Here is a 72,089-nt window from a genome sequence, read left to right as displayed (position 1 = left end):
ACCAGCACTTACTCACCTACAAACTAACAGGTTTGCAGCCATAGCTCATCCACACACTGTATTCTGACAGTACTTTTTTGTCACTGTGGTAACTTCTCTCACACACCAGGAAAGCTTCATTTCACTCAGCAAAGTAATTAATTTAATTTAGACTTAGTAACTTACACGCTGGTGCAATTAAGCTGTTGTTTTGTTATTGTTTGATTTTTTACATTAATTTCTGTTTTGTTGTCTTTTGCCATAGCTCAGAGCCCTCCATGAACCTGGCATACTGCACTGTGCTTTGACTTGAAGGTTTCTCCAGATTTGTGGCTGATATGATTGAGTCACTGTAGTTTGGTGCTCAGGTTAGTTTTATTAAAGGGACTAATAAAGGTTTATTTTATTATACTTTTTATGCAAACTTTCAGAGATTTTTTATACTGGTTAAGCAAGTTCTTTTTAAAATATGTCCTTAGGCATTAGATAACACTTTTGCTTTTTTTAAATTGTTTTTAATAACCATGCTACAAAGAAGTACGTATGTCAGTAATTACACAAACAAACCGGGAAGCAGCTAACTGCTGTATGTCAGTCAAATTATCCTGTGCTGTCACTGGTAGTCACTTGAATTGCTCACTTTTAAGCTTGCACGTTTATCTTGGGATCTCTGGATGCCACATTGCTATGAATCACAGATATATTCATACTAACTAACGTTAGCATGCATAACAAGTAGGATCCACTGAAGGAATGCTAATATATACAAATAACATATTCATGGATCCCCTTTTCTACCATCAGTGAAAGCAGAAGAAGAATAGTGAGGATGGGGAGATGACCTTTATAATGATGTTAGGTTGTGAGGAAATCTGGAAAGTGACGCTGCTCTAGGAAAACGTGTATTTGCAACAGTGCCTGTTTTAATACCATTTAGAACTGCAAGAGGGCCAAAAGGTAGGTAAGTTTAACCATGGGCAAAAGTGAATGTTACGTCCCCACTTAAAAGTCTAGGCGATGAGGGTGGGGGACAGTAACAGTTAGATCCAGGTGGAATGAAAAGAACGCCAGGCAGAGGTATTTAACATAAAATAGATCTTTATTGTAGGCAAACACCTCAATAATCATGTAATGGCAACAACAAAAGGAGACAGCACCGCTGCTTTAATAAGAAATCAGGGAGGTCAACCCAAAGTGGTAATGACCACTCAACAAAGAAAGCAACAATAAGGCTTCAACAGAAAGAGACAGCAACGCTGCTAACAAACAATATCCAGGCAGGCCACACAAACTAATGAAGGCCGCCGTCACTCATGGGCAATCACTGCTCAGTTAAGCACTACTCACACACCAGAGCCACACACCAGAAGGCTGGTCACACGCAGCAGGCTGTTCCACACCTAAGTCAGTAGCACACTCTGCCCAGCACAGAGGAAAACCACCAGAAACCTCTCCCTCCTCCTCCACACTGCTCTTCTCCAGCTTATATCACCCCTGAGGGTAATTGGTTGTAATGAGAGCAGATGAGCAGCAGGTGTGACCTAAAGGAGAAGGCAGGAGCAGAGAGAGACAAGGGGAGGGGCCAGAACGAAGGAGGAGGAGAGGGAGAAGACAACACCACGCCCACACACTCCCACAGCCTCCCAGGATGTAACATTCCCCCCACCCTATATCCACACTATACAAAACACAGAATAGACCCATCACTATGCACTGCGTGAGAGTGCATCAGCCACCAGATTTTCAGTCCCTTTCTTGTGCTGGATAACCAGATCATAATCCTGCACCAGCAATGCCCAGCGCATTAGTCGCTGGTTGTGGTTGTACATGCGCTGGAGGAAAGTGAGGGGGTTGTGATCTGTATACACCGTTACCGGAAAAGAGCTAGAGCCCACATACACAGTGAAGTGCTGCAAGGCCATCAGCATCGCTAGAGCTTCTTTCTCTATGGTGGAATAGTTTAGCTGATGGCGCTTGAACTTTACAGAGTAGTAGCAGACTGGGTGACACACACCCTCTGCGTGGTCTTGTAACAGCACCGCACCAGCTCCGGTGGCACTGGCGTCGACTTCCAGCTTGAAAGGCTGAGAGAAGTTAGGGGCAGCCAGAACTGGGGCGCTGCAAAGGAGGGATTTTGCAGACTCGAAGGCGTGCTGGCATTCCCCTGACCACTCAAAAGAGACGTTGGGGCTACATAGCCTTGTCAAAGGGGCCACAACTACCGCAAAGTTCTTGCAAAAACAGCGGTAGTATCCAGTCATTCCCAGGAACCGTTTTAACTCCCGCCTAGTGGCTGGGGCTGGGTAGCTGAGGATAGCCTCGACTTTTTTCTCCACTGGGCGTACCCGCCCGAAACCCACCTGTTTCCCCAAGTACATGACTGTCGCTTTGGCGAACTCGCACTTAGCGAGATTTAGGGTCAACGAGGCGTCAGCCAGTCGCTGAAATACCGATCGTAGGATGGCCACATGCTCTTTCCACGTGGCTGTGTATATCACTACATCATCCAAGTACACATTACATTGAGGCACGTCTCCTAAAACCAGCTGCATCAAACGCTGAAATGTGGCCGGAGCGTTTTTCATGCCAAATGCCATCACAGTGTACTGCATGAAATGGTCGGGTGTGACAAATGCAGAAATGTCAGAGGCACCTGCCAATATCCTTTAAGAAGGTCCAGTTTGGAAATAAATGTGGCAGGACCTATGTTGTCAATGCAGTCCTCCATACGAGGAAGTGGAAAAGAATCGGCGACAGTCACTGCATTTACCCTACGGTAATCGGTGCAGAAACGTGGGGTGCCATCAGACTTGGGCGTAAGTAAACATGGAGAGCTCCAAGGGCTGTGACTCTGTTTCGCCAAACCATTCTCCACTAGATAACTGACCTCCTTCCTCATCACCTCGCGCTTTCCCATAGGGCAGCGGTACGCGTGCTGTTTGATTGGGGTTGCGTCACCAACATCGATATCATGTTCACAAACATTAGTACGCGAGGGCACATCACCAAAGAGAGAGGGGTAGGAGTGCAGTAGATTAAGCACGTCTTCGCATTGTGAAGGGGACAGATGAGACAAGTGGGCTGTTACTTCGGCTAAGTAAGCTGAATTCGCCAACCGTCCACACTGTTGTCCCTCAGAAAGTATATGCAGATCGTCGTCAGCACTGGCCTCTACACTCAGCACGGTGGCAGAGACAGAGCTGGAGGTTGCCGCACTGGCAACAGTCTCATGGGTTTCCCTATCATGGTAGGGTTTTAACATGTTGATGTGGCACAGGCGTGTTTTCCTCCTGCGCTCTGGGGTACTGAGAACATAATCCGTCTCAGACACTTTCCTCACTATGATGTACGGTCCCGCAAAACGGGCCGTAAGAGCAGAACCAGGCACCGGTAGCAACACTAAAACCTTGTCCCCAGCCTGAAAATGCCTTTTCACAGCCTTTCTGTCATGCCACGTCTTCATGCACGCCTGGGCAGTACACAGGGCCTCTTTCGCTAATGAGGTAGCACGTTGCCAACGATCCTTACATGTCTTCACAAAATCTGCCACGTTAGTTTTTGGAACACCCCCACTAAGGAACCTCTCTTTCAACATCTTTAGCGGGCCCCGCACCCCGCGGCCAAACACAAGTGTAGCTGGGCTGAATCCTAAGGACTCTTGCTTAACATTGCGTATTGCAAACAGTACAAAGGGGACACCCTCATCCCAGCTTCTGCCCGTGTCATGGCAGTACTTTTTTAGCATGGCCTTAAGTGTTTGGTGCCAACGCTCAAGTGCACCCTGCGACTCTGGGTGATAAGCACTAGACACAGAATGAGAGACGCCCAGGGAAGCTAAAGTCTGTTTAAATGCTCGAGATAAGAAATTAGTTCCCTGGTCTGTTTGCACTGTTTTTGGAAGACCAAAGGTGGTGAAAAACTTGATTAGCGCCTTAGTAATGTTTGCAGTGGTGACCCTCCGCAGAGGAATTGCTTCAGGGAACCGCGTGGACAAACACATTATGGTCAACAAAAACTGATTGCCTGCTCGTGTTCTTGGCAACGGACCAACACAATCGACCAAAACATGCTCGGACGGCTCATCAACAGCAGGTATTGGACATAGTGGGGCGGGGGGCACAGTTTGGTTTGGTTTGCCCACCAGTTGACACGTATGACAAGTATTACAATACTTCGCAACATCTGCCTTCATCGCCGGCCAGAAGAAGTGCTGCAGAATACGGTCATATGTTTTAGTTATCCCCAAATGTCCTGACCATGAATGGTCATGGGCTAATTGTAGCACGTGCTGACGCAAACTAGCTGGGACCACTATCTGTTGGACTACACTCCAGTCCTCCCCTGGCTTTGAAGTCCACCTGCGCATTAGCAATCCATCACATACAACAAATGTCTGCTTCCTGTCTCCTGTCAGATGATCACTCTCATCTACGGCAGCAAAACATTTGGTTAACGATGGGTCTGCTTTATGAGTGATAATAAGGGCATCCCGTGTGAGGAGAGGGGGGGCTGCGGGTTCAGGAGCAGGCTCAGCCACTTCTTGAGCCAGTTCCTTGGCATCAGGACCCACCTCCCCCTCCGAGGGCATCACATCCATCCCCAGCATAGAGCCGACCACTGACCCTGACAAGTCAACCACTTCTCCCTGCCGATGGGCCTGTGACCGGGTAAGAACACCTACGGGAAATACATCCGGGTGCTGCCGGTTTAAAACATCTGGCAAGGGGCTTGGGTCAGGGGTCTTTGTGACCTCTGGGGCAGGATAAACCTTCCCACCTGCAATGTCATTGCCCATTATGAAGTCCACACCATCAATCGGGAAACAAGGACACACAGCTACAGGAAAAATGCCACTTACTAGGTCACTCTGCACCCAAATTTGATGGAGGGGGGCTGGCACATAAGTCATTCCAATGCCCCTAACAATAACATCAGTGCCGCTGGCGGTCTTTTCATCAAAGGCAAGTGCACTAGCCAGTATGAGGGACTGTGAACCACCTGTGTCGCGTAGAATGGTCACAGTACGCCCATCTCCAGGCTTACCAGAGAGTGACACCGCTCCTTTGAAAATGAAAGGTTTAAAACATTCATCAGGCGTTTCAGTGCTAAGTGGTCTGCTACCAGGAGAAGCGTTTTTAATCAGCCCTATCCCTTTTGGTTTACGTGGTGTTGAAACTGGCTGTCTCCGCCTGTAGGCCTCGCAGTCTGCTATTAAATGGCCGGATTTAAAACAGTAGAAACATTTCCGGTCTGACCTGGGACGAGGCACAGGCACCTCTCTCCTTGTGTCTTGCTCACCACTAGCACCGCTAGCCTTTGCTAGTATGTCGCGTCGCTCATGCTTAACAACACTGGTTTTATGGACGAGTGCAAACGTAGAGACCTTCTGCTCGTTCAGATATACCGCCATCCGCTCGGTGACGCAGTTTTTGAATTCCTCAATGAGAATTAATTCCCGTACCGAAGCTAGGTCTGCAGCTTTACAGGCCATACACCACCGATCAAAGAGGACACTCTTTTCTCTTGCGAAATCCAGGAAGGATTGACCCTGCACCCTTTTCAGCCCCCGAAATCGCTGCCTGTAAGCCTTGGGGACTAGCTCATAGGCTAACAGGATTGCACTTTTCAGTTTGTCGTAGTCCAAGCTGCATTCAGCGGACAACGAGGAACAAACTTCCTGTGCCTTGCCCACCAGCTTGCACTGTAGCAGGATGGCCCACGCATCCCGCGCCAACGCAAGGCTGTCGCTATCCGCTCAAACGATTCAAAATAAATCTCCACCTCAGTGTCACGAAATGCCGGGACCAGACGACTATTCCGTCCTACATCAAACTGTACGTCTGTCTGTGACAGCGAAGCCACCACAGGAGGGGAGGAGGCCTGCTGGAGTTCTAGCTGTCGCAGCTTGACCTTCGTCTCTGCCTCCACCTTCATCAGCTCAACCTCCCTAGCCCTAGCAAGTTCCGCGTCCAAACGCCTAAGCTCTATCTCCCTTTTCAGCTGGAACTCTCTCTCACGCTGCTCCTTCTCCAGCTGGAGACGAGCCAGACGGATTTTGAGCCTAGCATCCTGCTTAGAACCCTCTGATGACTGGATGGAGAGTGGATCAAAACGGGGCAGCGTCACTAGCCCCCCCTCGGGCAACCCCTGGTCCATAGGTGTAGACACTGATGGTTCTACAACCTGGCCTGGAACGTGAGGCGCCGCACTTGGTCCAGCCGGACCGGGTGTGCTCGGGGGCTCCTGCAGTACAACCACCCTCTCCTCCAACAACCCGGACACCAGAGCGGCTTTCAGCTTGGCTTTGCGTAGACCAGTGGAGACACTGATCCCGTAATATGTAGCCAGCTCATGCAGATCCCTCTTCCTACAAACATCCAGCAGGGCAAGCGACGGCTCTGCCGTAAACCCAGCAATATCAAAAGTGGCCATGAAAACTCAAAACGGCCTGCAAAACACAAGCAAATCACTAAAGGGCCACACACACAACGCCTTCACTACAGAACCAAAAAACAGGCGAAATAAAAATGTGTTGTGTCAAGTCAACCATTAATTAAAAAATTCTACCCACACTCCCCCCAGTCCTGCCTACTCAGACTCTAGCCTGTCCTAGCTTCTGGAGCGTACCAGGCTCGAGGCCACTTTAAAGGCAAATCATCAAGCGCCACAGGCACCGACAAGCCTACCCCCAACAGAGAATTAATCCCCACCCGGGTTTGCTCCGAAAATAAAAAAGGCAAAACAAAAAACGAGTGTCCGAAGGAAGAGCAAATGCTCAGCTAGACACTCCCCTGTGCTAGCCGGGGAGAGCAGCAGCTAGCCAAATGACCTTCACACAACACACAAACACCTGTTCACACTTGTAATCAACCCAATTCCTTTCATTCCGATCCCGGACGAGCCCCCACTTTGTTACGTCCCCACTTAAAAGTCTAGGCGATGAGGGTGGGGGACAGTAACAGTTAGATCCAGGTGGAATGAAAAGAACGCCAGGCAGAGGTATTTAACATAAAATAGATCTTTATTGTAGGCAAACACCTCAATAATCATGTAATGGCAACAACAAAAGGAGACAGCACCGCTGCTTTAATAAGAAATCAGGGAGGTCAACCCAAAGTGGTAATGACCACTCAACAAAGAAAGCAACAATAAGGCTTCAACAGAAAGAGACAGCAACGCTGCTAACAAACAATATCCAGGCAGGCCACACAAACTAATGAAGGCCGCCGTCACTCATGGGCAATCACTGCTCAGTTAAGCACTACTCACACACCAGAGCCACACACCAGAAGGCTGGTCACACGCAGCAGGCTGTTCCACACCTAAGTCAGTAGCACACTCTGCCCAGCACAGAGGAAAACCACCAGAAACCTCTCCCTCCTCCTCCACACTGCTCTTCTCCAGCTTATATCACCCCTGAGGGTAATTGGTTGTAATGAGAGCAGATGAGCAGCAGGTGTGACCTAAAGGAGAAGGCAGGAGCAGAGAGAGACAAGGGGAGGGGCCAGAACGAAGGAGGAGGAGAGGGAGAAGACAACACCACGCCCACACACTCCCACAGCCTCCCAGGATGTAACAGTGAATCAGTAAAGTTTTAAAAGAAAATATTTAGTGAAACTGTTAATTTTGTAGATCTTGTGAGATTATCAAAATTCTGAATTTTTTTTGCAGTGATAGATAATCATGTAGCTTTCCTGTGTTTCCCTCTTAATGTTATTATTTAGGTTAACATTTAAAACACAGTTCTTTTTCTGTTGCAGTTTTTAAAAAATAAATATTACATCAGTAGCTCAGTACAGAGACCGCTAGTGAGGCCTCACACTTACATATAACATAACATAGCACTTAGTGCTACAGAATCAGGTAATTCGGGGGATATTTGCTTTTCAGCAAAGTAAACACTCCTACATATGCCTGAAGCTACAGTGTGTTTGAGTCTGTGTGTAATCTCAACTTTTAAAACAATGTATTCGGCACCTTTCAGACATTTCTCCGTGTGTGTGTGTTTGAATAACTGAATAATGAACATGGTGGTGGCGTGTGTTTGTGGGCTAGTAATAATTTGAATAACAGCATGTGTGTTCGCACTTGTTAAAATAAACATCCACCTTCCTCTCATCTTTCAAATGAGTGCACCTCCTTGTTTGTTGCATGGAAACATTAGGCAGTAATTAGCCCCACTGTGCTGTGCAGGGCTGCATACATGTGTGTTAATGGCACATTGATTATTAAACAGTTTTTTTGTTTTTTTGTTTTTGTTTAACAAACTAATAGAACTTTTCATTACTGAAGAAACCTTCCAGTTGTCTTCAACTCTTTGCAAAGAGCTCATAAAGATGTCCATGACCAATAGTTAAAGTCAAGAAAAGCAATTAAAACATGCCACTTCTTTCATTTAACAGTGGCCATATTTCTCACCTAATCAGGTTGGTTTGTGCTGTTGCTATAACCTGGTAGCTCTGGGTTACAACTTAAACCCTTCCCTGTGCATAGGTTTCTGACCCAAAACCAGATTTTAGCTGTCAAAGATAAAACATAGGCTACCACCAATTTAGGACGTTTCCAGGCATAACACATGCAGTAAGGAAGCAGGCTAGTACCAGTATGTTGAAAAAGGATGTATTGTAGCATCAGTAAGCTTTATTTAAAATTAGGCAGAGTTGGAATAGAAAAACTCCACAAAAAATGACAGAGACGTTTTTATAAAAGGAGTTGTTTGTTTTTACTGTTCTGAAGGAGTCACTGCTTTGAAGACGCTTTCTCAGGTAAAAGCTTTAAAACACAGCCTAAGGCGTAAAGCATTAAGATGGCTTCCTGCAGGATACCTCCATCCTGACAAGTTATTATGCGTCTTTTATTTATTCCTAACTGAAGATTTATGTAAAGCTGTCACTGCATGTATTATATTGAGAATGCGTGCACAGCGAGATGCAGGCCAATGTTTAGTTAAAGGTCCAAGCCATTTTTCTTAATGCAGTGATGATCGTGTGTCCAATACGCAGAGATGGAATTGTTTGTTTTTGGAATAGTCTCTGATTCATTTCACTATTGTGTTACTACTTTATCTCCTACTTGAAATCTGTCAAAATGCACAAAAGTGTGCAGTCTTCAGTTGCTGGATGTCTTATGACATCTGTTTAGCTTGGAACTGCACATCTGAAATACCGAGCTCTTGTCTGTTAGAGCTCAGTAAGTTCTTGGAGTCCGTCTTTCCACAACCCTCTGAGGTCTAGGTTATCCCTACCGCTAAGCCCTGAGGGCTGGGTCTAACCGAGTGTGAGTAACAGTCAAAGTCATTGTCAATCAAAGCTCAGTGAACATAAATACATGTTTTATGCCCCTTTTTGACACATTTGAATATATTGAATTTAACCATCAACAACATCATGGTACACTACTGGAGCCATTTGTTTTATTTTTGCTGGGAAAATAGAAAGGGATGCAATGATTTCATGAAACATGCAAAAACACAGTATGCAAACCACAATCAGTGATTGTCTCTGAAAAGGTGTGATTCCCATCCTTCCTTACACTGTATTAGGAGCATGTGTGGAATCATCGCTAAAAAATGAAGCTGTTTCCAAACCCAGATGTTATTCCACGGTGAATCTGACAATACAGTTCTGTGTTCATTGTGTTAAGTATTCACTCTATTGTCTGTCCTGGCCTCTGTTTATTTATCACCCAGCCTGATGTATGGGGAAAGTTACAGATCATAAGTGCATATACCCACATAGCAAGCAGGTCTGGCCCAGATAATGCACATGTTGTTATTACATGGCTTGATTAAGGTATGGATTAGGCTGACATCTGGGTCCAGAGCTGAATGTGTTCTGGGCCAGCAGAGGGCCAGCAATGTGTCTGCAACTGGTCTTGTGCTGGCCCATGTGTGGGCCACCTCTGGCAAACCAGATCTGGGCCACCAAAGGGCCATCATTCTCTGCGGTATGTGGGCCATGTGTAAGCACATTGTGTGGGCCAGATCCGATCCATACCAATTTTGCTATGTGGGTATTATAGTAATACTTCATAGAAGGCATAGAAGCACGCTGTCTGTCCTATCAGTAATTTGTTACTTTAACATTCACCTCACAGCTTCTCTCCTCTTCTTTTTGTATGATATCTGATCCATATCTGTTCATGTGAGTAATATCGTGTGTGTATGTGCTAAACATTTCCCTGAAATTCACCTTTGTGAATGTGTGTAATTCTACTTGACACAAATACCTGCGTCACTTCCTCAGTGGCTAATTCACAGCTTGGCACTCGGCTCACATGCAATCAAATCCTTTTTTCTACCGTGGAATTTGTCATCTTAATCTCTCTCTGTTTCTTTCACACTCCATTTTTCATTTTCAAACATCCACAAAGACACACACTCACACAAACACACTTTAATGGGCATGAATCCCCTGGTACTAACACAACAGAATTGAGTTGTGTGATGCAGGTGTGAATTATGATACTGTCAGTTATGTGAATGTAGTGGCAAAAAAGTGTGCCCATGCACACGCTGCATAAATCTTGTCTTTCTTGAGAAAACAGATTTAAATTTCAGTCATTCTCTGGAAAGCTGTTTTATGGAAGACAGCTTATCAGCTACATGGGAAATCCCTCGCTACATTTTAGATGAACATTGAGTGACGTTCTCTTGCCTTAATTTTGTGCAAGTGGAGCTTTTCAGCTTCATTTAAAGCAGCTTTTCCACAACTTAATTACCATGATTTGCATCACACAGTCGCTCTTTCATTTTCTTTGGAATTGATTTTTGTTTCTCAGTTTTTCATGAGACTTGTAACATAAAGTCTACTCTTAAACATCATCTGCCTTTATTTATCCATGGAAACGGCCATTGTTAGTGTTTGTCGCTTTCCTTTAAAAGCCTTTTGATCCTACTGGGAGCTATCCAGCAGCTCCCCGTTGCTCTGCTGGAATAACTGGAATAATGAGCTGAGAAGCCTGCACAAAGGCACATTTAGAGTAGGTGTTGGTATTGCAAGTTCTTTCCTACTCAGATTTGAAGAGCTAGACTTTGATGAGCAGTGTCTCCTGTTTAACCTTCAGGTTCCTGACATCATTTTTCCCATGAGTTACACATGACGCTCCCACCTAGTATGAAAATGTAAATCATTATTCAGTTGTAAAAATCTTGATGTTATATGAAGATTCACAAAACAAGTTTTTAGCTGTGATATCTTTGACCAGTAGATCTACAGAGCCCCAATGAAGTCTGAGGTGCAAGTTGCACCAGGAGGAACACAGCACCCACTGCACCAGTGTAGGGTCTGACAATGGGTCAAAGGACATTTTGATACCTATTGGCAGTAAGGATGCCGTTGCTTAGACTGTAAATTAAATGCATGTCAATTTTATAATTAGTAGAAAATAAATGTGCAAATAATAATATTTTCTAAAAAAGGTCTGAAATTAACAAAAAGCACCTTCAGGTTGGCTTCCTTCAACAGCGAGGGGTTTCTTAGTGCAGCATCACATATTTGTGGGGTTTGGGTTGTTGAAGAGAGAAAATATCACACTGGACACATATTGTACAAACTAAGCCATAGAATTAATGCTGGCAGGCCATTGAACAACGTTTAGGCAGCAGTCCTGGCAGATCAACTGATCTCAGTACCAGCCCGTGTCATCTGAAAAGCCACCTGGTATTGTTCTTTGAGTCCTATTGGTAAATGCTATTCATACTGTTTTGGCCTGTATACAGTTGCTGCTGCCTTTGCAAGCTGTTTGGCAACAGACTGTCATGGTCTGGGTGGGTACCTGCAGGTCTCTAACAGCGGCCCCTCCTCCTTTAGGCGGAGTTCGGTTGCTCCTCCCTGGCTGACCACCTGTGAGCAATTATTCCGGCAGTATATCAGACCTGCGCTCTCAACCATTCATCGCCTGAGTATCTGCTATCCCCATGTTAGTCAAGTGGAGCATCATAACTCTGTCCAGAATCCGTGTGATGACTTACTTGTTCTTCTTGTTCTCAGAGGTAGCATCTGGAGTGGAGGTCTTGTCTCCCTCACTCCCGCCTTCCTGGACCTGGGCCGCTTGCTGCTGATACGACGTGGCCTTCCGCCCCACCTGTCACCTCCACCTGAAACCAAGTAAGGCAACTCATTCAACTGTGGAGGATCGTTGATTGTCTGCTGGATCCCACTGATCGTGATCACCTCTTATTCCAGTGCCCTGGCCCCTACCTAGTCCTGTTTCCACCTCCCCGCTGCCTCTGCTGTTCAGCCGTCTCCTAGAGGTGTCTAGGTCACCTTCCATTATCTTAGATTATCCTACGTGCCACTAGTGTGGTGGCGTCATTTTGTTTTCTTGCTTGTGTTTGCCTGTGGGCGGAAATAAATCCTTTGTTCCCTTATCGTCTCGCTTCCGGGTTGGTTTCTGCACCTGTGTCCATCTCTGTTCCCTCGTGCCGCTGGGCCGTGACACAGACCTTTTCAACTATATACTGTAAATGACCTAATCAGTCTCATATCTGCCATATGCTCTGTGCTGCAGTCTAGTTGCTGCTCTCCTCACCTTAGTCATTCAGTGTCTCTGCCTTGGATTGGCGAGGAGGTCCCCAAACAGAGCCACACCACTAAATACAAATTTCTGCAGACAGTTCTAGTTTGTTTAAAGTGGTCCTGACAGAAATCATATATTTGGAGCCAGATGTGCAGTGAATAGATTCCTCTAGTGCAGCATATCTACCAGGCAATCTAGTGAAGGTCTTTGTGGCTATTAAAGAGACCACATATTATTTAAAATTCCATTTGTTTCCAGAGAAAATCCAGCTCATTTCCTAACAAGCTGTCTTTCTGAAACGCTCAAAGCTTCTTTGGTGTTGCAGTCAGAATTGATAATGAGCAAACATCTGCGATTTGACAGTCAAAATTCTATTTGAAATCAAGAGCAGTGTCAGGTTCCAAGGCTTTCAACCCTGAAGTGCAGGCCAGCTGTCTTTATTTAGAAGGAAAAACATCATTTGTAGTTTATATTTCTGCTTTATTACATATTATATAATCACAAAGACCGCTACAAGAGACTAAAACAGAAGGGAAGATGTTGCACGAATGTGGTAGACCAACAACACACGCTCAGATTGTCCTTGTGTGGCCTGGAGGGGGTGTAGTTAAGCGAAGCACATGACACTGACAGCTCCTGCTCGAATCAAAGCTTTTTCCTTTTTTTCTGCTGGTCATTTGGGTGTACAACTTACTATTTTCAGCCTCTCTAAACATGTTTTTTTTCGAGCATCCGCTTCGTCTGAACCTATAAATTGCATTAAGCTGCTTGCAGCCTTTTACTTCTCCCTCAATTAACTCCAATTCTGATTATCTTCTCTTTTTTCATCTGCTTTTCCTTTTCTCCCACTTCAGCTTTGTCTCTGCAGATCTTTCTTATACTCTTTTGGCTAAATTCCCACTCAAACATACACACAGACACTCTCTCTCTCTCTCTCTCTCTCTCTCTCTCTCTCTCTCTCTCTCTATATATATATATATATATATATATATATATATATATATATATATATATACATATAATTTTTTTTTTTTTCTCGCTCTCAAACACACAGAGAGAGACCGGCTCTTCGCAATGGCAATTGTGAAGATTTGGTTCAGAACCTCAACCACACAGACACTCTGGCCTCTTTCACAGTTAACTGCACACACCTAAACACACACACACGCAGACACACACATGCCTACACACTCAGTGAATGCTGAGTGAACCAGGCAATGCTGGGAAGGCTGCTGCATAAACCAATTAGCTGGGCTGAAATCAAGCCAACAGAAGTCTTCCTCGCTGATTTCCTATTCGCACTTTTCTCCCTTCCTTCCTCGTTCCATATTTTGTTTTTGTTTCCTCCACAGACTAGTCTCTGTGTGCTGAGATAGTGCTGAATGCTGCCATGGTAAGACAGAAAGAGAAAGAAAGTACAGAGCTGGGAAAGACGGGAATGAAACAATTGGAGAAAGATAGAAGAGGAGAATGTGTGAAATGAAGCTGGGAGAATGAGTGAGGACAGACAGAGGGATGGCCTGCTGTAGAGAGACGTTGAAGAGTGATGGCCGGGGTTGGCACTGACAAGTTACAGCTGCTGAACTGTGACAGAAGAGGGAGAGAGAGAGACGCAGACGAGAGAAAGACAGCGAAAGAGAGAGACTGAGAGGGTGAAGGGAATGCCACAATCCAGGTAATGAGTTATTCAGTTTGGCTGGAGAGGCACAGCTGAGAGACTCTTTTAGTGCAGCTGTTGACGAAAAGAGAGAAAAGGGGTGGAAGAGGGAAAGTTACCTTGTTTGATGGGCAGCTTGTTAGATGGAGAGAAAGGGGACGATGAAGGGGTCAATAAGTAGATGTGAAGGATGATGAGGATAAAGAGCTTGCAGAGGGGGCTTGTAAGTGCAAGCAATGAAAAGGAGTGGGTGGAAAAACCAAGGAGGGAGGCGTCTTTACTTCAGTCTGTACATGCTGAGTGGACACTTTTTAATTTCCCAGAGAAGCTACAGTGATGCAGCACAGTGAGAATAATCAGACTCTTGTCCTCTGCTGGTACACACAGTCAGAACGTTTGTGTTCATTTGTTTCAGTAGACAGAAAAACAGAGCTTATCAAGCCTGATTTAGTTAACCCTTTAAAGCTGGTCGGAGCGGGCACGCTCCATTTTGCCTATTTTTAAATCCCGGTAGCACTGCAACCACGTAAGCTAGCGCAATAATTTTTTTTTACATATGAAACCGGAGGAGTTGTACTTACAGCTTATGCCATCAGCTTGTCCTAGGTCACAGTTTCCTTCCACATACAGCTTTGCAAAAACTGCATAAAAAGCACTTGCAGCAACAAAAACACAATATTCCAGAAACACGCTTTGCCGATCCGATCAGCTGTTCATAACACTTCCTACGTCCATCAGTGTGAACTATCGCATGTCCGCCATGACCTTCCTGAAACCGGGCGTGACGCCATTTTGCGGAAATGTAGTTTTTTACCATTGGGGCCTTATGAGCCTATACTGGTCTTTTTAAAAGTTATGTTTGATTTTATGACTTTCTGTGTCATTTCTGGGATGCTTAGGACTCATATTGCACTGCTGGAAATAGTTTATTTTGATGCATATGCTGTTTTTTTTGCAAATTTGCATTATAATATTTATTTTCGTTTTTCCTGCAGTATATGAAAATTGGTGTATTTCAAAAATAAAACTATGAAGACACTTAAAATAAATTTCCCGTGGTGGGAAACTAGTTTGTGCAACTTTTTTGTATTTACAGTTTTGCGGGATAAGCCTCTTAAATTTCTCTAACTAGAAATATATGTTAAAAAAACAAAAATGAGTTTCAATTTTTTGTAGTTTATTGCACTTTTTTGCAATTTATGTAATTACTATGCACTTAATGCATACATATTATTAAAATTTGGGCTATAATGGTTGTATTGATGTATATCAACTTGAAATGCTCCCAAAAATGGCACTACAACATGTAAAAATATAATATAAGCTCTGGCAGACTTGGTTCTATGGTAGGTCTTAAAGGGTTAATTATACTAGTGCACATGTTCTGCATAATAAAAGCTGTCCATCACTTCAATTGGATGAAAAACTATGAGAAGTTCCATTAGGTTATGCTTATGTTGGATATGTTCTTCTGGCGACAATTATACTGCTGACCAATCAGAACCCACATTTATGGTAAATGGTAAATGGCCTGCATTTGTATAGCGCTTTACTCAGTCCCTAAGGACCCCAAAGCACTTTACACTACATTCAGTCATTCACCCATTCACACACACATTCACACACTGGCAATGGCAAGCTACATTGTAGCCACAGCTGCCCTGGGGCGCACTGACAGAGGCGGGGCTGCCGGACACTGGCGCCACCGGGCCCTCTGACCACCACCAGTAAATTTACCAAAGAACATCTTCATGATCCCCAAAAGTCTTTTGGAAACTATCCTTTGAACTTATGAAACAAAAATTGAACTCTTTGTAAGGTTTGATTCCCGTTCTGGAACCCAGAATTTCATAGTATATACATTGTATCAACAGGTAAATATGGTGGCAGTAGTGTGATGGTCTGGAGCTGCTTTGCTGCTTCAGACAAAAAACTGGAAAACTTAAATGATGATGGAATTCTGCTGCTCTACCAGAAAACCCTAAAGGAGACTGTCCAGCCACCGGTTCATGTCCAGTTCATGTTCATGTCACTTGGGTTTTGAGGGGATGATGATTCCACCAGCCAGTCCTCTTTTGAGTGATTCACATTGGAAAGGCCTCCATTGTAGCTGAATTAAAAATATGCTACAAAGAAAAGTGTGCCAACATTTTTCCAAAATTATGTGAAAGACTCTGTTAAAGCTCTACCTGCCAAGGGTGTCATAACCAGTTGTGTGACATATTTAAAAAAAGAATCGGAATAGGGCTGTGATGATACTTTATCCCAGCACTGTATGCTAACATCAAGACGACTTCTTTTTCAAGAAAAGTCGATTGCTTTCAACTGTGTCTTGCATATTTCAGCCGAAACAAGGTTAAACTGTATATTTCATCTATTCCAACACCATGGCTTTGTTTTCCAAGAGTCTGGGTCTTGCACTTTCCTGCCTGCAGTCCTCTTTTAACCCTCTTTCAATAAATCTGTCTTGTCTGTTCAAAATGTGACAGCATGGCACAGCATGGTATCCTCAAAAGAGTGACCTTTTATCCTTTAGGTGCACCTAGAGGATCCTTTGTGTCCATCTGTGTGAGTGTGTGTGAACAACCATGATTGAACAGAGGGAGTGGCTCACAACACCGTCAGGAATCTTCAGTGCAGTCTTGAGATCCCTTCTCAGGCACCTCAACCCCAACTCACATCTTGTGTCAGGTTACATTATATGATGAAGCAATAGCCTCTGGTAGGGATGATCCATTCTGTTTTTTTTTACACCTTTGATCATGTAATGTAATACTGAGTCTTTTTTAAAAAAATATACATTCTTTTAATAAGGAACATAAAATAAAACACAACCTGTAAGAACACAAGTAAACAAAAGTAAACAAACGGGTGTACCTTCTAGTTAACACACACACACACACACACACACACACACACATATATATATATATATATATATATATATATATATATATATATATATATATATATATATATATATATGTAGCAGTTCAAAAATATGACATACAACCCATAGACAGTCTCGTGCCAGTCATTTGGTGATGGAATTTGTACACTTAGCCATTTCTTAGTGATAGTCTTTCGGGCAGCCAGACTCAAAATGCCATATAACAGCTTGTCCACTTTATCCACATTTACTGAGTATAAATATCCAAACAAGAGTCAAAGGAGCTTGCAAAGAAAAGCGTCTGGACTTCTTTAAGTTGCTTGAAGACGTTTCACCTCTCATCCGAGAAGCTTCTTCAGTTCTAAGGTCAAATGGTGGAGAGTCCCAGATATAAAGCTAGTGGGAGTAACCCCCCACAGAGGGACAAAAGTGGGCGTTAAGGCGTCTGGGAGATCCCTTCCCAGACGCCTTAACGCCCACTCACATCCTGGGCCATCTGACCTCAGGAATTCGCATGATAAGGTGGGGCCAGGTTTCACAATGAACACACCTGAAACTCTGGCTGATTGGGACCCACACCCAGTTTCACACCTTGGCTCAGGCGATTAGAGGATCATCAGGGGGTCCTTTTGTCCCTCTGTGGGGGGTTACTCCCACTAGGTTATATAGAATAGAATAGAATAGAATAGAATTCAACTTTATTGTCATTGCACATGCACAGGTACAGGGCAACGAAATGCAGTTTGCATCCATCCAGAAGTGCTTTAGTGATATAGATATATTACAATAAATATAGATACGTAAATATATTACAGAAATGGGTCTATTATGGAATGTTATAATGTACATGGTATGAAGTATGTTGTGAATATTCTATAACTATAGGTATGTACAGGCTGTAGTGAGTACAAGCTATGTACAGGCTATGAACAGGATATAAATATGAAAAACTATACAGAATATGAAATAAATAACTTTACAGAATCTGAGATATACAGCTATACAGAAATGGGAACTGTGCAAGTTGTAAACAGTTGTAGGGTTAAAAATTATCGTATGTACAGAATGATTATTACAGAGCTATACAGTAGTGCAGTTAAGATAAGATAAGTGAGATACGTGGATAATTTCTACAGAGGCTATATAAAGTGCTAGTGGTTGTGAGTGGTGGTTCAGTCCATGTTATTATTGTGTGTTTGAGGGTACAGTTGTCCATTGTGGGTGTGTGTATGTTCAGTCCATGTTTTAACGTGGGCCAGATGTCAGGAGGCAGAGTTCAGGAGTCTGACAGCTGTGGGGAAGAAGCTGTTCCGGTACCTCGTGGTCTTAGGCTCCTGTAGCGCCTCCCAGAGTGCAGGAGGGTGAAGAGTCCATGTGATGGGTGACTGGGGTCTCTGATGATTTTTCCAGCCCTTTTCAGACATCGCTTCCTGTAGATGTCTTTTATGGCAGGAAGTAGTGCTCCGGCGATGCGCTGGGCAGTTTTCACAACCCTCTGCAACGCCTTCCGGTCCGAGGCAGAGCAGTTCCCGTACCAGACTGTTATACAGTTGGTCAGGATGCTCTCGATGGTGCAGCGGTAGAAGTTCACCAGGATGTCTGAGGACAGGTGGTTCTTCCTCAGAGTCCTCAAGAAGAAGAGGCGCTGGTGAGCCTTCTTGACCAGCTTGGAGCAGTTGGTCGTCCAGGTGAGATCCTCGGAGATGTGGACTCCCAGGAACTTGAAGCTGCTCACACGCTCCACAGCCGTCCCCTTAATGTGGATGGGTCGATGTGGGTCAGCATTCCTCCTGTAGTCCACGATGAGCTCCTTGGTCTTCTCGGTGTTAAGCAGCAGGTTGTTTCTGTCGCACCACTCAGCCAGACGATCCACCTCCTCCCTGTAGGCGGCCTCATCATTGTCACTGATAAGGCCAATCACTGTGGTGTCATCTGCAAACTTAATGATGGTGTTGGAACCATCAGCAGGTCTGCAATCGTGGGTGAAGAGGGAGTAGAGGAAAGGGCTCATCACACAGCCTTGTGGTACACCGGTGTTCATTGTGATGGTAGATGAGCAGTGGTTATCCAGCCGGACATGTTGGGGGCGGTTGGGACTCTTATATGATTTTAAGCTCTGTACATAATAGGAAATCAAAAAGTACACCCCTGGAGGAAAAAAAAAAGAGAGGAAAAAACAGCATTGTAGAAAAGAACATTATACAACAAAAATATACAATCATGTTGACTTCCAAAAACAAACTCTATATTAGTGAGGGAAAAGCTCTTCTGTCAACTTGTGGAAGAGTACCCTCATCGGCCCACAGGCCGGAAGCCCAGTGGTTTGTAGGGTCCAGCTTACTATGCATATAAATGGGCGATCGTGGCTCAAGAGTTGGGAGTTCGCCTTGTAATCGGAAGGTTGCCGGTTCGAGCCCCGGCTTGGACAATCTTGGTCATTGTGTCCTTGGGCAAGACACTTCACCCGTTGCCTACTGGTGGTGGTCAGAGGGCCCGGTGGCGCCAGTGTTCGGCAGCCTCGCCTCTGTCAGTGCGCCCCAGGGTGGCTGTGGCTACAATGTAGTTTGCCATCACCAGTGTGTGAATGGGTGGATGACTGGATATGTAAAGCGCTTTGGGGTCCTTAGGGACTAGTAAAGCGCTATATAAATACAGGCCATAAATGACCCGACTTTATTCTACTTTTGTATGCCCTCTTTATGAGATTAACAAAAAATATAACTAATACATCTTTAACAAAATAAAGTCTGTAGTCTCAGTTACTATTAAAGCTCTACTCTTGAGTTTACCTCCAATATGATGCTCCGTCACAAGCAACCTAATTACCCACAGTCACCTGGGTGCCTGGAGATGCTCCTTGAAGTCCTGCTTTTGGATCATGTTTCCTCGTTTCTGCTTCGTGCTTATTTAAGATAAGATAAGATAAGATAGAACTTTATTAATCCCTCGGGTGGGTTCCTCTGGGAAATTCGACTTCCAAAAAGCACAGCAACGACCGAAGTTACAGTTACAGAATTGTTATATATATATATATATATATTTAAATATATATATATACACACACACACACACATATATAAATACAGAGACAAATATAAATAAAATATACAAAGGGGATAAATAGAATAAATAGGAATAAAAAATAAAAATACTTGCCAATAATATTTGCCAAGTCTGCTGTTTTATTTGCCCTGTCTTTCACAATGTCTACCCATAATCCTCTCTTCACCATGTCTGTAGTCGCTTCATACGCCGTGTTGTACGTCACTGTTCCATCCCTGTAGTACACTCTCAGACTGGCCGGGAAAGGCAAATGGAAGCGAATGTTATTCTCCTTAAGCACCTTCTTCGCTGCTACATATGCTCTTCTTCTTCGTTGTATCTCCGGGGCATAATCATTGTCCACATGTATCCTAGTGCCTTGAAAACCAAACCCCCTAGCCTGCCAGGCCTTCTTGATGTCTTCCTTGATACGATAACTTGCGAGTTCGACAACAATTTCTCAGCACCGGCCCGGTGTGCTCTTTCAATCCCCAACGCGGTGGGAGAAGAGAGACGCATTGTCTTTCAAATAGAGTCTGGAAGTAAGGTTACAACCGATGGAAATGGGTCCTCTTCCCCTTCCTTCACGCCATTTATTTTGAGATTCTCGCGACTTGAACGTCTAAATCCAATAACTTAGTTTCATATCACATCTGAAGTTTTGCTAATTCCATTAGTTGCTCCTCTGAAACCTGGATTCGAGTCTCCACAACATTTATGCGTCCCTCTGCTTCATCGAGTCTTTTACCGATGCCGTTCACATTCTCCCGTATAGCATTAAAATGCTCATTCGTATCTTTTCTGAAAGCACGCAATTCTTTGATCGTAGCTGGGCAGCCAGACCGGAAGTCCCAAATGAAATGTAATACTGAGTCAACGGAACCCTCCTAAGGGAAAACCACCTTTTCATTTTAGAACTGAAGAAGTCTTATGGATGACAGGACAAATATTTCCAAAAAACATTTAAATTTAGTGTACATTAAATTTAAGCCAAGCAGACGAATGTAATACAATGGAAACAGTATTTGTAAATGATGCAACATTACTTTGACGCTGTTTCTGTAGCATTCTCGCATTAAGACTACTTTCATCACTTCGAGGGATAAGGCAAACCAGAAATGCCTGATGGAAAAAGAAAAAGTTTACTTCTATAGTCTGTGATTGCTGGTGTTAACAGTACCACTGCATTTTTTCTTTGTGGGATTTGTTTAGTAAAAACAGGGGGGGGGGGGGGGGGAAATGGATGCACAGATTTTATAGGGAAGTCTTTTGTGTTTATATACAGGTGAATTTGTGTAGTTCTACCCCTAAAAACAGTAACGTGCAGCTCATCAGATCACCACACAAACCTCGTTCACTGTCTATGGTCCTGAAATTCTCACGGTTTAATAAGAAAACCAGCAAATGCTTTTAAATTTTAGGATGCCTCTGGGTATCAGCCTATCAAGCACAAAAAACAAGACATGCATTTTCTCTACAAAACATTAGTACAATTTGCAATCAATTCGCAAACAGTACAGTAATCAATTTATTTAAATATTCCCTTTCCTATATTTTGTGCCTCGATAAAGGAAATCCCAGTAATGCGTATGCAAGTAAACAGACACTTCCAGATATTCAGGCTCTGAATTTTTCTGTGGCTATCTTTGCATACTTAAAAGTACTTACTTTAAAAAAAAAAATTTGTTTTGTTTTTATGGGCTAAAAATGAATGGGTAAACGGATCCAGTATACAAGTCAATGGATCTGTAGTCTCAAAAACATAATGTTTTTGGAGAGAATATAGGGAGCACTGATCAATCACAAGTGTTTATATATGGTATCATCCAGATGTGATATCCCTTCAATTACAAAATTTGTACATCACAAAGACAGCAGATCTGGCAAAATTGCATCTAAAGATGTTCTGGGAGATAATTATTTACTCTTACTTTTCATGGCTAACTTTGTCTTTGTGTGCATGGGCAAACTAACCATCACTAACCACATGATGTAAAAGCAGTATGACATTAACCATTTAGTTTCCTCTCAACTATTTAATAGTTTTTATTTAGGCTTTTGACTTTAATGGAGAGAGACAGTGAAGACAAACCGAAGCAGGGGAGGAAGGAGAACAGACACAGTAAAGGGCCGGAAGTCAGACTCGAACCAGGCTGCTGCTTTTAGGCCATGTGCCCTAAAACCAGGCACCAGCTAAACCAGTGCCCTGAGAGCTCATAGTTTAAAGGTTCATAGTTTAATGGTTAGTTTTGCTGCATGCTGTTGGCAAGCTAACCTCAACTGCCACGTGAGAGTATGAGGCAGATAAAGAGTTGCTTAGATGACAACATCAGTAGAAAGGATAACTGTATATAAAAACAAGTCTGCTTGTAAAATTGCAGCATTTTCTTTTATTCTGCAAAACAGTGCTGTTTAAGATAAAATATGAAAATACTCTTTAAAATGCTCCTAGAATTATAAATTCATATAGAAGTGTATAATAATAGTATTAATATAAATAAAAACCTATCAAATAAATAAATGATCCATTAAGTATAATAGCTTAATCAATAAGTCCTTTAAAACTGCAGGATATAATTTGTGCATTCTCAGAGGTGTTGCAGTTGGGCACAGTTCAACAGTCTCACAGCATCTGGAAAAAGCTATTCTTTAACTTGGTGGACCTTGCTACAGTGCTGCACAGCCTCCAGCCTGAGTGGAGGTGTAAAAATGGGGTCTGTGGGCAGGGTGGGTGGAGCGTCTCTGTCCTTGCATATGCTGGTGTAAACGTCAGGTAAGCTACACACAGTGGTCCTCAGCCACCCACTGCAGTGCCTTCTAGTTTGTTACTTTTGATTTTATACTAAACAAGTTGTCAATTTGAGGATGATGATTACATCACAGATTTATGAGCAGCTCAGTCTCCATCATTCTGATTCTTTGTACTGTAAGGCAACTGTCAGAAAGGATTATAGTGCTAAAAGTATTGACTCATCCTTCTAAATTTGAATTCAGGTGTTCCAATCACTTCTGTTGCCACAGGTGAATAAAATGAAGCACCTAGGCATGCAGACTCCTACAAACATTTATTAGTGGACGTTCATGAAAGTTATATTGCATGGAAGAAAATTAAACTAGACTTTAATGCCCTTCATGTGAAAGAGTTAAAGATAATACAATTTTAAATTGATCTTGTTTTCTGCTGGTAGTTTGTAAATTGACTAGTTAAGGAGACATTCAAATGAATAGCTTAAGTATTTAGTTGCTTGATGTACAGTTTATATAAAGAAACAGATAAAAGTGCCAGCAGTCCAACGTCACAGTTGCTCATGTTCATCTTCAGTTAAAAGAATGAACACATTCTCACACTAGAGCTGAAACCACCAATGTTGTTCTCTGATGGCAGCTAGTTGTTTAACAGACCTATCATTGCTGCTCTACAGTTAAAACAAAACTTGTCTCCTGGACCTCTTGTTTCATTTCTATTCATGTAATATGTATTAATGTTGATGCAAAAGTCTGACATTTTATATACTCACATAATACATGTTTTTGTGCTTTTATTCTAGTGATTGATTTATTGGGGTGTGTACAATAGAAAATGAACTGGCACAATTAAAGATTCTATTGTTGACCCTCAGTTCTACATCTCAGGGATAATAATCTTTCAAAGTACTTAAAAAAGGTCAAGGATGTCAGATTGTGTTATTTTGTTCTCCTACAATTCTGGGGTCCTGTTTAATGTAATTGTTTCTGTCATCAGTCTCCCTGAAGCTCTAACAAAGAAGTCTACTGCCTTGAAAATATGAGCAGTGCCTGAATGATTTAGTAAAGGAAGTGAAGAATATCAGGCTGTAAATTTCCCTGCAACCCTGTCCTTTGTGTCATCCCTCAACACACAAGGTACTTTGCTGTTTGCAAGACTTCGTCTTTTTTGATACATCAGAGAAAAAAATTTATTTCATATGAACCATCAAGGTGTCACGGTCCGGCAGATCTGTCTGAGAAGTTCGGCTTTGTTCTTTTTCTCTCCCTCCCTCTCTCCCTCTGTCGCCTGGGCTGAGTTCGTTGTGGGCTCCCGCCTTTGGCCTACATACGTGAGATGATCAACACCTGCGTCTCATTAACTGGCCTCTACTAAAGGGAAGAAGCGAGACTGCTCCCCCCTGGATTGTTGCTTGACCTGTGTCAGGCTTGGACACTACAGTCTAGTTCCCGTGTTTCAGCTTCTTGTGCTAACACTTTTGTTTCCCTCAGGGCCGTGCAGAGAGGTTTAAAGGGGCGGGTGCTCAAAGTTAAAAAGGGGCACATTGAACCAGGCTGAATAACAACAACACACATTCATCAAGAATCTAATATGGGCAACAAGGCAAAGCAAACGTAGCCGATGTTTTACCTGATTGATACAATGTTGCTGTTGAGGGGTTGCTGTGGATAGTGCTGGAGGGCAGGGCTGTGTTGATCTGAGACTGTACACATTAAAAAGTCCATAGGAGAGATGGTAGCTGATTAAACAAGTGTCATGAGATAATAACAAAATGCAAAGATTGGTGACAGCGCTTGGAACCATAAGGCAACAAAAACTCTGAGAAATAATTTAGGCTCTGCCTGTGAATCACTCTTTGCTTCTCTTCTTCCTTCCTTCCATCATTTCATATATCACTCTCCACTTGCTGTCTATCTGAGAACAAGGCACAACTTGCTATTGCAATAAACTATAATTTAATTATCCACACCTAACAACTCTTGCACTTAATCTATAATAAAATGATGACAGAAAAATGTTATAGCACTGCCTTTAGTAGCCTCACACAGCTCCTACTGTTTCCTCCTCATGTCCTTACCAGGCATGTCTGGACAATGTTATATCATGAGTAATATTTTTTTTAAAAAATCCATCTAAATAAAACACACACATGCACGCACACACAGGGACATTTTAGACCTTCTTCAGAATACTGTATATACTATGGGCATCATGGTGCTGATCCAGAATCCTTACATTATTATTTATTACTAGAGCTACAATAATAAAGCAGTGAGGAGGGGGAAGTAATAAATATGAAATAATGTCATTATGATGATTCCATTTGTTTCACTATCCACTCTGTGCAGGAGCAAAGCTTATTACATTTTTAAACTGTAGAGATACAATAATTTTACTGCTGTAAAATCCAAATTTTGTCTTATTTAAAATATAAATCTAATATAATCTGCTTCTTAATGTATGTTCTTTAAAATACAGCGTGTGTTTTTTAATATATTATAATTATAATAATGCATAATTAGGTGGACATGCATATTAGATCGTTTTTTAGTGAAATATAATCCCTCCAGAAAGGCAGGAAAAGCCCTGTAACTTAAACTAAATATGTTCTAAATACTTTAAAAGTAAATATGTTCACTAAAACGGTGGACAGAGCTACAGACCCATGACAGCCTTACACAGGTAGCCAGCAGCTATGACCAACACTACTTGTGCAGTTAATAAAAGGAGGGGTAATGTTTGTGCTATACACTACAGTGTACGCTGTACACCTACTTACTGGTTTTGTCGCATCAGTCCAAGTCTCTGAGTTAACTTGTGTTTCTCCTACAGCTCCGGACCGCAAAAAATGCGCGTGCTCTTTGTGAGCTCGTTCCTGGCTTGTAACCAGCACGTTCTGCCGTCAAGGGTGATCATTGGTTAAATGTGATCATGTGATTGATGCAAGCCAGATCCTTTTATTTAGCAAAACTGTGATTAATAGTTAAATATTATTGTTGAGGGGCACAGACAGGACTCCGCACGCACACAAAAATAACAATAATTTTTTTAAAAAAGTTGACTCAACGAAAGGGCACTATGGGAACCCATCAGGAAAGGGGCGGGTGCTCAAGCCCCTCTAGCCCCTCTAGCCCTCTGCACGTGCCTGGTTTCCCTGTGTACAGACCCCTGTACCTGCCCTTGTTCCCTACAGAGTTTCTGGTGCGAGAGAGGAGTAAATGACTGGTGAGACGCCAAGAGAGACTGAGGAGGAGTGAGAGTGTTCCCCTGCTTTTCCCGTGGATTCCCTGGAGCCCTGATATCCACACTCTTGTATATAGCACTGAGTCACTGTCACACATTTCACCTGGTGTTTGTAAATAAAAACCCTCTGTTCTTCCTGTGAGCAAGGAGTCCTGCGTTTGAGTCCCCACAGTGACCGTAACAGAACGATCCAGCCAGTATGGACTCAGCGGACTCGGAATCCGTGCCACAGTCAGATCAGCCTGCTGTTTCGCCTGAAGCCATACTGGTATGGCACAAGCAAATGTTGCAGCATATCAACCAACAGCTGGCAGCTCTCACTCTGGCACTGGCCGAGCACACACTGTTGGAAAGTATGCCCCCGCAATCTCCTCTTTCACAACCCCAACCCCAGATGTCCCCGGCGCCGGAGCTTCCAGCCCTGCCATCACCAGCTCCGCCGGCGCTTCCCGAACGACCGCTCCCAACCCTCGAGCCTTTTTCTGGTGAGTTAGAAAAGTGTACAGGCTTTTTAACTCAACAGTCTCTGCAGTTTCGGCAGCAGCCAAGGGCTTTTGAGAGTGATGGGGCTAAAATCGCGTATTTTGTCAAGCTGTTACGAGAGCGGGCGTTAAAATCGGTTCAATCTGTTTTTGAAAACCGCATATATTTATATATAAACATATATAAATAAAACCACTTTTTTTTTTTACATTAGTAATTCCTTTTGTGCATAATTTTATATTATTGTTAATAATAAATTAATTAAAGCAACAAAACAACCTGAAGAGCCGGTTTGGAGCAGAAAGAGCTGGCTCTTTTTAGTGAGCTGAACCGAAAGAGTCGGTTCTCTAAAAAGAGCCGGAAATCCCATCACCAATTCCAACTGAGCTCCTTCCTCACAGACTTAAAATTACGGTGCTCAATGGGCAACGCCTACCTGATGGCACCTATATTACTGAGCCTATTTCTTTAACTCTCTCCAGCAATCATTCCGAGACCCTGCGCTTGTTTGTGTTTAAAGCTCCGCTCACGCCATTAGTACTAGGATTTCCTTGGTTGCAACAACATAATCCCACACTAGATTGGAAGACAGCTAAGGTTTTGGGGTGGGGGGAGGGATGTCACATGACCTGCTTAAAGGCCGCAACACCGCCTACCAGTTCTTCAGATCCAGGCTCTGCCCCTGATTCTCCTGATCTCTCCTCCATCCTTCCCATTCATCATGATCTCCTGCAGGTGTTTAGTAAAGACCGTGCGTCTTCGTTGCCCCCAAACAGACCTTATGACTGTGGCATTGACCGCCTCCCTGGCGCTCCCCTTCCTATGAGCCATTTATACAGTATTTCTCAACCTGAATGTGAGGCAATGGAAAGATACATCACAGAATCCCTTGCTGCTGGAATAATCTGGCCCTCTTCCTCTCCTCTTTCGGCTGGGTTTTTCTTTGTAGTGTGGTATCGTGATGAGGAATCATCGGCTGGGAAGGTGTGGATGTCAGTGGTGCGTTTGTGGACATCATGTAAAATCCTACCCCAGAATCTACCCTCCGGGATTTGAATCGTCGTCCCGACGATTGACACTCACTGCCAAGGTCTATACAGGGTAACTGTATTAGGCACAGGTGCCTGGGAGTGCCCAGCCCCTATTGCTCTACTTCCTGCTACCTGGGACAAATGATGCAGGTTCAAGTGCGTCCCAGCATTACCACGGGTAGTCCTACGTAGAGGGGCTATATTGTTATGAACACCAGCCATAACTGGCAGATCAGTGCAAGCTGACACCATGGGGGACGTTGAGTAAGTAAGTAAGTAAACTTTATTTATTAAGCGCTTTTCACAGACAGACAATCACAAAGCGCTGTACACAAATATTAAAATATTAAAATAAACAATAAAATCAATAGACATTATATACAATGTAAAAGATCAAATGTAAATAATGTAAAAAATATAAAATATGTAGATCAACAAAAGGCTTGTTTGAACAGAAGAGTTTTTAACTGTTTTATAAAAGAATCCACAGTCAAGCAAATGTAAATGTAGTGGTAAACTGTTCCACAGCCTTGGTGCAACAGACTGAAAGGCTCTGTCCCCTTTTGTCTTCAGTCATGTACGGGGAACAACTAAGAGACTGAGTCTGTGAGCGGAGATGACGAGCAGCAGTGTATTTTATAAGAAGCTTGGATAAGTAATCTGGAGCCTGGCCATTTAGTGCTCTGTATGTTAAAACAAGAATTTTAAAGCGAATTCTAAACTCTATTGGGAGCCAATGTAAAGAATATAAGATGGGAGTGATGTGAACACGCTTGGTAGAGCGAGTTAGTAGTCTGGCTGCTGCGTTTTGTATTGTCTGGAGGCGAGAGAGAGATGATTTATCCAAGCTAGTAAAAAGGGAATTACAGTAATCTAAGCGTGATGACACAAATGCATGAATGAGTTTTTCCAGTTCGGCTGAGAACATATCTAAACATATCTAAACTGCGACATATGGTTTCATATGTCGCAGTTTAGATATGTTTCTTAAATGATAGAAACAGGAACGAGACAAAGATTTTACATGAGAGTCGAGGCCCAGAGAAGAGTCAAATATTACTCCAAGATTTCGAATATTTGACTTGACAGATGGACAGAAAAAGGCAAGAACCTGACTGATTTTAGAATGTAGCTCAGAAGGACCTATGATCATGGTCTCGGTCTTGTTAGTATTTAGAACAAGGTAGTTGCTTGAAAGCCAATCAGAAGCCTGGGTTAAGCACTGGACTAGGGTGGACAGCCTATCCAGCTGATGAGACTTAAAAGATATATGGAGCTGAATGTCATCAGCATAAAAATGATAAGACAGGTCACTAAAAGATTGACTGATAACAGCTAAAGGAAGCATATAAAAAGAAAATAGTAATGGACCTAAAACTGAACCCTGTGGGACCCCACAGGTCAGGGCAGCAATGTCAGAGGTGAACCTGTCAGTCCTAACAGAAAAGGTCCTATCTGATGAGTAGGAAGAAAACCAGTCTAAGGCAGAGCCAGATATACCAACTGTCATGGTCCTGGGCCATGTTGGCCCAGTATTCTTAGTTTTTGTGTGTTTTGTATTTTGTTCCCTATTTATGCCTTGGTTCCTAGGTTATTTAGTTAAGATGTTCCTTATTTGGTTACCTCCTGTGTGCCCCTGTGTATCTGTGAGCCCTCGTCTCTCCTTGTGTTTTATTCCATGTTTTCCCCAGCCCGTTATGTCTGTGTTCTCCCCGTGCTCTTTCTCCTCCTGTCTGAACCTCCGTGTACTTCCTGTTTTACTTTGACAGTCTCTCGCCAGTATGCGTCATGTTGTGTTCACTCCTTCCCTGTCTCGTTATGGTTATCTGTGTCAGCTGTGTTCCCCGTGTGTTCCCACTTCCCTCGTTAACCCTCTGTGTATTTATGTCTGCGTCTCCCTCAGTTCGGTGTCGCGTTCTCCCTCATGACTGTGTGCCCGCCGTGTGTTTCCTCGTAAGTCAGTTCCTTAGTACTTCCCAGTTTAGTTTCATGTTATTTTGTCAGCAATAAAGCTGTATTTTGAGTCTCTCCTGTTTTCCGTGAGTTTGCGTTTGGGACCTATTTCCTGCCTGCCACACAGCCTGATCATGACACCAACCAAAACCTTGAGCCTGTTAAGTAGGATTTTGTGGTCAATGGTGTCAAAGGCTGCACTAAGATCAAGCAAAATGATCACAGAACAGTTCCCTGCGTCAGATGCCATTAATAGATCATTATAGACTCTTAAGAGAGCGGTCTCTGTAGAGTGCTGCTTTTGAAAGCCAGACTGAAAAGGGTCAAGAATGTGTAATTTACATAATAACTATTATTAAATTAGCGCCAAGTTATCTTAGTGAACTTCTCAAACCACATACTCCTGCTAGAACACTCAGATCTGCCACTCTACTACTTCTAACCCAACCCAGATCTCGACTGAAGTCCCGGGGTCACCGTGCGTTTGCTCTGGCTGCCCGGGTACTGTGGAATACCCTTCCTCTCGACCTCCGCGCATCTGATTCCATTGCACTGTTCAAATCACGATTAAAAACCCACTTACAGTATTCAATCTTGCCTTTCCCTCTAGTTAATATTTCTTTTATGACTTTATATCATGCACTTTTATGCTCATTTAAATTCTTGTTTGCTCTGTACCTGTTGCTTTCCTATGTATCAGTGACAGTTATCTGCTTGCATACTTAGTACTTGCTTTGGTCCTATTTCTATTATCCTCCGCCTATATTCTATCTTACTTGTTAAGCACCTTGGCATACCCTTGGTTTTTAAGTGTGCTTTATAAATAAAGTTTGTTATTATTATTATAATAGAGACCTGAACTGATTTTCAACAATTTTTTCAAGTAATTTACTTACAAATGGCAATTTTGAAATAGGTCGGTAATTACTAGCAGAGCTAGGATCAAGATTCTGTTTTTTTAACAGAGGAGTTACCTCAGCATGTTTAAAATAAGATGGAACACAGCCTTGCCTCAGTGAACTGTTGATGATGGATAGTAATGTGGGACCAATGCTGGTGATAGACCCGGACAGGACAGAGTGAGGTAATATATCTACAGAGCATGATGAGGATTGCATTTTACATAAAACTATAATTAAGTAATTTAGTGTGATTGGAGAAAAGGAGGTAAATGATCCAAGACAGCAAGGGGAATCTTCATAAGGGGAGGCACTTGAGGAAATTTTGGATTTCAAGTCCATCACCTTATTTACAAAGTAAAGTATTACAATCTTCATCAGAAAGCAACAGAGCATGCTGGGTTGGAGGAGAAACAATACTGTTGATGGTATCAAATAGAATTCTTGAATTATTTTTATGACGATTTATAAGATTATTGAAGTAAGAGGATCTGGCCTCTTTGACTGATTCATTATATAGGTAAAGTAGTTCTTTAAAGTGCTCACGATGGACAGTCAGACCGGTGGACTTCCACAGGCGCTCTGCTTTTCGATAGGTGCGTCGAAGACCACGAGTCTGATTATTTAACCATGGTGTCCGGGAACTAACAGAGCAATAACTGGTTTTGAGAGGAGCAACCGGTACCACTTTACAATAAGTCTCCCCTTATAGATGCTAATAAATAGTTTATAGCTATATTATTAATTAATCTGTAAATGCTTTATAAACCATTATTAATGGTTTATTATGCATTAGTTAAGGGTGAGAAAAAGAAAAAAAACTGACCGGTTTCTTGCCAAATAGTGAGCCAAATGTGTTCACCTATATATTTCATCTAGAGTTGCTATATTAAACATTTCAGACTAAGTTACTATCCTGTAAGCACAATCGGCATTTGTAAACATATTTTTTATCATATAAAATTGTACTTCATAAATGCATTATAAATATCCACAACTATCAATCGGAGCTTTGTTGTAAAGTGTAAAGCATAAAACCATTTATTAATGAATAATAAATATTTATAAATGCCAAATGGGAGCCTTATTGTAAAGTGTAAAGCATAAAACCATTTATTAATGACAAATAAACATTTATAAATGCCAAATGGGAGCCTTATTGTAAAGTGTAAAGCATAAAACCATTTATTAATGAATAATAAACATTTATAAATGCCAAATGGGAGCCTTATTGTAAAGTGTAAAGCATAAAACCATTTATTAATGACAAATAAACCTTTATAAATGCCAAATGGGAGCCTTATTGTAAAGTGTAAAGCATAAAACCATTTATTAATGAATAATAAACATTTATAAATGCCGAATGGGAGCCTTATTGTAAAGTGTAAAGCATAAAACCATTTATTAATGACAAATAAACATTTATAAATGCCAAATGGGAGCCTTATTGTAAAGTGTAAAGCATGACACCATTTATTTATGACTACTAAACATTTATAAATGACAAAACAGAGTTTTGTTGTAAAGTTTAAAACATGTCAACATTTATTTATGATCAACAAACATTTCTAAGTATTACTGGGCATTACTATAAAAACTATAAAGCACCAACAGTTATTTAGCATTTCTAAACTTATATACAAGCCCTTTAAAGATAGCTAAAACTATATTAAGGAAACAAATCCCATCCCTAAATTCACCACTGGCATAAAACAAAGGAAAATTATAATAATTATAATATAATAAATTATTATACCTTAACTGAAACTGCACAGCTGTATTATTTACTCTACACACATTTATACAAATCAAAACATTGAAAAAAAAAAACAATAAAATAAACTAACAGGTAAATCTCTTAGTTGTGTGGAAACTCAACACATATGTGAACAGATCTTTGAAAAATGATTGGTTTTGCAGATCTTTTCTTCAGTTCAATATGCTCAAAAAAACAAAACCACTTAGAACAAATTAGGGTTTCAGACAGATTTCCCTCTTCGAATTGGAAGCAAAGTACCAGCGGCCTTCATACTTTCTATTTTGTTTTTTACTTCATCACTGCCTTGAATTGCAGCCTCACATCGCTTAGCAAAAGCTAGTACCGTCTCTCCACTAGGCCTGTTGGACAGTAGCTCCTGGTAGACATTGCGGACCGCAATAGCAAGCTCCCCATCTGATGAAGTGGACACAACAGTGTTCCTGTCGAGCCCATGCTTTGGAAATGTCTTGAGGAGGGATTTGTATCGCTGCACAATGTCATTTGGCGTTTGAACTAAAAATGAAAACAAAGCAAATAATTAGAAAAGCAAATGCTCAAAGCATACTAATCTATACATACATATATATATACAGTGGGGCAAAAAAGTATTTAGTCAGCCACCGATTGTGCAAGTTCCCCCACCTAAAATGATGACAGAGGTCAGTAATTTGCACCAGAGGTACACTTCAACTGTGAGAGACAGAATGTGAAAAAAAAATCCATGAATCCACATGGTAGGATTTGTAAAGAATTTATTCGTAAATCAGGGTGGAAAATAAGTATTTGGTCAATAACAAAAATACAACGCAATACTTTGTAACATAACCTTTGTTGGCAATAACAGAGGTCAAACGTTTACTATAGGTCTTTACCAGGTTTGCACACACAGTAGCTGGTATTTTGGCCCATTCCTCCATGCAGATCTTCTCGAGAGCAGTGATGTTTTGGGGCTGTCGCCGAGCAACACGGACTTTCAACTCCCGCCACAGATTTTCTATGGGGTTGAGGTCTGGAGACTGGCTAGGCCACTCCAGGACTTTCAAATGCTTCTTACGGAGCCACTCCTTTGTTGCCCGGGCGGTGTGTTTTGGATCATTGTCATGTTGGAAAACCCAGCCTCGTTTCATCTTCAAAGTTCTCACTGATGGAAGGAGGTTTTGGCTCAAAATCTTACGATACATGGCCCCATTCATTCTGTCCTTAACACGGATCAGTCGTCCTGTCCCCTTGGCAGAAAAACAGCCCCATAGCATGATGTTTCCACCCCCATGCTTCACAGTAGGTATGGTGTTCTTGGGATGCAACTCAGTATTCTTCTTCCTCCAAACACGACGAGTTGAGTTTATACCCAAAAGTTCTACTTTGGTTTCATCTGACCACATGACAGTCTCCCAATCCTCTGCTGTATCATCCATGTGCTCTCTGGCAAACTTCAGACGGGCCTGGACATGCACTGGCTTCAGCAGCGGAACACGTCTGGCACTGCGGGATTTGATTCCCTGCCGTTGTAGTGTGTTACTGATGGTGACCTTTGTTACTTTGGTCCCAGCTCTCTGCAGGTCATTCACCAGGTCCCCCTGTGTGGTTCTGGGATCTTTGCTCCCCGTTCTCATGATCATTTTGATCCCACGGGATGAGATCTTGCGTGGAGCCCCAGATCGAGGGAGATTATCAGTGGTCTTGTATGTCTTCCATTTTCTGATGATTGCTCCCACAGTTGATTTTTGCATACCAAGCTGCTTGCCTATTGTAGATTCACTCTTCCCAGTCTGGTGCAGGTCTACAATACTTTTCCTGGTGTCCTTCGAAAGCTCTTTGGTCTTGGCCATGGCGGAGTTTGGAGTCTGACTGTTTGAGGCTGTGGACAGGTGTCTTTTATACAGATGATGAGTTCAAACAGGTGCCATTCATACAGGTAACGAGTGGGGGACAGAAAAGCTTCTTACAGAAGACGTTACAGGTCTGTGTGAGCCAGAGATTTTCCTTGTTTGAGGTGACCAAATACTTATTTTCCACCCTAATTTACGAATAAATTCTTTACAAATCCTACCATGTGAATTCATGGATTTTTTTTCACATTCTGTCTCTCACAGTTGAAGTGTACCTCTGGTGCAAATTACTGACCTCTGTCATCATTTTAAGTGGGGGAACTTGCACAATCGGTGGCTGACTAAATACTTTTTTGCCCCACTGTATATATATATATATATATATATATATATATATATATATATATATATACACAGACAGATAGATAGATATGTATATATGACGTAGTGAACACAGAGTAATTTTTAGAACAAATTAAAGTCATAATACTATCTTTTATGTCACATTTATAGTATCCTCTTCTGTAAAATCTTCTCTTCCAAAATATTTTGCTCACCACACTGCCGGAGCTTCTTCTGCTCCTTCTTGGGTTTCTTGGCTCTTGAATGCTTTTTGTTGTATTTGTGCTTTCGCTTCTTTGGGGATGAAGATGAGGATGACCACACAGACGATACAGATGAAGATGCGAAAGATGAATCTGAGTTTTCAGAAGCCTTCGAGGAAAATGGATCATTGAATGGTTCGTGTTTAGGTTGCTCTGCAGGATGTAAACAACAAAATGGATGGTTTTAGAAACAAGTCCCCTGTTTTTCAATTACACAATTGATGATTTAGTAAGCTTATGTGCTTAAAGAGAATGAGGATTTTGTTATAGAAAATCATCATGTGAATAAGGTGTACATATATACACATATATATACATATATATATACACACATATATATATATATATATATATATATATATATATATATATATATATATATATATATACATACATACATACATACATACATACATACATACATACATATATATATAAAACCTATATTAATTCTGATTGTAAGGCTGTTACATTACTAGTTCATGTTGGAGTTATGATCTTATGAACTATGAAATTGAATCAATCAAGTTAGACCTGGCTGAACTGAATTTGGAACCAGGTCTCTTTAGGAATGAACTAGCACAACACTTAAAGTTAACTGACTAAAATCTTTTAATCAACACAATGACAATAAGGGAACTTCACTGGGATTGATAAATTATCTAATGTTTATAAGATAAGATAAGATAAGATAAGATAAGATAAGATAACCTTTATTAGTCCCACACGTGGGAAATTTGTTTTGTCACAGCAGGAAGTGGACAGTGCAAAAGTTATGACGCAAAAATTAGAATACAATAAGAATAAATACAGTACACAGCTGTACAGAATAGAATAAAATAATATACTATATACAGTAGAATAAAATAGAATAAAAATATACAATAAGATAAAAATAGAATACGAATGCTATATACAACTGAGTAAAAATACGACGATGCCAGAAAGGATTATTTCACTTAGTGTTATTGCACATGTGTGGATGTGTGTGTTTGTTCAGTTAAAGTCTTTGTTGTGGAGTCTGACAGCAGTGGGGAGGAAAGACCTGCGAAATCTCTCCGTCCCACACCGTGGGTGCCGCAGTCTCCCACTGAAGGAGCTGCTCAGTGCTGTCACAGTCTGCTGCATGGGGTGGGAGACGTTGTCCAACAGGGATGACAGCTTAGCCGCCATTCTCCTGTCACTCACCACCTCCACTGGGTCCAGAGGGCATCCTAGAACAGAGCTGGCCCTTCGGATCACCCTGTTCAGTCTCTTCCTGTCCCCAGCAGAGATGCTGCTGCCCCAGCAGACCAATTTGAAGACTGTAAAATAAAAACAATGTTCATGGAACAAGTCTAGTTTCATACTTGTAAGGGATGATAGCTGACTTCGGAGAAAATCTCTCTCTCCTTCCAGTTCTTCAATTCTCTTCTTTTGCCACTCCAGTTTCTCCTTAAGAAAAGTCAGTTTCTCTCGCTCCTTGTTAAGAAGGGCAGTTGCAGTAGGGGCAGGATTAGAAGAAGAATCTAAAGAACAAACAATTATTAAATTACAATACTAAAATAATTTATAATTTAAACTTGGGAAACTCAAATAAAATATTGATTAAAAACGGTTACAACTTGAATTTATAAAAAGCCACTTTGTAAAAATTATGTTATATACACTTGTGGTGGTTCAGGCATTTCTAAAACAAGGCAAATAATTCTTATGTGTACTGCCTTACCAGGGTGTTTAATATAAATTTAATGATGCACATAAACAAAACTAAAAATATACTGTACAACTAAGTGATATAAATCGTTTGGAATAACCAATAGTAATAGAGCTATTCACATGTTATGTGATGTTAGTTAGCCACTGTAGCTAGCAGCCAAATGGCTCGGTAGCTAGCTAGCTAGCATTATACTCACCTTCATGTCTAACTGCTGACGTCGTTGGCTTAGTGCAATCTAGATCATCCAGTCTCTGCTTTTTGTATCTCTTCGAACGTGTGCTAACTGTGTAAGTCGCAGACGCACACAAATTTTTATCTTCTGCTCCATCCATGGCGCAGGAACTTGAACCTTCAGTGTGTCTGTTCGTGCCCCTTTGGCTTGACCTTCCAGAGCGCTCCACTGCCTGTCGCGCTCTGAGAGGAGGGGCTTTCCTTAATAAAGTTAACTGTGATTGGATGGTTGTATAAGCTCCTCTGCGTTTAAATTAAATTTGTTTTCCCTCCCTTTGGCGGCAGAACATATTTCTTTAGCATGAATCCAGTGGGTTAGATCTACATAACAAAGTCGGAGATACATTATAACAGGTGAGACAATCCTCTTTTTTGCGTGGGACTATTTTTGATTATAGGGCTTGTTTTATATAGCATGTGAAGTTCTTTAACTCTTAATCGATTTGCACTAGACTCCCATAGAGTATTTTACGGTGTTTCGAGGTGATAATAAAATAAATTACTCATTTTTTCCCACCAGAATGTCTCTGGGAATGAGATTGCGCACCAGAATAGAAGGAAAACAAACTAAATATAAGGCACTAAGGCTCATTAAATGGCTGCAGAAGAAACACCTGCTAAAAAAGAAGCTTAGATGTCCTGTTTGTCACCATAAGATGAAAATGATTTCCGTGGTGAAGAAAGCCCAATATATGTGGTATGTATAATGCATGATAATGTAGTGCATGTAGTAAATATAACAAAATATTTCGGTTATCAATGCAAGAGGGAGCATTAACCTCTTTTCATTATTATTTTCTTCATACTTAATTTTGTGATTATCTTTTCAATTAATGCTCTTGTTTAAGGGTCCATTTCTTTACTTAACTCATTTGTATGTTCTCAGGTGCTGCAAAAGAGCAAGTCATAGGAAAGTTTCCAGAACAATTAGAACTAGCTCCCTCTTTGAGAAATCAAAAGCATCTCTTTTCAGTTGAATGAAGTTCATTTACAGGTATATGTAGATGTAGACATTAATAGCAATGCACCTTTCATAATTGAACACCAATACGAGACTTGTGAAATAAAATTAGGGCCTCAGTAAGTAATAATTGCCTCAATTTCTATTACAGATTTTCACAAGGGCTCAGGCTCAGACAAATAGATATGATCGATGATGAAGTGGCTGGCAGCTCCAGAACACTAAGTAGCATGGCAAGACACATTCGACATGTTTGTATACGTGCAATTAAAAGACACAGAATAAACAATGGACACCGTCTTGGTGGTGACAGAGAATTTGTGGTTATAGATGAAAGCTGTCTCCGTCATCAGCGAAAGGTTGGTAAACTCTCAGACAGGTTTGTTAGAATCAATGCAGATCTGAATGTGTCCTCTAAACATGGAAACCTTTACCATAAGTAAAAAAAATTAGTAGAAGCAACCATCTTTTTGAATGTTTCTTTGTAGATATTCTGTTTAATTTTATTCTTTTTGTTTTCAGTATGCACGTGGACGCTTTGGAAATGCATGGAAAAGGAAGAAATGGGTATTTGGAATGATGGGAATTAAAGACAAAAGGCGAAGGCTCGTGTTAAAACTTGTTGAAAAACGATCAAGGCGCCACCTTGTTCCTCTGATCAGACAGCATGTTAAGTTGGGTAGTGCCATTATCAGTGATGAGTGGAGAGCCTACAAGAATGTTTTGACAAACATAGGGTACAGACATTACACTGTAAATCACAGCAGGTGGTGTGTAGATCCTCAATCTGGCAGTCATACACAGCATATCGAAAGGGCTTGGATGACCATCAAAGGACATGTCCGTAGACTAAGAGGAAATCGAATTGAGAAGTTGCTGGAGGAACACCTGATGGTTCTTGAGTGGTCATCTTGGCTTGGTTCGCGACACCCTGATGGACCACTGGGACGCTTATTTAAGGACATACAAAAAATATTTCCAGTTTGAACCAGTCTGGCATGAACTTTTTTTGGAGTGGGTGACTGTTTGGTGTTTTAAAAAACACATTTAATGTTACATGTGTTACTCTTACAATACATTTTTGACAGTAGTTAAATGTTATTTCAAGCACTGATTGTAATTTAGGTCTAAGTGTTATAAATGGTGACATTATACATTTAAGACTCACTTTTGGCAATTATAAATGTTTATTAGTGATTAATAAATGTTGACATGTTTTAAACTTTACGACAAAGCTATCTTTTGTCATTTATAAATGTTTATTAGTGATTAATAAATGGTGTTATGCTTTACACTTTACAATAAGGCTCCCATTTGGCATTTATAAATGTTTATTAGTCCTTAATAAATGTTGACATGTTTTAAACTTTACGACAAAGCTATCTTTTGTCATTTATAAATGTTTAGTAGTCATTAATAAATGGTGTTATGCTTTACACTTTACAATAAGGCTCCCATTTGGCATTTATAAATGTTTATTTGTCATTAATAAATGGTTTTATGCTTTACACTTTACAATAAGGCTCCCATTTGGCATTTATAAATGTTTATTTGTCATTAATAAATGGTTTTATGCTTTACACTTTACAATAAGTCTCCCATGTGGCATTTATAAATATTTATTATTCATTAATAAATGGTGTTATGCTTTACACTTTACAATAAGTCTCCCATGTGGCATTTATAAATATTTATTATTCATTAATAAATGGTTTTATGCTTTACACTTTACAACAAAGCTCCGATTGATAGTTGTGGATATTTATAATGCATTTATGAAGTACAATTTTATATGATAAAAAATATGTTTACAAATGCTGATTGTGCTTACAGGATAGTAACTTAGTCTGAAATGTTTAATATAGCAACTCTAGATGAAATATATAGGTGAACACATTTGGCTCACTATTTGGCAAGAAACCGGTCAGTTTTTTTTCTTTTTCTCACCCTTAACTAATGCATAATAAACCATTAATAATGGTTTATAAAGCATTTACAGATTAATTAATAATATAGCTATAAACTATTTATTAGCATCTATAAGGGGAGACTTATTGTAAAGTGGTACCGAGCAACCTGACTTAGAATGGTAAGACAGTGTTCATTAAAAGAATTAGTTAGAAGCTCAACCTCGTTAGAGGAACTTTTAAAATTAAAAAGAGAGGAAAACTCAGAAATTATAGAGTCGTTAATAAAGCGCCTGCGCCTAGTAGAACCTTGAGGATGGGACTCTGAATTAACAGATACAGTAAAAGAGACTGACTTATGGTCCCTAAAAACAACTTCATTTAAATGCATGTGGTCAAGGGAAACACCATAGGTGAAGACCAAGTCCAGAGTGTGCCCAGCCGTATGAGTAGGCCCTGCTACATGCTGAACAAAGTTGAAAGAGTCCATAATGCTCAGAAACTCCTTAGTGGTACTGTTTGTTGAGTCATCCACATGAATGTTGAAATCTCCAACAATGATAACCTTGCCCATTTTAATAGTGGAAGTTAAAGTCTTGTAGGTCTGACAAAAAAAGACGCAGCAGACCCAGGTGGACGATAAATTAAAATGCCGTATATGGGCTGTTCTCTTCCAATTTTTATCATAAGCATCTCAAAAGAGTTGTAGCAGGTTGAAGAAATCATCTGGCATAAAAAATTACCACTGTTCCACCCCCTCGTCCAGATATCCAAGGTGCACAGAGAAATGAGCAGTCAGCGGGACAAAGCTCTAAAAGATGTGAGACTTCATTCTCACGTTGCCATGTCTCAGAGATAAACATGAAGTCAAGCTTCTCAGAGCAGAACAAGTCATTTAAAATATAAGACTTATTGGCGATTGAGCGGGCATTAATTAACATCCATTTAAGGCTGCGACTCACCAGGACAGGGGTAGAGTTTCCAAGGACAAAGTCTGCGCTATGCGGTAAGCCGCGCAGCAAAACAGGGTTCCTGCCGCGATAAGGCTTGGCTTTCCATGCTTTCAGATGACAGCCTGGGTGGTAAACATAGTGGGTTGTGGGGATTAATCCAGTTCCGACAAGTTTCAGCCGAATCTCACCGGTAGCAACCCAGGAATAGAGCCCCCGAAGGTCCATCTCTTTCCGAAGACGACGGAGCAGGACGTGAAGGCTGGCTCGCTTCCCCTGCTTTCTCCGACGAGGCCGCTGAAGCAAAAATGAGCTAACCGGCAAGAGTGGAGGTAGACCTGGTGCTGCGTTGCGCTCTAACGGCGGTAGGAAAACAGCCTCGTTTCGTTGACTCTGAAAGCTATACATTGCAGATTTGATCGCTAGCAATGCATGACGATCATAAATCCAAAGGGAGGTGACACCAGAAAAAACTGTAACAAAAACACTTGCATAGCATATAAAATAAACAAACACACGGACGAAGGCAGCAGCACAGCCAAACACAGGCGCCATCTTGACCTTTAATCTGTCAGGAGAAACCAGGACTGATGTTTCCTCTCTGAACAGCCATGGTTGAGGGTTCTAGCTCGTCTGGTCTACGAGGGCTAGGATTCTCTGGTCTTAGTTGGCAACTGTTTGGGGCTGGAGTAGGTTCAGAGACCAATAAAAACCACTCGCCACCTTGCATCGGTTCTTCTACAGGGGCAGTTTCTAATGTTTGGATCAGAGCACTGGGAGCGCAGGTAGTCACACCTTCCACCTTATTCTTTAGTAGTGAATGGTGGACATGTTTCGCGTGACTCAGGTTATCTACCGGAGCAATAGTGTACACTGACCCTTTTTGGTCAGGGACCTTAAGCACTTTATACACCACTGAACTCGAAGCACCCTTAATTTTATCACGACCTCTGAGTCCAACTTTCTTCAGATAAACCAGTTGACCTTCTCGCAGGGGAGCATCCTTGGCTTGCTGGTCGTGGCGCGTCTTATGCCAATCAGCTACAGGGATTTGCTTCGGTTTCGGTGCGGGCAAATGGCCCACACACACATTAAGATGGGTTGGTGCATCTTTAGCCGACTGGCATCGCTCACACTTCTGGCACCACCGTTGGATGTCTCTATACATCCCTACCCAGTAGCATCATTGAGAAACCACATCTACCGTGCTCCGAACACCCTGATAACCATGCTCCTGGCGCACATGTTGCAAAACTTGACCCTGGAGGGACTTGGGCAGCAATACCTGCAGTGTCTCTCCTCTCCTTGGATGACAGAACTTCCGATATAACACACCATCCCGCTCCACTAACCTACTCCATTGCCTGACCAACCCGAGGGCCAGCCTTGAAGAGTGACCACGCTCCTTGGCATCAGGGCCCCGCCTCCAAAATTGTAGAAACTCCCTGATCATGGGGTCGGTCTCCTGCAACATACGAAGGTCAGACAATGCATACCCAGGGAAGACCGAAGTAATGGTTTTAACAGCGGGGGTTACTGGTTTCCTACAAGTAACCCCCGCTGTTAAAACCATTAACAGGTTACTGGTTTCCTACCAGTAACCTGCAGCAACGGGTCAGGTAGTACAGACTCTGAGCCTAGGATGCCCCCACCTGAACTTTGGCTCAATGGTTCAGGGGGTGGAAGTTTTCCTGCATGGAAGAACAAACAACATTACTTAAACTGGCTTGCGTTGCTGTACCAGCTCACTGCACAGGCATGACTGTGGGCTCACCAGGGCACTCTCTGGCAAAATGCCCAACCTTCTGGGGAGTAATGTCTATCCGTCCCGCCCCCTGGCATACCTCCACGCTCCCATAATATAGCCTCACGACGAACATCCATCAAGGTGGCAGTAGGGTGGCTGCGGACATACTGTTTTAATTCTCTGCGTAAGAAACAATCAAGCACATTTTCAATAAATTGGTCTCTAAGCAACATATCTTTGTTCAGCAGAACATGAGGGGACTGTTTTACAACTCTATCCATGAGGCACATACTGTAAGAGCATGCGAAAACTCTTGCAATGTTTCTCCCTCCTGCTGTCATCTTGAAAACAACTCTTCCTACAAAGAGACATATGACTTAGTACCAGTGTTGCCAAATCCTCAGTAAGGAAATCGCTATTGGTTGTCCTAAAAGTCGCTAGAAGTCGCTAAATGACGTCATCGCCTGATTTGCATAATTGGTCATGCTAATCTAATTGTAACCTATGTTGTTGGAGAGAGAAATAACATCGTGGAAGAGACATAAAGTGAGTAAAAAATGTCCTAAATGCATTTAGAGTTTATTTAGAACTACAAATTAAATTTCTTTTAGCAATTATTGTTTTTTTTAATGTCACAATTCCAACCCTGCTCCTTTACCCGGGCTTGGCAAAAGTGACCCGAAATAGGCACTCTGGTGGAGTTACTTTGTGTGTGTGTGTGTTTATAAGTAGTTTTAAACCTTGTGATCCACAAAACAGCATAAGAGTAAAAGAGTAAAAGAAGAACTGACTGCGTTACAGCACCCGCTGCATATTTAGGGTAAAAGCGATACGCACTTTCACGTCTTTTTTTTAGTGACTTTTTTTAGAAAAAAAGTCGCTAAGGGGTCTGAAAACTCGCTAAATATAGCGACAAAGTCGCTAAGTTGGCAACACTGCTTAGTACACCCATACAGTTCCTGTAAAATAGTCAGAATCTTTTCGGGATCGTCTTTCTGCTCTGGAAGCCGATATTTAATCTCTTCTCTGGGCTCGCCTTCTAGATGATCATAGATGAAAAGGGCTTGGTCGGCTGGCGAAAGATGTCGTACCCTCAAACAGGCCTGCACCTCTTCCACCCATTCGGCAATACCTATACCAGTCTTACCGTTGAACCATGGGCACTTCCTCTCCCGAGGAATATAAATCAGTCTCTCAGTCACGGGAGCTGAAACAGCAGAATGCCCATTGGTGGATGAACCTGTAGCAGCAGCACTGATGCCAGGTTGCTCCGACCCTCGCTCTTTTTTTTTTTTTTTGTCCATTTGATTCACCTTTTATTGTTTATTTTATTTTCACTTACTGAACATGGGACAGACTTGACTGGGGGAAAGAAGGGGAGAAAGAAAGAGGGAAAGAGAAACAGCTGAGAAGAGGGACGGGGGAGAAGGGCAAAAACCAAAAACCAACAGAATGAGCAGAAAAAGAAAAAAAAAGAAGAAAAAAAGAAAAAAAAATGCATATATCAATCACCTGGGTCACCTGCTGAGAAAGAAAAAAGAAAACAAGCAGAAGAGAAGAAGAGTAATAGAATAAACAACATCACAATGATATATGGGAATATGACAGTAAATACTAAATATTAAACATTATTGTGCAGCACATAAGATCAACAGAACACAGTGTGCTTTGAGGTAGGAGCCAAAAAGGGTGTAGTTTGTGGGTGTGATCACCCGTGTGTACACCTGTGAACATGGACGCGCTTGTTTTTTGTTTTTTTAAAAGGTTCCTTCATGTAATGATCTGCTAGAGGGTGTGGGGGGGCCACAGCCCCGTCCTCCAGGGCATGAAGCAGGTATGGAGGAGATCAAAACTCCAGACATCCAGAGGCCCCCAGAACACAAGAGACCAAGGAAGACCAACAGAGGGGCAGCCGCGCCACTGTCCCAGAAAGAGCTGAGGAGAGTCCTAGATGAGGGCTCACTCAGCAGCCGCGGAGCAGAAGCCAGGGGGAGTTGCAGTGACGCGCCCGTGAGCTCCGCCGGCAGCCAGCCGTGCCTGAGTGACCGAGCCCCAGGCCGAGAGGCCGGGGGCACCCCACCTCCGAAGTGGCCCGAGCAAGCCCCAGGCTCCAGGCCCCGATAAGCGGCCACCAAGGAGTGAGCCGGTGTGTACCTGGACGCCCATCCCCGGACACAAAGAACCACCAACGCACCGACGTCTGAGGGAGTCCGCCACTGGCAGGGGAAGAGGTGGTAGGGGGAGATAGGCCTCCATACCTTGGAGGGCCTAAGATGTCCCCAGAGAGGTGGCGCCTGACACCCAACCTGACATATAGACACAGAAATACAGGCACACACATATACAAACATCCATTCCCACCCTCATGCTCTCATATACACTTACTCCACACTCAACCAACGTGGAGACAGACATAAAGAGACGCTGTACACACGATCACACTCCCCAAGCGTACTCTAAGCCCCGGGTCTAGGTACCCTTGCCCCTGGAGGGGGGGGAACTGCACCCAGACCCAGGTGGTGTTACCCTTTTCCCTGCGGTGGGGGGAGGCAGACCGCCCCGACTCCGCAGCAGCAGGGAGGCCCCACACTCCAGACCGCAGTCAGACGGCCAACTCCTCCTCCTAGCCCCCCCGCTCCAGCAGGTCGCAGAGAATGGGGGTGAGAGAAGACTCCAAACCTCCCTCCACCCGCTCATTGTAGTGTTGATGCATGTGTGTTCTAAGGTGCATTTAAAACCCAGGAGGGCATGGAGCTACCTGCCAGAGAGCAGCAGGTAAGCGCATGGTCCCTCCTGCTGGCCCTCAATGTCTACGTGTATTTAACTTTGAGAGGTGGGCAACGACGCCAGGGGTGGGGTGTACACCCTGATGGTACTTTGGATTCCGTGTATCGTGCCCACCCCCCTCGCTCTTGACGCTCCACCGATTTTCTGCTTGCAGCGCTGTATGAGCTCTTCCTCCATAATAAACCAGAGTATTTAAATATCACTTTATAAAATCCACAAGTCCATCCCGACGCTGCCGCTGCTGCTGTCTTGCCACTGCACTACAATAACCAGACCAACCGAACAGATTTAACCCCCCAAAAATGAAACAAAACAAAAAACATGCAACAGATCTCTGCCTGAAAATATCCTGTCGACACAATGCCAGATTGTGGTGTCGTGATGAGGAATAACCGGGGACGATAACTAAGATATTGACAACGCCACCTGGGGAAGGGCGTTAAACCCCAGGAAAGATTTCTCTAGCCAATTTACGTGTTGCACTGGCTACCAAAGCCCACACACTCATTATTAACGGCAGAGGTGAGACAAAGGAAGTTTACAAATCAAAATTTATTAAGAGGAACTACTAAAAACATATAACTATAAAATCAGGAATCGGGGTCTTAATAAGATCACTGTGAGAAACAAGTACCCGCTGCCTTTGCTAACATCTGCGTTTGAACTGCTTCAGGGAGTCTCCATCTTCACTAAGCTGGACCTGCGCAATGCTTATCATCAGGTGAGGATAAGGGAGGGAGATGAATGGAAGATGGCCTTCAACACTCATCTTGGTCACTTCAAGTATCTAGTCATGCCATTTGGGTTAACTGTTTTTCAGGCTCTTGTCAACAACGTCCACCGTGATTTCATCAACCATTTTGTCTTCTACTTGGACGACATACTCATTTTCTCAAGGTCTGTGCCCGAGCATGAACGTCATGTGTCCTTCAGCGTCTCCTGGAAAACCACCTGTTTGTCAAAGCTGAGAAATGTGAATTCCATGTCAGCACTATGTCATTCCTGGGCTACATCATTGAACGGGGAAACCTTAAGGCTGACCCTGCTAAGGTGGATGCAGTGCTGAACTGGCCGGTTCCAGTCGATCGTAAACAGCTCCAATCCTTCCAGGGCTTTGCAAACTTTTATCGACGCTTCATTCGGGATTATAGTAAGATTGCTGCTCCCCTAACCCATCTCACCACCCCCAAGGTTCCCTTTCTGTGGGACAGGCCAGCTCAGGAAGCATTCACACAACTCAAGAAGTGTTTTGCCTCTGCTCCGATTCTCTCACAACCAGATCTTAACCAGCAGTTCATTGTGAAAGTAGACGCCTCTGATTCAGGGGTGGAAGCTGTGCTTGCAGTGAAGGTAAACTCCACCCCTGTGCATTTTTCTCCCGCCGTCTCTCCCCAGCAGAACACAACTATGACATCGGGGACTGCGAGCTGCTGGCCATCAAGCTGGCCCTGGAGGAGTGGCAGCACTGGCTAGAGGGAACAGTCCAGCTTTTCATTGTCTAGACTGATCACAAGAATTTGGAGTACCACCGGTCTGCAAAGAGGCTCAACGCATGTCAGGCCAGGTGGGCATTGTTTTTCACTCGCTTTGATTTCACCATTACTTACCGACTGGGGTCTCACAACATGTCACCCCGTAATCCATCGCACTGCCTCTTTTATCCAGCGATGGTGGCCCACCCTAGTTAAAGATGTCCGTGAATATATTTCCGCCTGCTCCACGTGTGCCCAAAATAAGTCAGCCAACCAGCCGGCTGCTGGCCTACTCCAGCCCCTGCCAACCCCAGGCCGCCCCTGGTCTCATATAGCGGTCGACTTCATCACCGGGCTTCCTCCCTCTGCAGGTAACACAGTAATTCTAACTATTATTGACCTTTTATCCAGAGCTGTACATTTTGTTGCTTTGCCCAAGCTTCCCACAGCATTAGAAACCACCCGGTTGTTAACTATCCACGTGTTCCGACTCATGGAATTCCGGCCGACATTGTCTCCAACCGGGGGACCACAGTTCACCTCAAGAGTCTGGAAGGAGTTCTGTTCCACACTTGGAGCACAGGTCAGTCTCTCCTCTGGTTTTCATCCCCAGACTAATGGACAAACAGAGCATACCAATCAAGAGTTGGAGGCGGCTCTCGGTTGTGTGGCCTCTATGAACCAAACCACCTGGAGTGAACAACTCCCCTGGATCGAATATGCCCACAATAGCCTCACCTCCACAGCCACCGGACTGTCCCCCTTTGAAGTGTCCCTTGGTTATCAGCCACTACTGTTCCCTACCAATGAAGGTGAGCACTTTGTACTATCTATTTAACATCATTTTCGTAGGTGCTGGCGGGCATGGATGGCCACCCGAGCCACTTTGGTCCACACAAAGGACTGAAACAAACGTCGGGCAGACCGGCATAAGACCCCTGCTCCCACCTACTTGCCTGGACAAAAGGTATGGCTGTCGACCAGGTTTGTGGCAATCGGAACTGAATCCAGGAAGCTCACTCCAAATTACATTGGCCCGTTTGTGGTGGACTCATTGATCAACCCAGTGTCTGGCTGACTAAAGTGCTCTATTACCAGCACGGGGTTTGCAGTACCTGGTGGACTAGGAGGGTTACGGACTCAAAGAGCGGTCCTGGGTTCCCCGGGCTGCTGGGTTGCATAGGGCCATGGAGCAGGACTTTCATCGCGTCCACCCGGACAAGCCTGGGGGTCGCCGGGAGGCTCCTGTTGTGGGGAGGGTACTGTCACGGTTCTAAAAATATATGCTGAAACTCAGATTCCAGATATTTCTCATATATAACTCATTACCTCCTTGGCCTTGCTTTTTCTGTTTCCCATCTACTTTGGCCTTGGCTCATTTAGATTTTCGACTTTAGATTCCTTTGCTTTTAACATTTTATCAGTTCCACAATGACAACTTCAGTGACAAATGGAATCCATTTCATTCAAGGTTGCAAAGTTGGTACCCTGCTGGATTATATGAATCTGCATAAATTACTGTCATGAGACACTTATGTGGGTCTCAGCCATGTTTGACCATCTTAGAACTAAAGCCCTGTTCACACAGGAAGCAACTGGCAGCAATAGAGGTGACCATAGATCATGGAAAGTCAATGACAGTTTCAAGTGATGACGGGCAACATAACTGAAGCAACTCCCATTGTGAGTTATCTACAGCTACTTTCAGTATCACTGATATTCATTTAGACTTTTTCTCCAGTTGATCTTGCTGAATTAACTTCAATAATTACTTCCTCCAAACCATCAACGTGTCTTTTAGACCCCATTCCTACAAAACTGCTCAAAGAAGTGTTGCCATTAATTAATGCTTCAATCTTAAGTATGATCAACCTATCTCTAATAATCGGCTATGTACCACAGGCCTTCAAGCTGGCAGTAGTTAAACCTTTACTTAAAAAGCCACCTCTAGACCCAGCTGTCTTAGCTAATTATAGGCCAATCTCCAACCTTCCTTTCATATCAAAACTCCTTGAAAGAGTAGTTGTCAAACAGCTAACTGATCATCTGCAGAGGAATGGCTTAATTGATGAGTTTCAGTCAGGTTTTAGAGCCCATCACAGCACAGAAACAGCTTTAGTGAAGGTTACAAATGATCTTCTTAAGGCCTCTGACAGTGGACTCATCTCTGTGCTTGTCCTGATAGACCTTAGACTGCTTTCAACATCTCTAAAGTTAGAAATATCCTGTCTCAGAGTGAAGCAGAAAAACTAGTTCATGTATTTATTACTTTCAGGCTGGACTACTGTAATTCATTATTATCAGGATGTCGTCCCCCCCCCCTGAAAAGCCTTCAATTAATCCAAAATGCTGCAGCAAGAGTACTGACATGGACTAGAAAGAGAGAGCATATTTCTCCTATATTGGCTTCCTGTTAAATCCAGAACAAGACACTATCTCTACTTTCAATACTAGGCTTAAAACTTTCCTTTTTGCTAAAGCATATAGTTAGGGCTGGACCAGGTGACCCTGAATCCTCCCTTAGTTATGCTACAATAGACGTAGGCTGCCGGGGATTCCCATGATGCATTGAGTTTTTTCTTTCCAGTCACCTTTCTTTCTCACTCACGATGTATTGATAGACCTCTCTGCATTGAATCATATCTGTTATTAACCTCTGTCTCTCTTCCACAGCATGTCTTTTATCTTGTCTTCCTTCTCTCACCCCAACCGGTCGCAGCAGATGTCCGCCCCTCCCTGAGCCTGGTTCGGCTGGAGGTTTCTTCCTGTTAAAAGGGAGTTTTTCCTTCCCACTGTCCCTAAAGTGCTTGCTCATAGGGCGTCATTTGATTATTGGGAGGTTTCTCTGTATGTATTATTGTAGGGTCTACCTTACAATATAAAGTGCCTTGGGGCAACTGTTGTTGTGATTTGGCGCTGTATAAATAAAATTGAATTGAACTGAATCTTTTACACAGTGAAGGCATACATGATGATGTTCAGTGTATTGAATTAATTCAAGTGATAAATCAGAAAAATGCATTTGTGGAGAGGCCAACAATGATCTGTGATGCCGGAGCAAAATTCAATTTTAATACTTTTTTGGAAACACCTGACAAATGAACAGAGTTTTAGTGGCTCTGTGTAAAGATACTTGGGAATTGTGATGACATTGTCAGGATTTGACTAAATACACAGGAGCAAGTGGTTTGGCTGTCCTACTGTTGCCCTGCAAGATCCAGCCAAATGCAATTGTGCGTGTTTCTGACAACAGTGTATGACACCCAATTGTTTATTCCCTACTGAATAAAGCCACGGAACAGAAGAGCCTGTGCTTAATAATGCCATTAAGGCAGCAGTGTTTTAGTATCCACAGTGGAGAATGGCTATGAGTAATGGCAACATGACATCTCATTAGAAAGTTTGGGCTTTTTTCAAAGTGCCTGAGTTCTACCCTTTGTTTACTCCCTGCTGACTCACAATAGAAATACATTTTGAGCTTTCTACTTTCACCTGCCTTCAACATTGTTTATGGTATGTATGTGTGTTTACTGAAATACAACTTTGTTTTTTTAAACAAGGAGTAACTAAGTTTTGTGATGGTTGGGAAATGCAGCTGAAAAATGTAAGGTGGAAGACTGAATATAAAAGTGCCATGAATTCAACCACTGGTGTGTGGTTTTTTTTTTTCCATCCGCTTAATTTTTATTTCCCATACCTTGCTATCTAAATGGAGTTGATCTGTGCATTGTTACACTTCTTTTTTTTACACTCTGCCTGATTGCCTTTTATATATATTTAAAGTCTCAGTTTGCTTGTGTTTTCTGTCAAGTCACACTGTGTTCCTGCCTTCTGAGCAACCCAGGATTTGTTTGGGATTTAACATTTCTGGACTGTATTTTTGGTTTTGAATACCACCTAATAAATGACTCTCAATCTGTTCTATTATTTTGACTGCATTTGGGTTCTTTACTCTAAAGGTTATGACAGTTTAGGTCAAAACACTAAATAGTTCTTTACGTTTTGCAAAAGATGCTGGTTTAGGGCTCTTCACCATGCTAACCTTCTGCATACCTTTATAGATAGCTTACTATCTTCTGATGGCCACTTTCAGGAAGATAATACTCCATAAATCTGTGACAAAGGGTGCCACAGTACTGGCACCCTTTTCTTTGAATTTTATTGTATTTTGTTTTCTATTCATGTTCTGGTTTGAGTTTAGTTTACCTTTTTAAATGCTACGATGCCTAGATTGCTGTGTTAGTCCTTTGCTTTGCAGATCCTTTTGCGTCTTCTCCCCTGTCCTAAGTCTCCCTTCTTCATGTCTACCTTCTTCATGTCTACCTGTCACGCTTTGTCTCTGTGGTGCTGGTTAAATTTATGTCATGTCTGCGTCTTCGTAATGTCTCCTGTTTATTTTGGAAGTCTTGTTTCCATGCTCTATGTACTAAGCTTTCGCTTCTACTGTGGCGTCATTATGTTCATTCCAGTCAGCTGTTTTCCTCATGTGTCTCCACATCCCCTGATCACCTCATGTGTATTTAAGTCCTCAGTCTTCCTGTGTTCAATGTGGCGTCGTCTGTGTTCCCTTTCCCATGTCTAAGTTTAGACTTCATAGCGTCCCTACATGTTTTATAGTATTTTCAGCGTTCATAGCTTTCACAGTCTCTCTAGTCTTGTAATAGTTTATTCATAGTTTTCTTAGTTTTGCTTAATTTTTGTATGCTCTCTTATCATAAACGCTCATTTTTCGTCAGTGTCCGCACCTGAGTCCTCCACTCATTGTCCATTCGGTCTGCCTCCCGCAGACCGTGACAAAGGGTTATGATTTCAGTGTACTTTAGTGGCCCACAGTCACCAGAGCTAAATCAACAATTTATTTTATGTGCCAAGAATGAAAATAATGTCAAACTCACTGGTGTATCTCAGTGATGCCCAAGGTAGTTGTGACACAATGGGTTATGGCAGTAATAAGATGGGCTGCCATTCCCACATACCATGGCATTCAGACCATGACTGATTGGTACAGTAGTAATGGGCCCAAAGTGTGTAAAGGAAAAATCCCCCCATTACTTGTCGAGTACTCAAAACAGTACTCTATGAAACCACAACAGGCTGGTTTCATAGCCTAATGTTGGTAACACCAAATAGCATGAAATGGAGATTTGTCAGGTCAGGCTATGATTTTTGAACTGGTTACATTTTGTGTTAGCAAACGGTATGCACAGCTTTTGGAAAGCTGCCACACTAAAATTCAGACCTGATGAAATCCCTGTTGGCATGCATGTCACAGAGGCTACGGCTCCACTATAGTTTTTGGGAACTTCTGATCCTCTCTTAAGTGGATCAAGTACAGAACACCTTGAACCCACAGTGTGCTGGGATCACTGCCACTTCAGCTACTGCAATATGCCATTGTGTTGGGGTGGGGTCTCTAGCTCAGGTGCAGGGGAGGGGTGTGAGTTCAGCGGGTGTGCCAGGAGAGGCTGGCTAGTGCAGCTGGTAATGATCATCAAATCATAACTCCTCTATTTCAGTAGCACGCTGGGACCTGGAAGAGAGGGGAGAGCCAAGCAGGTAAAGCAAGAGAGAATGGCTACAGCAGCTTGAAAGAAATGTGGTAAATAAGTCATAACTATCTAGTTAATGTATAGGGACAAAATGCATTTATTATTATCAAAACTGAGCCTATAGTATAAAAATTTTTTCTTAGTGATGATGTTAAGATTAGCAGCATAAATGTTAGTCCTAATATGCTGGACATCGGTTTGGCAGATATAATATTAGAATAATTAGAATATATGACATTCTAATGGGATTATTCAAATTACATAATTATGCTGGTTTAACAGCAAATAACTGCTCAGTTAGTGGGTGTTAAATACACTCAGGAGAGAAAGTTTGAACTGTAAACACAAGCATTCACTGTTACGCTAACATAAGATAATTATTCAAACCTAAAAAAATCTGCTAATTTGACAGATAATAATTGTGCAGTTATAACATCGAAACTAAGGTGGACTAAACATTGTTATTGTTTGCACTGATACAAATAATTTTATGTAACCCAGTTGAATTTTTTCTAAGGGACCATTTTAACTTGCTCCTCTTGATACAGAAGAACTTAAAACTGAACCGAACAGATTGCTAAAATTAAATGAAATACTTGTTAACTGTAGTATATGAAATTAATTTGTTAAAAAAGAAATGAAAAAAATAAATACTTCAAATGCAAGCAAGTCCAATAATAGTCAATGCCATGCTTTCCCCTGAGACTCCAGACTGATGCACACAAGCACCTCTTGCACACCTTTCTCGCTCACTATGTATTAACAGACCTCTCTGCATTGAATCATATCTGTTATTAACCTCTGTCTCTCTTCCATAGCATGTCTTTTATCCTGTCTTCCTTCTCTCACCCCAACCGGTCGCAGCAGATGTCCGCCCCTCCCTGAGCCTGGTTCTGCCGGAGGTTTCTTCCTGTTAAAAGGGAGTTTTTCCTTCCCACTGTTGCCAAAGTGCTTGCTCATAGGGGGTCATATGATTGTTGGGTTTTTCTTTGTATCTATGAAGCGCCTTGAGGCGACTTATGTTGTGATTTGGTGCTATATAAATAAAATTGAATTGAAATTGAACTGAATTGATGAGATGCCTTGATCACTGTATTGACCTGAGCATACTAACTTGTCAATACGGCTCAAACCCTGGGCTCAGTATTCACCTTTATTATCAACCATCAGTTAACAAAGTTCTGCTTGTGTGTATGTGTTTGTGTAATCAATCATTATATATTGCAACCTTGGAAGGGCCCTTTAACAATTTCTAATGCAGCAATATATAGGAAAATATGGTATTTGTGAAGAGCAGAACACATGAGCATGTGTTTACCCTGAAGCCTGTCAAACATTGAATTCAGGTTTTAACAGAAGAAGAAAGTTAAAAGTCAGTTTTGCACATCCTTGTTTATTTATTTCTTTTTACCACTTATTAAGTCTAAAGACTGCCAAGGAAGCAACAATATTCATACTTCCTGCAAAATGTACCATTTATACATTTGAATGAGTTTAAGTTTATGCTCTATTAGTATGGAAGTGATGCATGAAGATACTAGTACAGTCATGGAAGAATTCTGAGCCTTTATATTTCAGGAGATGATAAAAAAAAAAAATCTCTATATATCTATTGCCAGGTCTTAAAATTGGGGAAATACAAACTGGGATGAAAAACAGCACAATATATTATTTATTTACCAAAAACTAAGACAAAATGCCCAATACCACATAATTAAAGTATATCAGAGAATAGTAGATATAGACATGAGGAAAGAAAGTTATTTAATAATCAAAAATCTCATTTTCCAAGTGTCAAAAACAAGATCATTCTTTTACTTCTCTGTCAAAAAGGAGCTTATTTTGGCATTGGCCTTTACATGGATCAGTCAACTATTCCCCCTATAAGCATTCACACCAAGCTGGCCTTTAAAAAGAACACGGTTTTAAGGCTGTCCTTTTGAAGTGTTTATTACTAATACACCAATCTACTAAAATAAACACAAAACCTTTGAATTTCAAAAAGTTCAAAACAGAGTTCACATCAATGAAAGGTGAACTTTTTCGTTACCCCTTCATCAGCAAAATAATCACATTTTAAATTCATTTTCATCTTTGTTTGTTTCCACCTGATCAAACAAGGATTGCTTCCCATTTTCAATAGGAATTTGTAATGGCAATTTATACACGCAGCAGTGCATAAGGACAGGAAGCAGTGAGCAGTTATTTACAGGTTTGTCTAATCAATATGAAAATGTACTTTTACATTAAATTAGACTCACATCTTCAAGATGGTGTTCTGTCTTAGAAATGAGGCAGTTGTGTTAACTTTGGCAGCCCCGAACTTGAGATGTTTCTAACCGAAAATGCAGTAAGATAATGTAGTTTTATGTCCTCTGGGACATCAGCTCATTAAAAGAAATCATAATACTTTTATAAAGCACTCAAGGCGGCTAGACATGAGCTTTTTCCCCCCATGCTATCATTTTAAAAGAAAAATCCTATCAATCAGACAGTCACTGCTCTAACTTTAATGCTGGAAAAGTCTGTCGATTTTCCTTATGACTTTCACATGCCATCTATTTTCATGGGCCAGAAGTGGTCCACACCATAGAAATACATCCCCATCTCTAAATGCTCATTAAATATGAACCTTTAACCACCAGATACTTTAACTACTAATTTAAATGGGTCACACACAATTTCTACGAACATTATTGCTAAGGATTGTCTTATTGCATTGGAGTCACACTGGGTTAAATATGTACACTTGGGTTTTAAGGGGTATTTATTATTTTCTTCTTTTTTTTGGGTTGTATGGAAGCCCCAAACGCAATTTCATTGTTCTTGACAATGACAATAAATAAATAAATAAATACTAAATACTAAATACACTTGCAGCGACAACAAAATATTGAGGACAGATCTTTTTAGGTCACTTCACCTTATGTCTTAGTCATCAATCAGTGCACTTATGGTGTTGAGTATGTTCACTGCATGTGAACTTCCAATTTGGCAGTGGGTGAAGCAGTTCTCATGTGGCCATGATAGATGCCTCATGCTGGCAGGAACATATGGTTGGACTCATGGGCCAAATCCTGCAGCACCCCAGTCACGAGTGGAAGTTGGCAAGGTGTGCAGTCTAGTTGAAAGGACACACTTAATATACCTTTTCAAGGGCTATTCATGATTTCTTTTTAAACACCTACTAAAGACATATCACAGGGTGTCAGTTGCTGCACCAGGGTGATTATTTATCTTGAGAATGAAAGTGGAGAATAATGGAAGTTTTTCACTGTGTCTCTTAACCTAAAAAAGCATTTTTTTGAGTGCTTGAACCCAACATACACATTTCAGTGCCTAAATGTACCTAAAATGTTGAAGCTCAAATGCATGTTTCAGTGATTTGTTTTTTAAGTTTTAAAGACGTAACTCTCAGACACTGCTCTTCTGCCTCCCACTTCTTCTTTTGTCCTCCACTTTTCCAGTGTCCACCATTTTTTGAAGACACAACCCATATGGAAAAGATATATATAAATCTTATAAAGTTTGTATCTGTCTTGTGTGAAACTTGTATGAAACGCATACAAGAGTGAAAACAGATATAAGATCCCTACAAAAATTATATAAATGAAACTTGTATGTTTTGGATACTTACTAAAACAATATATGAAAGTGGCCACTTTCATGAGTAAATCATAAAAGCCTTATATGATTCACTAGGCCATGAAGTAGGCCACATCTGATGCAAGTCTTTTATAAGGTTTTTCTATTTTTTTTCCACATGGGAAGGCATCCCATGCAGAGATATACTAAGTTTTCAGCTCTTTAAGGATCCCTTTCTTGGTGAAAATATATTATTTTATGTCTCTCAGAAAATAGGTTGCAAATAACAAAGTACCTAAATATACAATTTGCGAATACTTCTTTGCTGAGTCATGTGTAGACACTGGTTCATCTCTTTTCTGTGCTTGAGTGAAAAAGCAACCAACCAAGAAAAAAAGACTTTGTAGAGTTGTTGTCATATTTATTTTATAATCTTAATTCTAATTATTATAAACCCTCAGAATTATTTATGATAGTGACAGTGTTTTTTGTCTACTGACAAAAAAAAAGGTTCACTGTGATCTCCTGTAGGTGTAAAACTAATCCACTGAAATGTAACCAGTGTGGACCCCTGCAGTCAGTGTGATGCTCATTGTGATAAGACTTATTGTTGTTGAATAAATCCCATCAGAGTGCAGAGTCTACCAAAGCTCTAATTAACTTTGGCTTGACAAAGCAAACATAAGATTATGTCAGTCTGCGCTTTGGAACATTGTCACTGTTTTTTCTTTTTTGGTAATTATTTTTTTAGAGAACCATTTTACTACAGAGACCTGCTGAAACAACGCGTGCTTAGAATCATACAGGTACAGTTGCAGTTCAGATGGTTCTGAAACTACAGGATGATAGTTAGCAGCAAAGAATAAAAAGAAAAAAGATAAAGCTACGGGCCATTCGATCCCTATACAACCGTTGCAAGAGCTTGGTTCACATTGCCGGCAATAAGTCGGACTCGTTCCCGGTGGGTGATGGGCTCCCCCAGGGCTGCCCTTTGTCTCCGGTTCTGTTCATAATTTTTATGGACAGAATTTCTAGGCGCAGCCAAGGGGCGGAGGGCTTTCGCTTTGGTGGCCTCAGAATCTCATCTCTGATTTTTGCAGATGATGTGGTTCTGTTGGCTTCATCAGGTGAGGGCCTCCAGCTCGCACTGGAACGGTTCGCAGCCGAGTGTGAAGCAGCGGGAATGAGGATCAGCACCTCCAAATCTGAGGCCATGGTTCTCAGCCAGAAAAGGGTGGAGTGCCCACTCTGGGTCGGGGATGAGTTCCTGCCCCAAGTGGAGGAGTTCAAGTATCTCGGGGTCTTGTTCGCGAGTGATGGGAGAAGGGAGCCGGAGATCGACAGACGGATTGGGGCTGCAGCTGCAGTAATGCGGATGCTGCACCGGTCCGTCGTGGTGAAGAGGAAGCTGAGTGTAAAAGCGAAGCTCTCAATTTACCGGTCGATCTACGTCCCTACCCTCACCTATGGCCAGGAGCTGTGAGTAGTGACCGAAAGAACGAGATCGCGGATACAAGCGGCAGAAATGAGCTTCCTCCGAAGGGTGGCTGGCCTCTCCCTTAGAGATAGGGTGAGAAGTTCGGCCATCCGGGAGGGGCTCAGAGTAGAGCAGCTGCTGCTCCACATCGAAAGGAGCCAGCTGAGGTGGTTCGGGCATCTGACAAGGATGCACCCTGGGCGCCTCCTGGGTGAGGTGTTCCAGGCATGTCCCACCGGGAGGAGGCCCCGGGGCAGACCCAGGACACGCTGGAGAGATTATATCTCTCGGCTGGCCTGGGGCCTGCTGCCCCCGCGACCTGGCCCCGGATAAAGCGGAAGATGGATGGATGGATGGATAAAGCAACTTAAACCAGTCCAGCGCTGACGTATTTACCTAATGCAAGACATTTTTCCCTGCTATTCCCTGGAGTTTTGGATTCCCTTCACTGTATATATATTGTGCACTGGAACTGTAAATAAACTGCATTTTGGAGACATCTAACCGCTCTGCGTTTGAGTGCCTATAACCAGATCGTGACACTAACAGAGTTTTTAATGTTAGTTTCTGCCTTTATAGCTGCAAACTTGCTAATAGTTGGTGTTGTGTTTAAACCAACCACTAAATTTTCCAGTAGAGTTTTATGCTTCTGTGTTAGAAACATTAAAAAAAATCATGAAAAAGTGAAAACAACTGCAGATTCTACGGTGAAAGAAAATAAAAAACAAAACAAAAACCAAATGTATAAACAATCATAGACAGAATATGAACATAAATAAAGTCTCAAGATTATTATTTAAGTCACTATGTTAGTATTTTCAAGCTGTGACTAAGTGACTATACTTGTAAAGTGCTAAACTATACAGATGCAAAACACAACCTCAAGTTAATGAGATAGTAACAGTAAGTAGTGACAAAAATACCAGAATTGTGTTATTATTATTATTATTATTATTATTATTATTATTATTAGAAGTAGCAGTAGTAGTATATATCTCACAGCATAACCCATTTTAAGATATATGGTCAGGCTCTGAAATGTGATGCAAGACATCCTAACCAAGTGTCATTATGTGGCGGTGAAATTGTGAAGACACTTGTGGAAATGCAAAATCAGATGAGGGTCCTTCTTGCAAGGGGAGCTAAGGGCAAGGCTAATTAGAGTTTGGTAAAACCAACCTTAAGTATTCATCAGTAATAGATGAAAAAAAAAAGTTGAACACTGAGTTGTTCACGGCTTTTATAGTCACGTTGCACTGTAGTACTTACATAAGCATTACAGTTTTGACCATGTACAGACAGACAGCACGGCTGTAACATTGCACGATCATAAAATAATAAACAGAAGGAAAGTGGTAAAATAATGACTTATGACAGTGAAAGGCCATGAGATTTTTAATCCTCCTTTATTAATGCCGCTCCCACTGCGATACAATATGCACATACAATATGTGTGTGTGTGTGTGTGTGTGTGTGTGTGTGTGTGTGTGTGTGTGTGTGTGTGTGTGTGTGTGTGTGTGTGTAAGAGGGAGGTTACATAATGACGAGTAAACGTTTCTAGGCATGCAGACACCACCAAACTACTTCAGTGTCTAAAGTGCTGGCCATCATGAAAGAGGGGGAAAAAAACAATACCCACTATATCTCCCGTCCCCCGCCACCAATCGGATGCTCAGAGCCAGAAGAGATCAAATGTCTGGCACAGAGACTGTACACGCTGCATTCATATCTATTAATGAGACTGACTAAATAATTGAACTTTAAAAAAAAAATTAAAGATGAAAAAAGGAAGTTGATGAAATATGAAGGTAGCATCTGGATGCTCTTTCATTGGGATCTCTTCTGTTCCACTCATTCTGTCCCCCTCAAACGCAGTTGACATAAACATCAACTTTCTTTCCCTTTCTTTGTCCCTTGTTTTTAACTCATACACTTTTTGACCTCTCATTTTCTTTACTTCCCACTGCTTTCCGCCTCTTTCATCACTGAGCTTTAATTAGGGTGTTTTCTCCTTACTTCTCTCCTCCGTGCTCCAATTCCCAGACTGAGCTAATATTGACTTGGCACATAGACAGCAGCTGTTAATACAAGAAGAATACGCGCATACAGCACATCTCACAAAAGGCAGAGCAAGATCGGGTTCGACAGTGTGAAATACACAAAAAAAATGGTAATGATGTAGCTATGTATAGCATTATAGTTTCTTTTTAAGCATTTCCACACACAAAAAACCCCATTTTATTACAACACTACGCGCAGACCTCAGTTATTCATAATGTTCCGCTGATGAGCCGAGGCACCCACTCTCACACTCGATCCAGCACACAGTATGTCTAAAGGCCTTTTGTTGCTGATTTTTGTTTTCCTGCTCAATTTAAGTGATTACTGGCATATTTTTACAGGACAATTGTATAATTTCCACTCCACGCTTAATTTGCTACAGTGGAAATTCAACTGATTAGGTTTTGATTGTTCGTATGAAAATGCGGCGCTTCCATTTTTCAGAGGTAGAAATTGATGCTGTCATTTTGGCAACATTGTTATCATACAAATAGGCCTGATGGAGTATTCATTTCTGGCTCATTCAGGAAGATTGCTAGGTCTTCATGTTCAGTGCATAGAATAGCTTGTATTATTCCATGTAATTAGAGGCATTAATTGGAAAGGGATGTTTCTTGCTGACCTGACCTGACTACTTTTAGTTGAATTTCAGCTTCATTCTTATTCATCTTTTTTTACCCCCTTTTAGTTATAGTTTTTCAGTCTCTCCTCACCCTTGATATTCAAAGCCCTAACATAAAGAAAACCATGTATTTAATATGTAGTGTATTATTTTTAGAATAACTTGATGAAATAAGTGATGAAATTGTACGGTGTGTTTTCTGATAATGTTACCTCGGGGGAATCATAAATAATGTAAATAAAATCTCATGACAGAACTCTGTGGAGCTCCTTGATTAAATTCATGTGTGAATTCATGAACAAATTGGAGTCTATCAGATAGATATGATTCAAACCATTGCAGTGCATTTCCTTTAATACCTATGGAGTGTTCTAATCTCTGTAATACAATATTGTTGTATTCAATGCAGCATTAAAAGGTGTTGGATGCTGCATGAGGCTGAACACAGGCTTTTAATTAGCAGTTCACCTTGAAAGGTTGTGGTATATATCCTGTAAATACTGATAAACTGATCGGTGTAAGTGATAATTAGACCTGGGGACCAGACCTGAGAATGGCTTGGACATGGAGAACATCAGATACTGTGAATCTTTCTGGAATGTGGCAGCTGGTTAGTACATGTGAGCAGCCAGAGAAAGGTGCCACATCTGTGTAAACCACAAGATATGTTGAAATCCTGGTTGTCATGAAATATGTCTTCCAAAGGTGGAAAGAAGAACCAGAATCAGACCTCTGAAATAAATAAGCACAAATCAAAAATACTTAAATAACCTGAACTATTAGAGGGGTTTAATTATAGCCAAACCCACATTTTTACCAGTTAAAAAGTAACCTTGATTATTTAACAAGATCATGAAATTAAGATAACAAATATATTTACTAAATACTGAAAATGTGTTTAGAAGAGAAGATTGAAGGGGACACAGGCTGGGTGGGGATGAACTTCAGCAGTGATTTGTGACAAAAAGATAGGAGCAAGAGTGAAAGGGAAGCTTTACAAGATGGTGGTGAGACCTCCCATGATTTAGGGTGTGGAGGCGATGGCACTGTCAAAAAGACGGGAGACTGAGCTGAAGGTGGCAGAGTTGAAATAAAGTTGAGCGTTTTCATTGGGCCTGAGGATGGACAAGATTAGAATGAAGATTAGATTAGAAGAAAAGTTCAGATTGGGTGTTTTAGAGACAAAGACGGGCAAGCCTGAAATAGTTTGGACATGCATGTGCAGAGGAGGGTTGTTGAATATGGAGTTCCCAGACAGGAAGAAAAGAGGTAGACCACAGAAAAGATTGAAGGAGGATATGCAGATGGTTGGTATACCAGAGGAGGATGCTAAGGATAGAGTGAGATGGAGGGAGACAATCTTCTGTGGCAACACCTAAAGGTAGCACTCAATAGAAAAAGCAGAAGACACTTCTGCTTTTGGGGGATCGTGGCTCAAGAGTTGGCAGGTTGTCTTATAATCAGAAGGTTGCCGGTTCGAGCCCCGGCTTGGATAGTCTTGGTCGTTGTGTCCTTGGGCAAGACACTTCACCTATTGGTGATGGCCAGAGGGGCCGATGGCGCAATATGGCAGCCTTGCTTCTGTCAGTCTGCCCCAGAGCAGCTGTGGCTACAACTGTAGCTTGCCTCCACCAGTGTGTGAATGTGAGAGTGAATGAATAGTGGAATTGTAAAGCGCTTTGAGGGTCTCGAAAAGCACTAAATAAATGCAATCCATTATTATTATTACTTGTTGCACTCACAGTGTCCTCTAAGCAGCAGTGTTTCTGTGATTGGCTGAGGGTGAGAGATGGAGAAACAGAAGACGATGGACATACTTATGGCGTTATTTTTCTGCCACTATTCTGATGGCACGTAAAAAAAAAAATTGCAGGTGCAAGTGTTGCATTTTGAGCAAAGAAAAGCTAAATTTGAGTGAACAAAATTATTTGCTGGGTGCAAAAAATGTATTTCAGTGTTTGTTATTATCCATACACACACACACACACACACACACACACACACACACACACACACACACACACAATAGCAGCCCCTCTCGCTCAGTTTTTGCATTTGCGCTTGCTCGCAATGTGCTGCTTGCGCTCTCAACATTTCTGCCCATGCGCGCTCAACTCTTTCTGTTACACCGTTATATTTGTCCCACAAAACCAGCCAATCACAGACATGGATGCAAAAAAATCTGATTGGCTGCTTTCGTCTCTAATCAGCTCGAAATGACGAAATGCAATATACCAGAATGCATTTCATCCAAAACTCAAACGAGGCAGTGGCGGAGTTTGAAATATTACTCTTTCTGGGTCACAAAATAAACTTTTAAGATATTTTCATGTGAGAATGGTGCTGTGTAAACTTCAAATATCTGCTCGATTTATCAAGACATCACATATTTGCATAAGTGCTCTAACGTTTTCAGAGATGCCTGTTACCCACCAGCTGACCGCATAGGTGGACTGGCCATTGGGCACACCAGGAAAACATGTTGGGTCAAGAGCTGGGCAGTCTCTAGAGCGGTGGGAAGTTTGGTAAGGGCAACAAAATGGGTAGCCTTAGAAAAACGGTCAATGATGGTGAGTATAACAGTTTTACCAGAGGACGGAGGGAGGCCAGTGATGAAGTACAGAGCGACGTGCCGGCTGGGGACAGGCAGTGGTCTGAGGAGTCCCGATGGAGGGGAGTTGGACGTCTTATTTCGGGCGCACACAGGACATGCGGCCACATACTCCCGGACGTCCTGAGAGAGAGAGGGCCACCAAAACAGTCTTTGTAGAAAGGTGACAGTTCGGTTCCTGCCCGGATGGCAGGTAAACCGTGCGGTGTGTGCCCAGTGTGCCCACCTTACCCCTGACCGCTGAGGGAACGTACAATCTACCTGCTGGACCGGTGCCGGGGTCAGGCTCTTGTCGCTGAGCATCTCAGACCACCCTTTCTATCTCCCAGGTGAAGGTCCCCACAATGCATGAGGCCGGCAGAATGGGCCTCTCCTTCTCCTCAGGGTCTGTGTCTGGCGCGAACTGGCGTGACAAGGCGTCTGGTTTCGTATTCCGGGACCCGGGCCTGTAGGTAATGGTTAGGTTAAACTGTGCAAAAAACAATGCCCACCTGGCCTGTCGGGCGTTCAGGCGCTTAGCCGCTTGGAGGTAGGTGAGGTTCTTGTGGTCCGTCCACACGATAACAGGATGTTCGCTCCCCTCCAACCAGTGCCGCCACTCCTCCAGCGCCAATTTGATGGCAAGAAGCTCCCGGTCGCCCACGTCATAATTCCTTTCAGCTTGAGTGAGCCGACGGGAGAAAAAGGCACAGGGGTGTAATTTACCTTCCTTGCGCTGAGAGAGAACCACCTCAACTCCCGAATCAGAAGCGTCCACTTCCACCACGAACGGCAGGGCGAGGTCAGCCTGGGCCAGGATGGGGGCCGAGGCAAACAGGCTCTTGAGACGGTCGAATGCTTGCTGAGCTGCTGGAGACCACAGGTACAGCTGTTTGGACGATGCGAGTTGTGTGAGAGGCAATGCTACCTTACTGAAGTCCCGGATGAAACGTCTGTAGAAGTTGCTGAATCCCAGAAAACTTTGCAACTCCTTCCGGGTGCAGGCCACTCAAACAAAGCTTTGACCTTGGCCGGGTCCGCTCGCAACCGGCCCTGTTCAATGATGAAACCCAGAAAAGAGACAGTTGAGGCATGAAACTCACATTTTTCCGCTTTACAAAACAGCTGATTCTCCGGCAGGCGGCGCAACACCAGTCTCACATGCTTAACATGCTCAGCTCTGGATCTGGAGAAAATCAGAATGTCGTCAAGGTAAACAAACACGAAGTGGTTCAAAAAATCTCGTAGAACATCAATTACCAGGGCTTGGAAAATGGCAGGGGCGTTAGTGAGTCCGAACGGCATTACCAGGTACTCGAAGTGGCCCAGATGGGTGTTGAAGGCCGTCTTCCACTCGTCCCCCTCGCGGATGCGGACCAGGTGATAAGCATTGCGGAGATCAAGTTTGGTGAAATGAGTGGCTCCTTGAAGGAGTTCAGAAGCTGAGGCGAGCAGAGGTAGAGGACATTTGTTTTTGATAGTGATTTTGTTCAGTCCCCGATAGTCAATGCAGGGGCGTAGGGTCTTATCTTTCTTTTCAACAAAAAAGAAGCCTGGGCCCAAGGGAGAGGTGGAGGGACGGATGATGCCTGCTGCCAGGGAGTCGGTAATGTAGCGCTCCATAGACTCGCGCTCAGGTTTCGAGATACTGTAGAGTCGGCTAGTGGGCAAGGGGGCGCCTGGGAGCAAATCAATCCCGCAGTCGTACGGACGATGGGGGGGCAGCGATTGGGCCCCGTCTTTGCTAAAGACTCGACCTAGATCATGATATTCAGTGGGCACGGTTGACAAGTCGGGGCGAGTGGGCGGCCCCGCAGGATCGTCTGACATGCAACCCGGCACCGCAGAGCGTAAACACTGCTCATGGCAACGGGTGCTCCACCCCACGACAAATCCCTTGGCCCAATCAATCTGTGGATTGTGTCGCTGGAACCAGGGAAATCCCAAAACTAAGGGTGTATCAGGTGCCTTGAAGAGAAACAGGAACATCTGTTCAGTGTGATTGCCGGAGAGAGTGAGTGTGATTTCTTGAGTGCGGTGAGTGATAGCAGCTAAAGGCCTGCCATTAAGCGCCAGTGTTGGTCAAGTTACTTGAAAAAGGTAATCAGTAACTAATTACCGATTACTTCCCCAAAAAAGTAATCCCGTTACTTTACTGATTACTTATTTTCAAAAGTAATTAATTACTTAGTGACTTAGTTACTTTTTAAAAACACGATTTACAACCTGAATAGGTGATAAAACGATAGATCTTTCAGCCCAATTCTACTTTTTCTGCATAATCCATCATACAAAATGTAATCAAATGGAAAAGTGTCTTTTTAAAATTTGTTTTATTAGTTTTAACCTTTTAACTTTATGCATCAAGCAAAAATTTAATTATATGCAACATTCTCTGACTGGAAGAAATTTGTTTAACACTTAAACTTATTTTCTGCACATTCCAGCACATAAATTTTTTTTGTGTGTGTTTACACTGTCTTTCGAATAGATGCAAGTAAAACACAGCAGGAAATATATAAAATCAAAGACTAGCGGTCCTGTTGCTCTATTTTCACCTGTAAAGCAGGAGTGGCGTAGGTGGAGGTTTGCCCTGGTACAGGTGTGCCACAGCGGTCAGTGGAAGAATCCGCGAGTTTCTCTGTGAGTTTCCCATTACGTCGTAGCGCACTCGGTGCTTGCTTGGAAGTTTAGGGGGGCTTTTTTCACTGTAAAAAGAAGTTTTCTCATCCAAAAAACTTTGTTCAGCTCCCGAGTCTATTAGTGCATCACAAGAATGGGTGCAGGAAAGAAACCATAATTTAGCGTGGCAGCTGAGGTGGAGGAATGTATTCACCGGTGCACCCGTCAGTATCCCCACCTTTACTGACAGGCTGAGTCTTTTAGCCGTGAGGGATAGGCGTCCTCGAAATGCCCCTTCTTCCCACACACAAAACACTCACCCACCAGTTGTCTTCTGCTCCGGGTGAATTTAGTCCGTCCCAGCTGCATGGGTTGCTCCTCGTCAGCAGGTGAGTCCGGTCCCTCCTCTCTCCACTCGAGAGATGGGAGTCCAGCCGGAACTACGCCCCCTACTGACCTTCGCCCATCTCCAGTCCGCCTGCCAAACTCCCGCATATGGTCGTCTAGACTGATACACATGTTAACCAGGGCACTTAACGATTTAGGAAGCTCTTTAGTGGCCAACTCACGTTTGACATTCTCATTTAAGCTGTTTAGGAATGCTCCCCATAGCGCCTTTTCCTCCCAGCCCGTCTCCTCGGCCAAGATCCAAAAGTCCACGGAGAAGTCTGCCACGCTCCACCGGCCCTGCTTTAAAGTAACCATGCGATGAGCAGCACTGTCAGGGTTAGATCTTTTGTCAAACACACACCGAAATTTGCTCAAAAAAATCACTATATGAGATGGAAGGTTGGGCGCTCAGGACTGCTTGAGCCCAGAGCAGTGCTCGTCCGGTCATGAGCTCCACCATGAGGGTGATCTTAGCAATATCAGAGGCATAAGCTCGAGTCTGCTGCCTAAAAATCAGAGAGCACTGAGTCAAAAATCCCCGGCTTTTGTCCAAATCTCCACTGAATTTTTCAGGTACAGGTAATGTGTGTTCTAGCTGTGGCGGAGGTGGAGATGGAGGAAGGGGACAGGCCGCTGATACATTTAGAAGCTCTACTGGTGGTTGTGGTTGTGTAGGGGGCTCTGGTGGATGAACGAGTGCTCTAGGTGTAGCAAGCAACATACCTTTCAGTTCAGATACCACCTGTAGTAGCGCGGACTGCTCCTCAGCCACATGCTGCAGCATCTTTTCATGCCGTTCCAACCGTTCAGTTTGAAGCGCGAGCTCCATTGCTGGCTGGATTGTTCTGTCACGGGTAATGGGAAAATACGGACTCAGTCGCGGAGCTCTGGATGCGAAGTACACAGTGTGTTTATTTACAGTGCCCAAAAACAGTCTCAAAACACAAAGTGAAGTGCAAAGTCCAACAGTGATCTTCTCCAAACTCCCAGGTGCACCGCAGGTGAGTTTCCAAAGTGATTATCCGAGTGTGTGTTCTGCTCCGATAGCTTAATCCCGCGGGCTCCTTTTCTCCAACCTCCAGCTCCGTATCTCTTCCTCCTACAAACGAGCGAAAACAACAGGTGAGAAGGCTAGCCAGCTAAAGCTAAGTTGCAAGTCACAAAACACTCTTTACTACCGCGCTTCAAGTAAAATCCAGCATCGACTGCCATCTGGACACACTGTTAAATACCTCAGCCCACAACGAAGGATGATTAGTGACAGCTGGGTGGCAAATTAGGTGCAGGTGTGTCACCGCTGGGTGGAGGAGGAGGAGAGAGAGAAACACACGCACACATATACACACAGGCAGGTCGCCCGGGAAGGACCGTCCGACCATGACAGTCGTGTTCGTTTTTTACAAATTAAAAAACTCATAAATATTCTGTTTTACATCCAATGGCCTCGAGGCCTGATGACATCCTCCACACTATGCACTTGAACATATAAAAGTGAAGAGCACCTCTTTCGTTGAATTTTGAGTGTTTTAATCAACTTTGTTGTTCCCGGTTACAAATCACCGCTATAGAAAATGAATGGCAATCCACCCTCACTTTGGAAATGTCTTGCAAATTCGGCAACCCCCCCCCCCCCCAAAAAAAAACAAACCAGACTCTAAAATCACCAAATCCTTTAAATTTAAGAAAATAAAATAGTTGTGTAAATAACAGAGCAAATTAAAGCACATTGGCATTTTTGAGTGGCTGACCTATTGATGGAGCAGACACACATGAAAAAGCATATTGATCTTCTTATCTGACTGAAGCGTAAACAGCAAACAAACATGTCCTCCTAAAGGTCTGTCTTGTTAGATTTAGAATATTGAAATGACGGATGCTTGTTAACCATATGACTCCTATTGGGGAGCGCTCACAGTATGTACTTACATTACATTTGATTTATTGCTGATACCTTGCTACACACAATGATAGCATCCTTCATACAGTGGGGCAAAAAAGTATTTAGTCAGCCACCGATTGTGCAAGTTCCCCCACCTAAGATGATGACAGAGGTCAGTAATTTGCACCAGAGGTACACTTCAACTGTGAGAGACAGAATGTGAAAAAAAAATCCATGAATTCACATGGTAGGATTTGTAAAGAATTTATTCGTAAATTAGGGTGGAAAATAAGTATTTGGTCACCTCAAACAAGGAAAATCTCTGGCTCTCACAGACCTGTAACGTCTTCTGTAAGAAGCTTTTCTGTCCCTCACTCGTTACCTGTATGAATGGCACCTGTTTGAACTCATCATCTGTATAAAAGACACCTGCCCACAGCCTCAAACAGTCAGACTCCAAACTCCGCCATGGCCAAGACCAAAGAGCTTTCGAAGGACACCAGGAAAAGTATTGTAGACCTGCACCAGACTGGGAAGAGTGAATCTACAATAGGCAAGCAGCTTGGTGTGAAAAAATCAACTGTGGGAGCAATCATCAGAAAATGGAAGACATACAAGACCACTGATAATCTCCCTCGATCTGGGGCTCCACGCAAGATCTCATCCCGTGGGGTCAAAATGATCATGAGAACGGTGAGCAAAGATCCCAGAACCACACGGGGGGACCTGGTGAATGACCTGCAGAGAGCTGGGACCAAAGTAACAGAGGTCACCATCAGTAACACACTACAACAGCAGGGAATCAAATCCCGCAGTGCCAGACGTGTTCCGCTGCTGAAGCCAGTGCATGTCCAGGCCCGTCTGAAGTTTGCCAGAGAGCACATGGATGATACAGCAGAGGATTGGGAGACTGTCATGTGGTCAGATGAAACCAAAGTAGAACTTTTGGTATAAACTCAACTCGTCGTGTTTGGAGGAAGAAGAATACTGAGTTGCATCCCAAGAACACCATACCTACTGTGAAGCATGGGGGTGGAAACATCATGCTATGGGGCTGTTTTTCTGCCAAGGGGACAGGACGACTGATCCGTGTTAAGGACAGAATGAATGGGGCCATGTATCGTGAGATTTTGAGCCAAAACCTCCTTCCATCAGTGAGAACTTTGAAGATGAAACGAGGCTGGGTCTTCCAACAGGACAATGATCCAAAACACACCGCCCAGGCAACAAAGGAGTGGCTCCGTAAGAAGCATTTGAAAGTCCTGGAGTGGCCTAGCCAGTCTCCAGACCTCAACCCCATAGAAAATCTGTGGCGGGAGTTGAAAGTCCGTGTTGCTCGGCGACAGCCCCAAAACATCACTGCTCTCGAGAAGATCTGCATGGAGGAATGGGCCAAAATACCAGCTACTGTGTGTGCAAACCTGGTAAAGACGTATAGTAAACGTTTGACCTCTGTTATTGCCAACAAAGGTTATGTTACAAAGTATTGAGTTGTATTTTTGTTATTGACCAAATACTTATTTTCCACCCTGATTTACGAATAAATTCTTTACAAATCCTACCATGTGGATTCATGGATTTTTTTTTCACATTCTGTCTCTCACAGTTGAAGTGTACCTCTGGTGCAAATTACTGACCTCTGTCATCATTTTAGGTGGGGGAACTTGCACAATCGGTGGCTGACTAAATACTTTTTTGCCCCACTGTAGGTTAAAGTGAGTCTGAGGCAAGTGTCTAACATGGGCTGTGTGAAATTTTCATCTTACACACAATAAACAGAACAAGCCGTACTTAACACTTGTTTTACACACATAATACCCACAGACGCAGTGGGAAGTATCCCATCTGTGGGGCACCAGATAGCACTTGTAACACTTGAGATCTCTCATGTAAACACACACACCCATACACTTTTAGCTGAACCACATCTTCTGTATTTGTGTCACACATACTTACACAGTCAGCCTACTAGATCATGTGCACTCTAATTACAAAATCGTCAGGTCATCAGCAGACCTCCCACTCAAATAGAAAGCCTGGGACTTGAATGAGTAAGTATTAGCTTATTACAGTTCACAATGCAGCAGGAGAGTTTCCACATAAATATCCCCAAATTAAGCACTCCAAGAGCAAACATATTCAAGGAATATGTGCCCCAGTGAACAGCAGTAACATGATTTACAGTTTTTTTTCCCCCATTTCCCAAAACTATTTACTTTCAATTTGTTCAAAGGCTGGGGGCTTGTTTACATCTCGGGAAAGACTCAGTACTTTGGATGAAGCTCTAATGTTGGTATAAAAATGCATTTTGGCATTTTAACATTGTTGATTACATTGCCAAAGCCTGGTACTCCAATGCATGCAAAATGCTGTTTATGAGAAACTGCATGAGGAATGATTTCCCCAACCTTGTTTTTGAAGGAAGGATATTGAGTCTACGGCTACTATACTCAAATAGTTGTTGATGAAAAAACAGCTCAGTTTCTAACCAGGTGTTTTATGTCCTACATCTATAGTGCTGTTCAGTAAAGGTGAGCATTTTAATGTTATAGTAATGGTTTTTAGAGCTTGGAGTCCCAAATAAAGTGCTTAGCTGAAATAGTTTTGCTAAACTGAGTTTTAGGATGAATTTAGATGGGAGCAGAGTTGGCAAAAGTAGAGACATTCTGTAGTTAAGTAGAAGTACAGGTACTAGTGTTAAAGTAAAAGTTGAAATACTGAATCAACTTCTTTACTCAAGTAAAAGTGAAAAACACTGGCTCTGAAATCTACTCAAAGCAAGAAAGTAAAAATAGCTCCTTGAAGGAAAATTCTACCACCTGTTTCTATTAAAGTAATAATAAAGTTACAGTCCCAGTAGATATTCTTAATGTACAAGCTGTGATCAGCTGACCTGCTGCGCTTTGTGGATTTACACAAGTGAAGTCGACCAGATGTCAGCAGTTGTTTTTTTGAGTTTGCCTGGCTGATTTCCATCCTCTACACTGACAGTACACTGTTCATACTGTCTTTATATTAGACAGTATAAAGTTGGTATGAAGGTGGAATTCAGCGAATGAATCTAAGCATCATCCACTTAACTTCAAATTCATATCTGCTAACTCTGACACACACTGTTCTTTACTTTAAATCTATCACAGTACAGTAAACTAATCTGTTCATCCTGCACTAACCTGCAGAGGATTTTCATGCAACCTTTAAACAGTTAGTCTATCTCAGTTTTTTTGGCAGCATGTTTCACAATATGAAAAAACATAATGTCACATGTACAGACCCAAAATCTGATTTAAAAACATGAGAACTTACATGTACACTTTAAATTTCCAGTTCATCAAATCCCACTGAGCAGTCCTTTACTTTAAATTTAACCTATCTTCTTCCTCTCCTGTCTCTCTTATCTTTCTCCCTCTCTGAGTGAAGTTAGCTCTCTTTCTTTTCTCTCCTTGTGAAATACATCAGCTGGACCTTTAGCTAGCAATACACAGTACCACTGATGTTTGTTGAGCTGTTAGAAACATTACATTTGAAATTACCTGCCCCTTAAAAAATATCACTCCCTTTATTTTGATTCTTCTTTTGTAGGGCTAGCAAAATGTTCAAGTACCACAACCGCAACTTTTGGTTTTGTGCCAAAAAGTTAAAAAAAAAACAACCCAAAATTTTTTTTAGTTAAATAAATCAAAATAACAGCCCACTTTAACCCCTGAATATGGCACACAGTTTTTCCTCTTTCATCTCTTTTTGTGCCACATGACCTGGTGATTAATACATGAACAAGATTTTCTTTCTTGTCTTACTGTTTAGACTCAAATCGGTTTGGTATTTGAAGGCTCGCAGTGATAAAATAATGATTCCCCTCAAATTTGTTAAACCAAAAGTAGTACATGTTGAAAATGTAAGGACTAGAAAGTACAGATATTTATTTAAGAATGTAGGGAGTAAATGTAAAAAGTTGTCAGAAAAGTACAGATATCTGAAAATTTTACTTAAGCACAATAACAAAGTATTTGTACTTTGTTACTTCCACCCTCTTAACAGGAGTTATGCAGCTTCTTGTTAATTACTGGCTCTTTAGTCTGTAAGGCCCTTTGTCTAAACTAAAAACGTAATTCCCATTAATTGCGTTATCAGTCGTGGTCCAAGAAAGACCAAATTCTGAGCTGGTAACAGAGGTCACAAAGTATAAATCTGTGGGGAAAGTTAAGACACATCTGGCAAGTTTCCCAAACATGGATTATGCCTAGTCCCAGACTAAAAGAAAGGCCCAGAAAACCTCCACAGAAAAAAATCGATGGTCTAGGACAAGGCTTAATCAATGGCATAATCCAATCTGAGTCATCGAGATCACAGTTGATATCGTAAAATGTCAAACTTCAAAAGCTGAGGGATTATCCTCATCTGTATTCATTCTATTCTAATTGTTTCAGCATTTTTCCCAAAAGAATTATGTGGGGAATTTGGGGGCTTTGCATGGTTCTAATCAACTTATTGTCCCTTTAACATTTGCCAAGCAGACTGTTATACACAAGCCACAATGGCATAAACAGAAGAAAAGACAGAAATGTGATTGTGAAACTTGATGATATAAAGTTGAGCTGCTATAAGAACTGTCAACATGAAGATTTAAATGTGCTCCAATAGTGGAAACACATATTTTGTCAAAATTGTTGGGCTGAAAATGTCAGGATAAATGTTTTTTATAAATAAGGATTATTTTTATCTTTGGTGGCATTACTTTATTGAACTGAAGTGAAACAAACCCAAATCTACAGTTATAGCTCTTGCTACGGAGCAGTTTTAATATTGCTTTTCAGGACACAGAAACCTCTTTTTGCCGTGAACAAGTTTTGATAAACCCTTTATATGCTACCTTCCAAACAAGAATAAACAAGACAAGCTTAGAAACTAGCTGAGCACAGTGGATC

The 72,089-nt window shown here is 42.3% G+C and overlaps 2 protein-coding genes across 2 annotated transcripts; one reads left to right on the top strand and one right to left on the bottom strand.

Moving 5' to 3' along the window:
* Positions 1–32,077: 32,077 nt before the first annotated feature.
* Positions 32,078–36,804, bottom strand: LOC146717116 (coiled-coil domain-containing protein 106-like). Its single transcript, XM_085465420.1, has 4 exons — positions 36,531–36,804; positions 35,985–36,143; positions 34,588–34,788; positions 32,078–32,714 (listed from the first exon to the last, which is right to left on the bottom strand). Exons 1-4 carry the CDS (start codon positions 36,664–36,666, stop codon positions 32,422–32,424), a joined length of 789 nt encoding a protein of 262 aa, XP_085321546.1. The 5' UTR covers positions 36,667–36,804; the 3' UTR covers positions 32,078–32,421.
* Positions 36,805–37,672: 868 nt separating this feature from the next.
* Positions 37,673–38,753, top strand: LOC146717115 (uncharacterized). The gene is made up of 2 exons (XM_085465408.1): positions 37,673–37,885; positions 38,049–38,753. The coding sequence occupies exons 1-2, from the start codon at positions 37,712–37,714 to the stop codon at positions 38,511–38,513; spliced, it is 639 nt and encodes a 212-aa protein (XP_085321534.1). The 5' UTR covers positions 37,673–37,711; the 3' UTR covers positions 38,514–38,753.
* The last annotated feature ends 33,336 nt before the right edge of the window (positions 38,754–72,089 follow it).

The sequence above is a fragment of the Copadichromis virginalis genome, linkage group LG2 (genome assembly GCF_057382275.1).
Source record: "Copadichromis virginalis isolate Kocher_CV1m ecotype Utaka linkage group LG2, C_Virginalis_male_GT1.1, whole genome shotgun sequence".
NCBI lineage: Eukaryota > Metazoa > Chordata > Actinopteri > Cichliformes > Cichlidae > Copadichromis > Copadichromis virginalis.
This window is presented reverse-complemented; position numbering and strand designations above follow the sequence as displayed.

Excerpts from the sequence above, each read along its gene's own strand:
- LOC146717116 (XM_085465420.1), bottom strand. The coding sequence starts at position 36,666 with ATGGATGGAGCAGAAGATAAAAATTTGTGTGCGTCTGCGACTTACACA. Across the intron at positions 34,789-35,984 it reads TCAGCTATCATCCCTTACAA|AGCAACCTAAACACGAACCA; the intron begins GTATGAAACTAG and ends TACATCCTGCAG. Across the intron at positions 32,715-34,587 it reads GAAGAAGCTCCGGCAGTGTG|TTCAAACGCCAAATGACATT; the intron begins GTGAGCAAAATA and ends TTTCATTTTTAG.
- LOC146717115 (XM_085465408.1), top strand. The coding sequence starts at position 37,712 with ATGATCGATGATGAAGTGGCTGGCAGCTCCAGAACACTAAGTAGCATG. Across the intron at positions 37,886-38,048 it reads GTCTCCGTCATCAGCGAAAG|TATGCACGTGGACGCTTTGG; the intron begins GTTGGTAAACTC and ends TTTTGTTTTCAG.